At 36.3% G+C, this 72089-nt stretch overlaps 5 protein-coding genes, 2 long non-coding RNA genes and 1 other non-coding gene across 25 annotated transcripts in view; 4 read left to right on the plus strand and 4 right to left on the minus strand.

Annotated features, from left to right (window-relative positions):
• Positions 1-2102: 2102 nt before the first annotated feature.
• On the minus strand, positions 2103-3307 carry LOC104884611 (uncharacterized). The gene is made up of 4 exons (XM_057392907.1): positions 2794-3307; positions 2519-2617; positions 2251-2315; positions 2103-2198 (listed from the first exon to the last, which is right to left on the minus strand). Exons 1-4 carry the CDS (start codon positions 3305-3307, stop codon positions 2103-2105), a joined length of 774 nt encoding a protein of 257 aa, XP_057248890.1.
• A 945-nt stretch (positions 3308-4252) lies between these two features.
• LOC125495392 (small nucleolar RNA R71) lies at positions 4253-4359 on the plus strand. The gene has a single exon (XR_007272029.2). It is a non-coding gene; the product is annotated as a small nucleolar RNA R71 (small nucleolar RNA).
• A 7252-nt stretch (positions 4360-11611) lies between these two features.
• On the plus strand, positions 11612-17636 carry LOC104887063 (uncharacterized). Of its 15 annotated transcripts, none has more exons than XM_057392540.1 (11): positions 11614-12750; positions 13312-13354; positions 15020-15288; positions 15370-15768; positions 15858-16113; positions 16423-16564; positions 16648-16821; positions 16919-17026; positions 17112-17181; positions 17281-17379; positions 17455-17636. In XM_057392540.1, exons 6-11 carry the CDS (start codon positions 16482-16484, stop codon positions 17560-17562), a joined length of 642 nt encoding a protein of 213 aa, XP_057248523.1. In that variant the 5' UTR covers positions 11614-12750; positions 13312-13354; positions 15020-15288; positions 15370-15768; positions 15858-16113; positions 16423-16481; the 3' UTR covers positions 17563-17636. The 15 variants fall into 15 exon arrangements, 14 of the variants coding, with proteins under 14 accessions (XP_048494681.2, XP_019103486.2, XP_057248523.1 ...); XM_057392542.1 differs by having other exon boundaries at positions 11614-12207; positions 12652-12750; positions 13312-15288; XM_048638721.2 differs by lacking the exon at positions 13312-13354 and having other exon boundaries at positions 11614-12207; positions 12652-12750.
• Positions 17637-21872: 4236 nt separating this feature from the next.
• LOC104887078 (uncharacterized) lies at positions 21873-22439 on the minus strand. Its single transcript, XM_010671664.1, has one exon. The coding sequence runs from the start codon at positions 22437-22439 to the stop codon at positions 21873-21875; it is 567 nt and encodes a 188-aa protein (XP_010669966.1).
• Positions 22440-34014: 11575 nt separating this feature from the next.
• Positions 34015-35666, minus strand: LOC130590582 (uncharacterized). The gene is made up of 2 exons (XR_008968431.1): positions 35634-35666; positions 34015-34186 (listed from the first exon to the last, which is right to left on the minus strand). It is a non-coding gene; the product is annotated as an uncharacterized LOC130590582 (long non-coding RNA).
• Positions 35667-42349: 6683 nt separating this feature from the next.
• Positions 42350-59583, plus strand: LOC104887062 (exosome complex component RRP45A). 4 transcript variants are annotated; one of them, XM_048638728.2, is made up of 11 exons: positions 42350-42469; positions 42969-43113; positions 46315-46524; positions 48564-48659; positions 48742-48859; positions 52203-52283; positions 52370-52558; positions 53550-53827; positions 54343-54401; positions 56918-56973; positions 59172-59309. In XM_048638728.2, the coding sequence occupies exons 2-10, from the start codon at positions 42974-42976 to the stop codon at positions 56938-56940; spliced, it is 1194 nt and encodes a 397-aa protein (XP_048494685.1). In that variant the 5' UTR covers positions 42350-42469; positions 42969-42973; the 3' UTR covers positions 56941-56973; positions 59172-59309. The 4 variants fall into 4 exon arrangements, with proteins under 4 accessions (XP_048494685.1, XP_010669945.1, XP_048494684.1 ...); XM_010671643.3 differs by lacking the exon at positions 56918-56973 and having other exon boundaries at positions 42351-42469; positions 59172-59583; XM_048638727.2 differs by lacking the exons at positions 42350-42469; positions 56918-56973 and having other exon boundaries at positions 42479-43113; positions 59172-59583.
• Positions 55820-59173, minus strand: LOC125494870 (uncharacterized). Its single transcript, XR_007271060.1, has 2 exons — positions 58269-59173; positions 55820-56291 (listed from the first exon to the last, which is right to left on the minus strand). It is a non-coding gene; the product is annotated as an uncharacterized LOC125494870 (long non-coding RNA).
• Positions 59584-71804: 12221 nt separating the features above from the next.
• Positions 71805-72089, plus strand: part of LOC130590466 (uncharacterized) — a 1011-nt gene continuing 726 nt past the window's right edge. The window contains exon 1 of the mRNA XM_057392908.1: positions 71805-72089. This exon is cut by the window's right edge and continues 726 nt beyond it. Coding sequence (XP_057248891.1) covers positions 71805-72089 — 285 coding nt within the window.

The raw sequence follows: 72089 nt of genomic DNA on the forward strand, positions 1-72089 counted from the left end.
AATTTTATTTTGCTGCCTTCCTTTTTTAGTCTTAGCTTTGTCTTCTGTTTTATTCAATTCATGTTAGCGCAACACCCTTTTCCTTTTCTTTTTGCAATTGTTACCTACAAACAATTTAATAGAGTAATGAGCTTTAAAATGAAATATTTGCATAATAAACATATACTACTATCATATGTAGTAGATAAAATAAATTAGCATGTATGAGTAGTATATTTTACGCATTTTTCATATTTTAAATCAACTTTATAACTCAAGTAACTTAACTGTTATAATATTAAAATATGAGAAGAAAACATATTATAAGTCTCAAAACTTACACTAAAAAGTAATATAACAGGCAGAAATCATATATAAAATAGAGTCTTATCAACTCCCCCACACTTAAGGTTTGCTAGTCCTCGAGCAAACTAGGACTATAATACTAGCATCTATTTGTCATTATAAATTTTAACTTTCCAACTGACTGACTTTTCAGGCAAATCCTATTATAAGTAGCCATAACTCAACTGAAAGTTTTCACAAACACCAAAAATATGATTTATCGAAATAATTTTAGTTCGAAAATATTATTTAGACGTCACAAGCAATGAGCCAAAGACCAACCAATTCTTCAAAAAGCATAGTACTTCATGTATTAGTGTTTCCATTCAGTCTTACCACAACCATATTCAAGAATTGAGTAATTGAGTAATTAACTTGGTGAACCCTCACTTTAGTCGTGCAAATAAATATAAAATATTATGATCACTCATGTGTTTAGGGTATAATAATTATCACTCAAAACCTACAAGGTCGACTCGAAATGAAATATATTATCTTTAAATTTGCATATCGTTCAATTCTCCACCACTAAGAAGACATAGAGCATACAAAAATCAAAAGGACTTTAATAAGGTTGTAATGTAAAGCTCGGGTAAAGGGTAGGAAGTATTTAGTATTTGGTGCTCAAAATCTTTAAGACTAGTGGAGTACACAATCTCTAAGAAGGCCAATTGTAATGGTCACAGTCAAAACTCCAACTACTCAAATGTTAGTCATATATATCTAATAATAAACTTCTCCGAACTCATTTTCATTCTCAATATCAACCTTTTCTTTCTTTTTCTTCTTTTTTCATATTTTGTCATTTCTTTGTTCCTTCATATTTTTCATTTCATTTGATATTTTCTTTTTGAGAAAAATTATGATTGGAAACTAATATATTCACCTACACATAGATAGAAGTATGACGTACAACTTCATTTAATCATGTCATATATTCCACTAGCTCAAAGATTAGGTAAAAGTCATGTGTTTAGGGAATGAGCTTGTAATGTGGTTTAAACAAAAGACATAGACTTAAGGCTCAGAGGGGCTTTAGAAAGAGATATGATAATGTAGGTGGCTTAGGCTAAATGTGGTTCAACAAAAACAAATGCCTTTATCATTTTAATATATGCTCATGTTTCAATGTAGTCTCGAAGAAACCAATGCAAATCCAAGAGTTTATATTTCACCAGGAACTAACACACTTTTTCAAAAAATAGAGACTAATACAGATGTTTTAGTCTACTAAAAGGCTCAAAAAGATCTCACAATGGTTATAGATGTCCACCAAGTAAATCACAATTCAAATCTTAAATAACCATTCTTACCACTTGCCAAACACTTGAACAATTATGCTATGCCATTCTCCAAATCAGTCAAAATTAAAAACCCATTAGCTTGCAACAAAACTCATAAATTTTTTTTTTTTCAATTTTAAAAACTGAATTTTTTTTATTTTCAGTCAAATTAAGCTAATGGAATTTGCCTTGAAATCAATATCGGACAGCACCTCCCCTAAAATATGGCATATCCAATTAGATTTTTTTTCATTTTCTAAACCTGTTAAACCTATTTCTTCACACAAGTTAATTCCAGCATCACAACAATACATCATTCCAGCAATTCAAGGCTTAAGCCTCTCCCCCACACTTATTACAAACATTGTCCTCAATGTTTCGATAAACTCAGATTATATGAAGCAACGTGGCACTATAAGAGACTTAGAAAGAAACAACCTGGGGTGCAAGACGATGTCTCAAGTGCAATGCAGTAAGAGAGTGGCAGCGAGCTAGCTACTCTTGTGATAATGGTGATACAGTAGCTTGTAGCAGCAGCACACAGCAGCACACAGCAGCACACAACAGCATGTAGCAACAACACACAGTAGCCTGCAGCACATAGTAGAAGGAAGTAGCAGGACATAGAGCAATAGCAGGTTACAGCAGGAGGGCTGCAGTAGCAGGTAACATGCATAAGAGACTTATCTTCATTATAGTCTCTGGTATCTGCAAAAGAGAAACAAAAAGGAACAAGCATAAAGAGAACTAAATTAGAAAAATTAAATAAACAATTAAAAGTGCTTGGGTTGCCTCCCAAGTAGCGCTTGTTTAGAGTCTATAGCTTGACTTCCATCAAGTTCCGTTTAACCAGGATCAATCGAGGAGTTAGTCGCTTTTAGTGGTCGTCTTAGTTATCAAGGGAGACTTACCTTTTGTTTTGAATTCACCCTTTTTCCTCCATGAAAAACATTCCTTGATTGGAGGAAAAACTTTTCTTACCTTTGCTTTCTTAAGCTTAGGAGGAGTACCTGTTTTACTCAAACACACTTCAAGTAGATCATTAGTAGCATTAGTTACATGTTTTTCTCAGTCATGTCTTCAATTATATCAACTTTACAAACAAGATCACGTTGTGAATTGTTTTTAGGAGAATTGAATATATTGAAGTGAACTTTCTCTTCACCAATTTCAAACGTTAAAATACCATTCTTAACATCTATAATAGCTCCAGCAGTAGCCAAAAAAGGTCTACCTAAAATAATAGGTACCTCCACATCCTCATCCATATCAAGAATAATAAAATCAACAGGAATAATAAATTTATCAACTTTAATTAGCACATTTTCTAGTATTCCTATTTGATATTTGATAGATCTATCAGCAAGTTGCAAAGAGACAGTGGTGGATTTTATATTATGTAGTCCTAACTTCTTGCAAATAGATAAAGGCATAAGAGAGACACTTGCACCTAAATCACACAAGGCTTTAGAAAACTTAATATCACCTATAGTGCAAGGGATAGAAAAACTTCCTGGGTCTTTCAGTTTAGGGGGAAGCTTTTTCTGAATCACAGCACTACATTCCTCACTCAAAGCAATGGTTTCATATTTTTCCAACTTCTTCTTTTTAGACATAATTTCCTTAAGAAACTTAGAATAAGAAGGAGTTTGCATTAAAGCATCAATAAAAGGAATGTTAATATGTAATTGCTTAAACATTTTCAAGAATTTCTCAAATTCACTATCTAATTTAGTTTGTTTAAGTCTTTGTGGAAAAGGAATAGGGGGAACATAGGGTCTCACTGGGGGAGGAGGTGTTAATTCAGGTTCTTTTTCAGCTTCATAATTCTCCTTCTCTTTTTCACTTTCATTGGCGACCTCATTTTCTTTAATCGTACTTTTATGGTACTTAACTCCTTACCATTTCTAAGAGTGACAGCGTTGCAGTGTTGTTTAGGATTAACTTCAGTTTTACTAGGCAAAGCTCCTTGATTTCTAGAATTGATGGCATTAGCTAATTGTCCAAGTTGAAGTTCTACATTTCTATTAGAAATAGCAATCTGATCAACTTTAGTTTCCAACTTTTCAATTCTTTCAGAAGTAGCATTAGCCAATTTTTCAATAGCCAACTCCCATGATGGTCTAATTTCTTGTTGGGGTTGTTTTTGATGGAAGCCAGGTGGATGTTTTTAACATTAAAATTTTGTTGGCCTGGATTCCTCCAAGAGAAATTAGGATGGTTTCTCCAGCCTGGATTATAAGTATTAGAATATGGATCATTTTGTGGGTGCTTATTGAAATTAGAAACATATTGAGCTTCCCACATTAGCACATTCAGTAGTTAAATGAGCACCTCCACACAAATTACATGGCATAGTAGTAGACATAGAATTGACATTACTCATTTTAGTAAACAAATTGACTAAGTTGTCAACTTTTGCATTTAACATGTTAATTCCTTCTACTTCATACATACCAGCGGTATTCTTTGGTTTACCCCTATTATTAGACCAATGATAATTATTGGAAGCCATCTCTTCAAGTAATCTATTAGCTACTTCAGTAGTTTTACCCATTATTGCACCTCCGGCGGCAGCATCTATAGTGATTCTAACAGATTCATTCAGACCATTATAAAAAGTTTGCACTAGTAACCAATCAGGAACACCATGATGAGGACATTTACGTTGTAAATCTTTAAACCTTTCCCATGCTTCATATAAAGACTCCCCATCGTATTGAGCAAAACTAGTTATATTGTTTCCAAACTTAGCAGTTTTTCCGGGAGGAAAATATTTACTAAGAAAAGCTTGAGATAATGTAGCCCATGTTGTAAACGAATTAGGTGGATTAGATTTTAACCACATTTTAGCTTTATCTTTAAGTGAAAACGGAAACAAACCAAGTCGAATAACATCGTCAGTCACTCCATTTAACTTAACAGTATCGCATTTTTCAAGAAAATGGTTATTATCATTAGGGTCTTCATTATCTAGGCCACTAAATTGGTCTTGTTGAATTATTTGAATTAAAGCAGGGCGAAGCTCAAAATTATTAGCAGAAATAGTAGGTCTTACAATACTTGAAGGGCTCCACTAGCATTCGGCATTGCGTAGTCACGTAGTGGCTTTTCGTTGTTGTTATCCCCCATCTCTAATGGTTTATTGTCAGATTCTTCAGAGAAGATGTACTCCAAATCAAAATCTGGCAGCTTTTGTATTTGCTCCAACCTCTGTTTTCCTTAGTGCACAGCTTTCTTCAATCTCTGGATCAAAGAAACCAAAGAACATTAGTACGGGGCATAAACTATAAAGGTAACAATTCAAATAACTAGACTACTAATTGTTAAAACCACTACTAAAAATAAACTACTATAATAAACTATAAAATTAAATTAGAAGACAAGACCTCAGACTTACTCACACGAAAACAATAATAATAATACTAAAACTACAGCAAACAAAACAAAAATTAAGAAACTACAATTGAATAGTAAATCCTATAATCAAATTGAAGTATATGGCAGACCACTAAATACATCAATCAAAATTACCTAAACTAGTACTACTACCAGAAACTAGTAAACCACTAAAAAACCGCACTAACACAGGAAACTACTATAATAATGTCTAAACTAATATTAAAATTCCCTCTAGTATGATATTGAACTATTGCCTCCCCAGCAACAACGCCAAAAACTTGGTCGGTCCTAAATGTACCTTAAAATACCGCAAGTGTACGGGTCAATTAAAATAAATATAGGGTAAGCAAGATATCTATCGTTTCCCACAAGGAGGATAATCAACTACCAAATTAAGAATACTAATATTATCTAGACGATTCGAAAATAGTGATTGTGGTGATAAACTAACTACTAAAGTAATATGAACTACTATTAATTCTAACACTAATCGGTAAGAATCAAATATGAGAAACAGTTCCAGGACATAGATTTCGCCAATTACTTTCTACAATGAAATTAAACTAATTGCTGGGTTAAAGACTGTTGTATTGCAATGATCGAATTTCCTAATTTATATTATCTCCTCTTCCAAAGTAGAAAACGCATATTTATAATAACTTTACGCCTACTTCCGTGGTCGTAAACATTACCATAAACTCATTACGAACAAGAAATTCATGTAAACGATCACCCCTAGTGTATAACTATTCCTAAAATTATACTACTTGACGTTTGATAATTCCCCGAACTAATATTGAAAGTTCACTCCCGCTACTAATCCAATACCTTAAACATATAATCAACTGGCCAAATCAATTATACGAAATCAAACCAAAATTATCAAATTGCAAATGAAATAAATAAACCCAAACAACTAATTCAATTCATTGACAGAATTTAAATGACTACACCTAGCCCTAGAACAAAGAAATTTAGCTAGACATAAAAAATTAAATCAAACAAACCAATTGAGAGTAATAATCTGAAATTAAACATAATAATTAACAAAATTAGATAACATAAACTAAAAGAAGAGAGGAAGAACTCCAGATTCAGATGAACGTCATCAGATGAACGACGCTTGCTCTCGCATTGGCGTCCCGTGTCCACTGTCCTTCTGTAGTCTCCTGTTCTTCGTCCCCCTTTTCTTCGCTGCGTGCCTTCTCTATTTATCATCAAAACTGTTCCGCAAATCTCGTTCATCATCTCCAAAGATAAGAATCTAAAAGATAAGATTCTATCTTATTAGATTTGATTAATTCAGTCTTCTTGATTTTGTGCCGCCTGATTTCTTAGTTGGTTTCGTCTGTGTTATTGCTGCTGCGTGCTCAGTCTTTTATTCTCAATGGTCTACGTCCTCCTTAGTCTGAGGTTACCTTTTAATTGCTGCTTGTTGTTTTTGTTTGGCCCAACATCAAATTTTATTTTGCTGCCTTCCTTTTAGTCTTAGCTTCGCCTTCTGTTTTATTCAATTCATGTTAGCCCAGCACCCTTTTCCTTTTCTTTTTGCAATTGTTACCTACAAACAATTTAATAGAGTAATGAGCTTTAAAATGAAATATTTGCATAATAAACATATACTACTATCATATGTAGTAGATAAAATAAATTAGCATGTATGAGTAGTATATTTTACGCATTTTTCATATTTTAAATCAACTTTATAACTCAAGTAACTTAACTGTTATAATATTAAAATATGAGAAGAAAACATATTATAAGTCTCAAAACTTACACTAAAAAGTAATATAACAGGCAGAAATCATATATAAAATAGAGTCTTATCAAAAATCCCTAGTGGTCGAGGTTGTTTCTTCTTGTTAGGCCCAAGAAGTTTTTCCTCGTAAAAATCCCTTGTGTTCCTCTAGCTTGTTTATTTGTTTAAGTTTAAATTTCCGCAAAAAGTTACGTTTATTTCTACACATACAATTCACCCCCCCTCTTGTAGTAGTCCTAGGGAAATAACATTACCTTTATTAGGGGTGATTTGAGGTAATTATTGATGATTGGCGTAAATTATGGAATAAAAAAGACAAGGTCGTTTTTATAATCTCCAATTATGTTTAAATTTGGCCGAAAATTTTGGAGATTCACTCCACATGGAAACAAACAATTTTAATCATGTATTTTCAAGTTATTTGGCCGAAACTGGATGTATAGTAATCGAATTTCGGCAACATTTCTACAAGGGGTTAATGAATTTATCAGAGTTGCGTTAGAACATCAATCGGAGAATGGGTCAAAGTTAGTCTTGTGTCCTTGTTGTGATTGCAATAACTCAAGGGGGTATCGTGATATGGATCAAATTAAAGATCATTTGATTCGTCGTGGGTTTAAGAGTAACTATACTAGGTGGACATGGCATGGAGAGTTTTATGATGTGGGTATGAGCTCCACTAGCTTGTGTGATGATTTGCATGTTGATGAGGTTGAGGTTGAGATTGAAGGAGATGGTGATAATGAGAATGATAGGGTAGATGATGAAAATGATATGGTAGATGATGAAATGATAGAGTAGATGAGATGTTGCACAATTTGGAGGATGAAAGAACCGATCGTCCGCATATGTATGATAGTATTTTAAGTGCAGCGGAAAAACCTATGTATCCGGGGTGTACGAATTTCACTAAACTTTCTGGAATCCTCACATTGTTCAATATGAAATCGAAGCATAGTTGGACAGATAAAAGTCTAAGTGAGTTGTTCACTTTTTTACAAGAATTGCTACCTGAAGGGAATGAAATGCCCAACTCTACCTACGAGGCAAAGAAATTGTTGTGTCCATTAGGTATGGAATATGAGAAGATACATGCATGTCAAAATGATTGTGTGTTGTATCGAAACGAGTACCAGGATTTGCGTGAGTGTCCTAGGTGTGGAAAGTCTCGATACAAGGTAAAAGAGAATAATGATGAGGGGATGAGAAAGAAAGAAACTCCGGCGAAGGTTCTTTGGTATCTACCAATCATTCCGAGATTTAGGCGTTTATTTTCGGATGAAAATAATGCTAGATTACTAAGATGGCATGCGGACGAGAGGAAGAAAGATGGGATGCTTAGACATCCGGCCGATTCTCCGCAATGGAGAAATATCGACCGAAAGTTTCCCGTTTTGGTAAAGAACCTCGAAATCTTAGGCTTGGACTTTGTACAGATGGGATGAACCCATTTGGCACACTAGGTACCCAACATAGCACTTGGCCGGTTCTACTGACAATTTATAATCTCCCTCCCTGGTTATGTATGAAGCGTAAATTTATTATGCTATCGCTTCTTATTTCGGGTCCTAAGCAACCCGGAAACGACATAGATGTGTATCTTGACCCGCTCCTTCAAGATCTGAAATTGTTGTGGGATGAAGGTGTTTCCATGTTCGATGCGTATGCGAAAACTGACTTCACATTGCGTGCCATGATATTTTGCACGATTAATGATTTCCCGGCTTATGGGAATTTGTCAGGGTATACGGTTAAAGGAGCAAAGGCATGCCCTATTTGTGATGAGAATATGATTGAAAGCGGTTACATCATTGTGGGAAGAATGTGTACCTGCATTATCGTACATGGCTTCCTTTAGATCATCCATTCCGTAGAAGAAAAAGTTGTTCAACGGAAAAGTGGAGATGAGAGAAACCCCTGTACCTTTACGTGGAAAAGAGGTTTCTAATAGGGTAAAGGATATTGAAACAATTTTTGGCAAGCCCTTAAAAGTGTCTCAAAGAACTTATACAAGAAAAGATCTAAGTTTTGGGACCTTCCGTATTGGGAATGTTTGGAAGTCAGACATTGTCTTGATTTAATGCACATTGAGAAAAATGTTTGTGATGCCATTGTCGGAACATTGTTGAATATGCCCGGGAAGACAAAGGATGGAGTTAAAGCTAGGAAAGACATGGCTGAAATGGGCAGACCAGAACTAGCACCTCAGGAGCGGGGACAACGCTATTATCTTCCACCAGCTTGCTACACTTTGTCTAAGAAGGAGAAAACTAGTTTTTGTGAGTCCCTGCATAGGTTAAAGGTTCCTGCTGGATACTCGTCAAATTTCCGAAACCTTGTTTCACTGAAGGACTTGAAACTTGTTGGTTTGAAATCTCATGATTGTCATATCTTGATGCAGCATATATTACCTGTTGCAATACGAGGAATTTTGCCTTCCCAAGTAAGATATACAATCACAAAATTGTTTTCTTCTTCAGAACTATCTCTACAAGGTGATTGATCCTAACATTCTAGATAACTTGCAAGCCGATGTAATAGAGACGATGTGCCGATTTGAAATGTACTTTCCACCATCATTCTTTGACATCATGCCTCATTTGATAATCCATCTTGTCAGAGAAATTAAACTTTGTGGGCCCGTTTGTATGAGGTATATGTGGCCTTTTGAAAGACATATGGGTACTCTGAAGGGTAAAGTGATGAATCCAGCTAGACCAGAAGCAAGTATTGTCCAAAGAACAGTTGCTGAGGAAGTATCTGAATATGCAAGTCAGTATTTAGCACGTGCACAAGCAATTGGTTTGCCAAAATCTAGACATGAAGGAAGGCTTGAAGGTTGTGGTACCATTGGGAGAAAAAGATTGTGTCTTGATGGAGAGTTGAAAAGAAAAGCAGAATTGATTGTGTTACAAAATCTGAAACAAGTTCATCCTTACTTAGATGAGCACATGATTGTGCTTAGTGTTCAGTATCCATTGTTTAATGAACGTGACTTGATGATTGAGCATAATCGGACGTTCGTTGATTGGTTTAAAGAACGAGTTATGAACCAATTATCTGATACTCCTAACGATGTATCGGATACATTGAAATGGTTGGCATATGGGTCAAAGACGCAAGTTCTTTCCTATGAGGGGTATGACATCAATGGTTATACATTTTATACTAAACGGCAAGATGACAAATCCACGATGCAAAACAGTGGTGTTACGATGGGGGCTTTGTCATCAGAGTATAAAAGTAAAAGAGATAGAACTATTGAGACAATGAAGTCTTACTACGGGTTCATTGAAGAGATATTAGAACTTTGATTATGTTGACTTCAAGATTTCGCTGTTCCAATGCAAGTGGGTTGATATTCGTCGTGGTGTGAAGAAAGATGAACATGACTTTTTTACATTAGTCAATTTCAGCCGGTTAGGACATCATGAAGATAACTTAATATTGGCATCACAAGCAAAACAAGTATTCTACATGGTTGACCCTGCCGATTCAAAATGGTTTGTTGTCATGGAAGGAAAAAGGAGAATACTTGGAATTGATGATGTACACGATGAAGAAGATTACGATGCACAATTCAATGAAGTCATTGCTTCGTCAGTAGTCATTCCAAGTACATTAGGGGAAGATCTAGACACAAATTACATTCGTCGAGACCACAATGAGGGATTTTACGTTGGCAAAGAAATAGCTGATTAATAGGTAAATTATGTAATATTAACACAACTACTAATGTTTATAATCTTTAATTATTTATTTTGTGTTTTGCATGTTCAAATAATTGTGTATTAATTTATTGATTAATCTAACATGTACATGGTTTCAGGTGTAGTGATGGAAGATGAGATAATGCTGATGCATCTGATGAGCCCCAGATTACTGATGAGCTGTTACGAAGAAGAAAGTGAGTAGGCCAAGAGGTCCTACAAAAGGGATACGTTCCAAACCCGGCATTCAGAGAGTTCTTGCTTGGGATGAGTGGATACGTCCGATTGGGCGCTATGCTGGTGAGTACAAGATATTTGTGGGAGATCAGTAGAAGCAAAGTGTCTATCTTGTACGACATTGGGATGATGTTCCAGAAGTACAAAAAACACTTTGTGGGAAGATGCTAAAGTAAGTAACCTTATTCTTTTAATAAACTAATTGAGATTATGTTTATTATTCTAATCGTTTATTATTAATTGGTTTCACTAGTAGAATAAATGCTAATTGATGCGGTCATAAAGTGGCCTATTGCAGCGGTTTTGACCGCGCAGCAATTAAGGGGGCAGCATAGGTAAATAATATAATGCTGCGGTTTTTAACCGCAACAATATTTCCACATATTGCTGCGGTTTCTAGCATAAACCGCAGCAATATAGTTATTTTAAATATAAAAAAATCAGTATATTGCTGCGGTTTTTAGCCAAAACCGCAGCAATATGTCCTAGTACAGGTAAAAAAATTTTTTTTTTTTTTTGCATTTGCCAATTAAATTTGAAATATTGAAACCAAACAACTAACCCATTCACCATCCATTCAATTCGCAAACAAACTAAAGATAAAATGACATGAATCTCATTAATATATAAAGATTAAAAATCTAATTACATCAATATTACAAAAGAATAATATGTAAAATGAAAAAAAACTGAAAAAACAATCTAAAAATATAACAGCCCGTATTTTTAAGCATGTTTTAAATTAAGTAATGTGTTTATTAGTTTAACTAAGCTTTATATCAATAAATATTACTAAGAATTATTATTTTAAATACAATTATAATGGTGTGGATTTTATCAAAATGAGGTATTTAGTATATGCTTTTAAGCTCAAATAGGAAAAATATCCCCATTCTCATATTTATTACTCCTCGTGTCATCTCCTCAAAGACACACCACATCACTCTCATCTTCTTCGTGTCTTCAATTGAATCAGCCACAAAATATTTCAAGTTCAATCTGTTTCAAAGTCTTCAATTTATAATTTGAGATGAGTTATTTTCTTGGTGGAGGAAAAATTGATTCATTAAAACTTAGAGGTAAACCCCAAAATCTCTTCATTCTTCTCACCTCTGTTCTGTCCGTCGAATTCAAGCAACATGCACTCATTTTTTAGTATTTGTTCCTTCATCAAAGTTGTAGATCTCTTCGAGATATTGAATTTAGGCTCAAAAATTTCTTCAATCGGAGTTCGGAGCTAAGAGTTATGCTCTCTGGAAGTTGTAGTTGTTGCTGCCACTGTTGCAGCGTTTTTCTCTCTCCTCTGCCTTCGCGGTGCTGCTGCCACTGTCGTGCTGCCGCCGCTGTTGGTGGTGTTGCAGCTGTTGTTTTGGTTGTTGTTGCTGCTGGTTTGTGTTGGTGTTAAAGACTTGATTCCTTACTCCATTTACTGCACTCTTGGCTAACGGAAACCCCAAATCAGTTTTTGCCACTCTTATCAAGGGTAATATATGTAAGCTCTGTATTATCTTTCTTTTAATTTCAAAATTTGTATCAGTACACTGGTTTGAATCTTCAAATCAAATTTTGCATCTTGGGCACAATGTCATAATAGGACTTAAATAGTTGTTTTGATATTGGAAGTAAAGATTGAAACTTTCTTTTGTTAAAGTGATTGGAAATGGTTTTGGAGCTTATAATCTTTAGTAAGCTTGACGAATTAAATTTTACAAATTTTGTTTCGTATATTTCAAATCCAAATCGTAATTTCATGTCTGCAAATCAGTGTAATAATTTCCAAAATAAGGTTAATTAGAGTAGTATGTGAGTTGGTTAGAGGAATAGTTTAAATATAAGATGTGTTTAGTTCATGAAAAAGTTAATGAATATAGGAAAGTCAATTCATTTTTCTAAATTGTAGTAAGATTGGTGATTAATTATCGGTATTGCTTTTGAGGCATCTTATGTATATCAATTTGTGGAGCTTGGAGAATTAAAGGAGCTTAAGGGGGCTGAGTTATTGGATTGCATTTTAAGAAATTGGTTTGCAATTGAGGTAACCTTTATGTTCAGCAAAATTTATTTAAATGCCCGTGTATGCGTTATATTGAATTTTAGAAATCATATATCGTTTATAGTCATGGCCATGGTTATAGATGCATATTCATGTGTGGATTTGTAAAATATACATGACTTTGTTATGGTATTGGAATTGTTCGGATATGATTATATTTAAGAAATATGATTTGAGTATGATAATGTAGAAAATAATTTCAAAATTGTTTTAGCTGGCTTAGTTTATGAACTGAGATGAATAGTGGCAAGGTACAGGTGGAGGAAAATGATTCGTATATGAGTTAAAACCAGATAAGGTCGAATATTATGTTATGTTATGTTATAAGCCTGTACTTGCCAGCGATTTCTGTTATGTGATTAAACTATGACAGCGATATATTTAAAAGATAAATTATTTCCGAACAATTACCAAGTTTGTTTCTTATACGAAAAAAAACGTTTACGAACCAAAATCGTTTTGACGGGCTGAAGTAAAGTTACTGAGTTTTTTGCTCATTTTAGTTTTTGTTTTTGTCTTGTATTTTTCCTCTATAATTTGCAGGTGTATGTTCGGGTTTCGGAATGAATCAGAGAAAGAGCTTTTAGTTAAGAGATGGAAATTAAATTAGTGATTTGAAGTTATATTTAGAATATAAGTTGTTGATTATTAAGTTCTTATATGATGTTTAAGTATTATATTGTCTTGGGAATCAAGTAAGGTATTATGTAATCTGTTAATTGGTATTGAAGGTGATTTGTTGTTGTGGGCCCTGATCCACAGGTCCAGGATCGCTTCATAATAGGTTTGGTCTGCTGCAAGATAATGAATGTAATTTGAAGTTATTAAGTGTTAATTGAGTTTTATGAATGGTAAGTATGATTAGCTAGCAGCTCGGAAGTGCGGGCTGTTACAAAAAAACAGTAAACAGATTTAATAACAGGAAAAAAAAAACGATCTTAAACGGAAAAAAAAAAAAACTAACAAACAAATCTTACAAAAACAAAAAAAGAAAAAGCAAAAAAAAAAAAAATCTACAAGGAGGCCGAAAATGGAGGCCGATCTACAAGGAGGCTGGAAAAAAATGAAAAAAAAACGAAAAAAAAAAGGAAAAAAGAAACAGAAATCGCCACAGAGACGACGACGATCTAAGATGAATTTCGCTTGCTTCGCCATGATTGCTTATATATTTCGGTTGCGTTGCTTCGCCATCTTGAAACGACGACGAGACGAGCCAGACAACGAGATGAGCGAGTCGACAAGACGAGCCAGACGACGAGATGAGCGAGTCGACGAGACGAGCCAGACGAGAAAATCGCCACTGAGACGACGTTGCGTTACTGCGATATCGCCACTGAGACGACGTTGCGATGCTTTGTTGTTCGGTGGTGGAATCTCTAGATGAGCCACCGAGACGCGATGCCGACGAGGTGAGAGGTGAGAGCTGAGAGGTGAGAGGGTGAGAGGTGAGAGCTGAGAGGTGAAAGGGTGAGAGTTGAGAGAGAACGGCTGAGAGAGGCGTGAGATTTGAGAGAGCATTTGAGGAGAGAGAGGATGAGAGAAAGAATGAGAGAGGCGCGGATGAGATTTGGAGGCGTGAGATGTGAAAAAAAACCCCTACTTAACACGTCATGTCTTATATATTTTTTTTAAATATGTTTTAATGATATTGGTGCGGTTTTCATCAAAAACCGCAGCAATATATTGAAATATTATTTTTTTAAAATCATTTTACTATATTGCTGCGGTTTTTGTCAAAAACCGCAGCAATATGTATGGTCAAATAGTCAACTTTTTTCAAAAAGTTTCCTATTCAGACCATATTGATGCGGTTTTAGGTCGAAACCGCAGCAATATCTTTATTTCATATTTTACCTTTTCTTTTTACGTGATATATTGCTGCGTATGGGTAAAACCGCAGCAATACTACCGCAGCAATAAACAATTATTCTAGTAGTGTTTATTTTTGTATATTGAAGAGAGAGTTTGGAATAGAAGAGGATGTTTTGAAGAAACGAGATGTCTTGACTACATGTGATAAACGGTGGAGAGATTTCAAGTCAAGATTGGTGACTAGATGGATCACGAAAACGAGGAAGGGGCCTAACAATGATAGGCGACCATACGTGATGTATCCTTTCATCACGCGAAAGATCTGGGACAAGTTTGTAGAAAAATGTAGCTCTAAGGAGTTCCAGTATGTAATATATAATATGAAATTATATTATCATTACGTTCTTTAATATTGACTAGTTACTAAATCCTATATTAGGCTAAAAGTGAAAAAGCAAGAATCTCTCAGGCTGCTAACAAGCATCCTCATTTTTTGGGTCAAAAATCATATGCGGAGATGATTCCCATTTGGCAAAGCAAAGGGTATATCCCTTCCGCTACAGCATCATCTGTTGACTCATCTACATCATCATTGATTTCCTCCTTGCCGGATCGGATATTGCCTTGGCTTCTCGCGAGATCGAAAAAAGATAAGGATGGAAATTTCTTCTTTCCTAATGAACAACACAAAAGATAAAAGAGTCCATTGTAAGCATTGTTCAAATTTTATAACGTTTTCTTGTCTACTTACTCGTCTTCTACTAATCATATGATTTAACTTGAACGCAGGATGATTGGAAAAAGAAAGAAACTGAAGGAGAGTTTGTTCCAAGTCGGATCGATGATGCTCTTTCACGTTCTCTGCAGAGGAAAGACCGACCTGGGTGTGTGTTAACAGCTGGGAGTACCATTGGGATTACATCTGTTTGGGGAGATCCTGATCGGAGCAGTACTGCTCGCAAGGGTAGGGGCATGGATGATGAGGAGATTCAGGCATTAGAGGCTAGAGTGAGTCAAAGAGTTAGAGAACAGACAATGGAAGAGATGAACTCGAAGATAGATGCATTAGTTCAAGAAAGGTTAATGGCTTTTGCGACGCAGTTAGGTATTCAAGTACCAACTCCTTCCACTCCAGTCGTTCCTAGTAGTTGTCAATCGAGGGGCAATGATCCATTTGTGGACTTGCAGGTATATTGTCATTTTATATATATTCTAATTATTATATTATGCTTCTAAAACACTTAATTGATGTCATTCTTCTCTTATTGGATGTTAAGAATCAAGTTCCATGTCGCTTGGCAATAGCGGATGTCTCGTGACCGATCATTGTAGCTGAGGGTACCGTTCATTCACGTCAAGAGTCATCGTCACACTCTAACGACTACCGTGAGAGTATTTGTTGATGATTTTTATGCGGATTACGTAGATGTTCCAGTTCCACTCTCTACTCCATTCATCACGAAACTCAGTCAAGCTGAGGGTTCTGTCATAGAATGGCCAAAAGAGTTGGTATTTTTAGTCTCAGATAATCAGGTAACTTATGTTTAGTATTATGATTTAGTATATAATAAGAAATCTAAATGTGTATACTTAGAAATCTTGATTTATATAAACCAAATAATCTTTATTTTATATATAATATGAATTAAAAAGAAGTCGATTTGAATTAGGAACATATACCTAAAGAAGGTGCAAAGAAGAAGAAAAAGAAAATAGTTGCTAATGATCCTTGCACCGATGAGTCTGCACATAGACACATAGATCCATTGATTACCTTGTCACTTGAGGATATGTTTGATGCGGTCAAGGAGATGCATTAATTGTTTTGCCAAAAACCCGCAGATGAGCCTTTTAGTATCGAAGTTAGTAGGAGTTCCTACTTCAGCTATACTACTGATCATATGATCATTCTCTCTGGACAAGATGTTTTCCAACTTCTGACGGGAGAATGGCTTAATGTATCCATTTTGCAAGTATTTATGATGTGAGATTTCTCAAACTCTAAACTAATCAAAATTGATATTTATTAATATTACTGGCATCTAACTATAAATATTTGGAGTGTAGGTACTTGTCAGATGATAATGAGGTGAATGGAGATTCAAATATTGGTTTCATGTGTCCTAGTATGATTTCGGAGACCATGCTACGCCATGAACCAGATGTCGCGATCAACTACATGCAAAGGACAATGAAAGTCAATCGAGAGATGACATACATCATGCTTCCGTACATTGAAAAGTATGTTGGTTACACTAATTTTTACTTTGTTTTATCTTTATATATGAACTTATAGTTAAAGTATATGTTGAACATCACATTTTGTTGCATGCTTTAGGCAACATTGGATTCTTCTCGTCCTTTCTCTATCCAAAAAAACCGTATATGTATTTGATTCGCTTAAGAGATCAGATAGATCCTTAGCTATCAAGGAACCGATGCATACGTAAGTTAATAATTCTTATAATTCTTACATGTATTTTATGATATTTTAAATACTTTATAAATAGTAATTCTTTTATTGTACTTAGTGCATATACATCATTCATGCGCCTTGAAGGTATCAAAAAAGCAACAAAATTGTCTTGGATATCTATGAAGGTAAAGCTCTTATGGTTTTGTATTTGATACGCATTTTATAGTTCTATTTAATATTTCTTAATTTTTCGATTCTAATATGTGTATTTAAATGTGGTGTAGTGTGCTCAACAAACGGAAGGAGATGAATGCGGCTATTTCGTTATGAAATACATGTATCTAATCGTCCGCTTTCTCTATGAGTCAAATGAGTTGAAGAAGGTATATATATGTTGTAAATTCGTTACTTTACTTATATAATTTTAAAGTTTATTAACTAAGTTAACATATTTATAGGATTTTCCTCCAAGCGTTGAGCCATACACTATAGAAGATATCAACGAACTCAAAGACCATTTTGCGCAATACTTTAAACATCTCGTGGGGGAAGAAAGGGCCAAGTAACTTGTTAGTGTAATAAGTGTAGTAGTTGTACATTATTGGTTGATTATTGCAACATTGGTTGAGTATTGCAACATTGGTTGCTTGCTTGGTATATATATATATATATATATATATATATATATATATATATATATATATATATATATTTCCCAACGATTTCTTGGGTTATCCATATTACAAAGGAGACTATGCCGAATTTTCCCCTCACAATTGTTAATATGAATGCTTGTTTAGTTTTTTTTTTTTGGCAATTCAAAATTGTTATTGAAAACCAAAAAACACTTTTTGGAGAGTTACAACTTAGGCTAACAAACCACAGCCAACAGGAGGCTGAGCAACAAGCATACAAGCAGGCAACTCCCTAAGAATAGCCTACTAGCTAATGTCTCTTACAATCAATAACTGCCTTTGTTTCTCATTACAGTTACAAGTTGTATTAAAAAAAAATTCTTTAATTAACACATGAGCAGGGGTAGAGTGTTGATCAAAAAGCTTCCTATTTCTGCACTTCCAAATAGAGTAGACAACTTCAGTAAATAGCATCACCATTACTCTATTTTCATTCTTATTGCTTCTAGCTTTCTCCTGAATCACCCTAGTGAGATCAGAAAAACCTTCCACTCTAGCTGTTTGTCTCATCTGATGCATCAGATGCTCCCAAATACCAGCTGAGAAGCTGCACTGGAAAAGAGATGCTTGTTTAGTTTTGAATCATCAAATTTTAGCAATATGTAAACAAACCAACAAAAAAGCTGAAAAAAAACGAAAAAAAAAATTAATCAAACATTTGCGTCGCACATGGCACAAAGTGCGACGCAGATGCGCACAATGTGCGTCGCACCTTGTGCAATGTGCGATGCACATTGCCCTCCCCAGGCTAGCCTGGGATGGCAGGGCAATGTGCGTCGCACATTGCTTGGGTGCGACGCACATTGCCTGGGTGCAAGAAGACCAATTTGCGTCGCACCGTATACAAGGTGCGACGCAAATAGCTCAACCATCTGCGTCGTTTCCGCATACGACGCAGATCAGTTCTGGGTCATTTGCGTCGAGACCTTTGCCGTCGGACCAAAGTCCGACGCAAACAGAGGTCCAGGGTCCGACGCAAATCGACCTTTTTCTACTAGTGAAGTTTGAGTAACATATCTTTCGTCACATTCTAAAGCATTCTAAGAAATAGTCTAGACTTGTGTTTTCTTCCCAACTCTTTTGTGTGCATGTGATGGTAAAGTATTCATGGTAATATATTTGAAGTATTCACGGTAATGAGGATCGGATTTAACATTGATTGAATGGTTGAGTACAATAACACTACCCAACTATATCTTTTCCCTAAAATGAAACATTAGATTAAGGTGATACCATAAACTACTACATAATACATCCTCAATAAATAAAATCAGTTTACCGTAATCTTTTAAGTCTGTCTTTTTTCACCTTAAAAATAATAAGATTGAGTTCTAATAAGTTAAGATAAGTTAAATAAGTTCAGTTACTCATTCATAAAAGAGTTGAAACTCTTTATAAAAAAATTATAATGAGTATAAAGTTCAATTAAGTTCAAGATAATTTAAGTGAGTATAATGCACCTTACAATTCAAAGCATTGCCATTATTATGTGTCATATGGTATACTCCCTCCGGTCTTTATTAGCTTACCATTTCTTTTGCACAAACTTTTAAAACAAATAATTTAGTAGGACATAGAAAGAAAGAGAAACTATTATTTTATGTTAAAGTTGAATGTATGTGTGATGGAAAGTAAGTGGTCCCATTCCAAAATTGGAAACAAAAAAATGGGTAAACTAATACGGGATGTCCCAAAAAGAAATACGGGTAAACTAATAAAGGTCGGGGATAGTATATCATCAATCACGAAAATCATGAAAAATATCATGAAAGATGTCCATAGAATTTTCACTTCAAGAGTTGATATTTGGAGAGAGAAAACACTTTGTTAGTATATCTATCTAATATTATAAAACAAAATCACTTAGCTACGTGCAAATTTGTTAAGTATTTTCAAATATGCTCACTATATGACGAACTCAAGGTATTACAAATCTGATGTTTCGAATGATAAGTGAACGTTCAAATTTGTGAAGCATTTTCATTGTTTGTCTTTGACAACATGATTTCAAGGATATGCTGAGAGAAATTACAACTATATACGATAACATTTAGTTTAGTACAGTGTATCTCAAAAAGTCCGCGAACTATAGTCATTACCCACAAATTTCAGTCGGATTTCAGTAAACCTTAATTTTGTCAAGTATATTATAAAACTACAATTAGTATTGGGTGAATCTGATGTATAATAAATTAGTATTAGTAGAAAAATTTACTATAAGTCAAAATAGGTCACTTTTAAGTTAATATAGGTCATTTTTAGGTTAATATTGGTATTTTTAAGTCAATAAGTAATTTTCAGACAAGTATTGTATCTGTTGAATTAATGACTATTGAAACATATTGAACAAGCTATAAGATTATAGGTAAATGCTATAAAGCATTGTATGATTAAAATTATTTATTTCAAAAATATCTTTAAGTCTTTTGAAAACATGGGGTGAATATTAAATGTTGAACGAAACGTGAGGGTTAATTTAGTTTAACTGAAATTTATGGGTCTACATCGCACAATTGGTTATCAAAGTGAGAGAATTCAACTTGCCGAATAAAGATCATCATGCATGTATTTTGTTTGGTAGAAGTTACAACTAGGACAAACGAAGCACATGGAAAAAAAACATTCAATATATGGTTCATCATCTTATAGTTTATCAACTTTTGACGGAATCACGAAATATGAAAAGATGACCATGTTTCTTTTATGAGAAAGAGAATAGTAAAGAAGATGATAATCACCATTAATTCCAAACTATCCTGGTATGTTATAGGCTTTTAGCCATGTCAAACACAGTCTCGTTTATTTGTTATGTTTTAGGGTCAAGGAAAGTTAGTTAGTTTTGTGAATCAACAATGCATAATGAAAGAGTTTGGGAAGTTACATATTGTCATTGATTGTCACAGCTTATATAGTACATCAGTAGGAGTCGTATACAACAAAGGATATAGTTTCCCATAAAAAGAAACAAAGGATATAGTTTACAAAAGGATAAAAGTCAACTATGAGAAGATAAACTAAGAAGATATCTATGCTGAGATATCTAACTAATCTACTGAACAAGATCGGTACAACTATTATTAAGCTACAAATAACAATATGATAATGTTTGACAGTTGGCTAAAACGTTGGGCTTTACTCATGTGGTGTTGTAAGGATATGCACTTAATGTCTGCAACTCTATTTGTAAGGAGATGGATGGTGCTTCCCCTATTTTCCTAATTTTGTGATAGAATTAGATTTGTTATGTTAATGATGTATCTCTCTAGACCAGTTTTCGTTGAGGGTGAGTTCTATGTAGTCGTTTCTAGAGTAAAAAATAGATGGAGCCTCATCATTCTAGAACATATAATATCACAATTAGTGTTATAGTAAGGAAGTGTTCCAAAACTTATGATTTAGTTTTACTATCTGTAAAAATCGAAAATATATGGGTATTGGTGAATTAGTGTAATCTTTTATGTAAAAACTTATCGAAAATATAAAAATCAAAATTGTCAAATAAATTATAGAATTTTTTTTTTCCTATTTGCAATCTTCTTATGTATATGGGTGAGTTAGTGTATGTATTTTAAGATAAATATATTATTTACTAAATCTAGGCCTAAAAAAATTAATAGATTTTTAGAATTTAAAGTCATTTAAGCACATGTTCATTCTTTTTAAAAAAAATTGGAATTGTCAATTAAGTTATAGGAAGCTTTTCAAATTCGTAATCTTTCTATATAGGTGTGTTATTAAGGATATCTATTTCAAGAAAATTGTTCTAAAATATCTATTACTAATTACATCGTTATTCAATAACTTAATAAATCTTTATAAGGGAAAGTTATTTAAGTCTATATATTCAAAGGTTCTTTTAACAGTTAACTAATCATTTAGACAAACTCGTACTTGGTTTAAAGTAATTTGAAGTCATTGATAAATGATAATACCACAATGAACTTAGCTCACAACTAATCTAAATTCTTTTTAAGTAAGAGATCCAAGTCTGCTTTATACCTTCATTTTTTTTTTTTTTTTGCTAGATAAGTTGAGATTTATTGCATAAACCAAACCTTTTACAACCTAAACCACTTCCAAGAGAAGGCGAACCAACTAGGTTGGACCCCCTAAACTACAAGGAAGGGAAACAGCCAAGTAGACTACAAACAACCAAAGGAAACAATTGAATACAAAGCCACTTATCTACTTTTTAACAAATCAAACCAAGCTCTATCAGCAGTAGAAGTTTTCTTAGGCAAGACAGTATTAATCCTAAGAATTGTTAAGCTTTTCACTCTATGAACAATCTGATCAGGCCTCCAGCCAACAAGATTCCACACAGCCTCATTTCTAGCCCACCATATGAAGTACACAGCAACTTTCAATACAGCAGCCAACACTTTTTTCTTGAAACATGAAGTTCTGTTATTTCTCCAAAATCTTACTATTCTTTGAAAATCATACTGATGACTCACCATACCCAGCCAAGATCTCAATAAATCAACACACTTCCTGGAATAATCACATTGGAAGAACAAGTGTTCCTGTGTTTCTCTTCCTGTAGAGCAAAATTGACAAGCATCATCATGTATTAAGCCATACTTCAATAATCTGTCAGCTGTATTTAGCCTGTTTTTCATTATTAGCCAAGTAATAACTCTGTGCTTTGGAATAGAGATTCTATTCCAAACAAACTTGTCCCAGGTAACATGTTCTTCTTCCACACAAAGCTTTGCATATATGCCTTTGAGGCTGTATTTCTGCATTCCAGTGAGGTCTTGAATAGAAATTTTGGATTTCAAATACTCTTTCACCTCACACACTTATTTCAATACCAGCTACATCCTACTGGATGTCTGTAATCCCACCAGTGCTCCTCTTTGATATAAACAGCATGAACCCATTTGATCCATAAGTTGTCCTGCTTTGTAGCCAGAGCCCATACATATCTAGCCATAGCAGCTATATTCCACTTATGAATGTCTCTGATACCTAAACCCCCTTCACTCTTAGGCTTGCAGATATCTTCCCATTTAACCCTTCCAGGTTTACTGCTATAGTAAGTCCCATACCACAAAAAGGCTCTGCAGATACCTGTGATCTCATTAAGGACTTTCTTGGGTAGAACAAACACCTGAGCCCAATACATGTGTATACTCATGAGCACAGAGTTAATTAGTTGCACTCTCCCTGCATAGGACAAGTGCCTACTACTCCACACCCTTATTCTAGAAGTCATTTTCTCCACAAGCACCTGACATTCAGTAGCAGATAGCTTCTTAGAATATATAGGCACTCCCAGGTACTTGAATGGGAGAGTACCCTGAGAGAAACCTGAAACATCCTTAACTCTTTGCACATCACTAGGAGCCATACCAGCAGTATAGAATTCTGACTTATTCTCATTGATACATAATCTAGAGGACATAGAGAATAGTTTAAAAGCTTGCAACATGAGATAGATAGAGTAGAAATCCCCTTCACAGCATAGAATAACATCATCTGCAAATATAAGGTGATTCAATTGGAGCCCTTTACATCGAGGATGAAACTTGAACCTAGGGTGCTGGCCCACTTTCTTCAATATCCTAGTCAAATATTCCATACAAATGACAAAAAGGAGGGGTGAAATAGAGTCTCCTTGCCTCAACCCCCTTTTTGATTCAAAGTAACCATGCATGCTACCATTAATCATTACTGAAAATCTGGGAGTTCTAACACACACCATGACCAGCTGAATGAATTTAGGAGGGAAAAGCAAAGCTTTCATCATATCTTCTAAAAAATCCCATTCAATAGTATCATAAGCCTTCCTCATGTCTAATTTCATTAGACAACTAGGCTTAACATTCTTTCTTCCATAACTTCTAACCATATCTTGACAGACCATAATGTTATGTATTATAAATCTGCTATGCACAAAAGCACCCTGGTTCTCAGCAATGATATCAGGCAATATGAGTCTTAGTCTATTGCTAAGGACTTTAGTTATACACTTGTATAACACATTACAGCAGGCAATTGGCCTATATTCACTCACATTATGAGGGCAGCAGACTTTCGGAACTAGAGTGAGTATAGTGGCATTCAGTTCCTTTAACAAGCAACCTTGATCAAAGAAATTCAGTACAGCCTGTGTAATTTCACCACCTGTTATATCCCAGGTGTCTCTATAGAAATGAGAGCCCATGCCATCAGGGCCAGGGGCTTTATCACCTGCAATAGAGAAGAGAGCAGCTTTTACTTCACTTGCTATATAGGGACTATTCAACAAAACTATGTGATCTTCTTGAAGCTTAGGACCCATATCTATGACTGCAGCTTTGATCACAGTCCTGTCCTGGATGCTAGTTCCCAGCAAATCTCTGTAATATTCAAGGAAAGCTTGAGAAACATTCTCAACCCCTTCCTGCCATTCACCCCTACTGTTATTGATTGCATAAACAGTATTTTGAAGTCTTCGAGCTTTAATTGCATTATGAAATAAAGAAGAATTTTCATCCCCATCTTTACACCAAGCCAGCTTGGCCTTGTGAGCTAGAAAAGACATATACTGTTGATGCTTGCTTCTATACTCAGCACTGGCCTTCCTTTCAGCCTCACTAAGACTCATATCACTAGGATTTTCCTTAAGTTGCTCTTGGCACTCTTTCAAGTACCTAGCAGCCTTTAGTTCTTGACTTTGTATATCAGAAAAGCCCTCCTGATTTAACTTTTTCAGTCTCAACTTCACCTCTTTTATCTTCTTCACTACTTTATACATAGGAGTACCTTGAACATCTTGATTCCACCCTTCTTGAATAAGCTGTGAGAAACTGCTAGCTGAACTCCACATTGTAAAGTATTTGAAAGGCCTTCTAGTGTTTTCTTTAACAGGGTAAACATTAACAACAATAGGCGAGTGATCAAACAAACCCTCAGGCATAAAGTGTGCTGCTGATGTAGGAAACAACCTATACCAATCATCATTCACCATAGCCCTATCCAGCTTAGAGTACACCCTACTTTCACCTTCTTGTTTATTATTCCAGGTGAATAGATTTCCAGTGCTAGTGAGATCCTGCATCCCACACTGAGCCATACATCTCCTTAAGTCTTCCATATCCTGTTGTCTCACCCTAGCACCAATTCTCTCATCATTACTCATCACACAGTTAAAGTCCCCTAGAATAATCCAAGGACCCTTACACAGACCCACCAACTTCACTAAATCCTCCCACACTTCCTTCCTTCCATGTGCATCATTAAATGCATATAAGAATGTACAAAAGAATCTTCTACCAGCAGGTGCAGTTATGGAACAATGCATAAGCTGACTAGAAATGAACATAATATCAACCTGAAAACTCATAGGATTCCAGGCAATAACAATCCTTCCTCCCCTATGGAAAGAGGAGTTAGAAGAAAAACACCAACCTCTAAACACATTCTGGTAAAGGCTACCCATATTACATGCCTTCACCTTTGTTTCAAGGAGACTCACCAGCCCAACATCTTTCATGTCAAGAAACTTCTTAACATCCTTCTGCTTGGCTAGACTGTTAAGTCCCCTAACATTCCAGACAATAACTCTATCCATGAGCATCAGGGAGCTTTCCACCCCCTTCATCTTCTTGTTCAGCCCCATTTAAAACACAAACAACTACTTCAGCTTCTTCAGTATCCACTGGTTGTGAAACAAGTACCTCAAAACCATTATTCACTACTGGACTAGTAGCTACATTTAGGCTTCTTCTAGCTGGCTTTTTTACAGGCTGAAACTCCACATTCTCAGCAGGAGGTATAACCTTAGCATTAACCTCAACATCTTGAGGTGGACTCTCTTTCTTCCTCCATTCTGTCCTCACCACCGGTTTCTGGCACTTATCTTGGGTATGCCCCATAGTGTTACACATTTTACAGGTTACTGGCTTCCATTCATAGATAATATCAACTTGTTCTACAGCATCACACTCATTTATGAACTCAATAGTGTCTGGAAAGTCCTGATCTACCTTCACTTCCATCATAACTCTAGCATACTGCAGCTTATCCCTTCTAGCTGTTGCCTGATCTGTTTTGATAGGTTTACCCACCTGACTAGCAATCTTGAAGAGACAGTTCTCCCCCCAGTACTTAAAGTTCAATGACATTTGGACCCAGATAGGCAAAACTCGCACATCTTCCTTCACAATATCAACAGTAGGATCCCATGCTTTCACCACTACAGGTTTATTGTCAAAAAACACATGGTTTCCTAATAACACCTGATCTTTGCGTTCAACTGTGGTAAAGCGTACTATATATATCCCTTTTTTAACCATAGCAACCTTATCCACCCCTAAGTTCCTCCATATTCGCCTCATAAAACCTTCCACTACCTGCATAGGAGGGTTTGCACCTATAATGTAGCAGTAAATAGCAGAACTCCAGAAATCCAGTTCAGGTTGTATACTAATATTACCACCAAGATTGCTGATGAAATAAAAAAAATAGTGGAATGAGAAATCTAAAACATGCTAAATAGCAGCAACATGCAACACAAAATAGCAGCTAAAGAATTCACTGTTAACACAACCAAACACGACGGATGGGGGAGGAGCAGTGGGGGGAGCAAACCACCAGCAACCATAACCGTGAAACATTTCTTAACTTCTATTACTTTTTAAAAGTTTTTATTGCTATCATAAATTGTTCTTGATATTCTAAAAAGAAAATGATAAATTTTCATATTATTCCTATTCTCATATCAATTTTTTCATCTATTTACTTATAGTAAATATATTTGAAATGTAACACCCCCAAAATCCACACGCGTCTACCACTGCTACGCCGCGTCGACCTCAAGAGCGTTACCGCCGCGGTGGAACGCAAGGCATAATAAGAGTTAACGATAACTTAAAACATTATCTTGAAAACTAAAATGCAGCGGAATTAAAATATAAATACAACTCGGGAATCATCAATGACCCCTTTCATTCAAACCACAAACCATTTATATAAGTCTTAGAAAACCAATAATACTTATTTCAAAATGCTTTAATGTAAATACCCAAGCCTAGTCCCCGTATGCTCAAGATTATGCAGCAGCATCAGCACACCTAGTCTGCTCCCCATTGTAGCATCAATGGTTCATCACAGTTCATCAAACACATAATAACACACAATGCTCAAATCGTATCTCTTGTAACACTCTTGTTACACTATGGATACATAGAATCATTTACCTGTTCTTAATTACAATGCTCAAATCGTATCTCTTGTAACACTCTTGTTACACTATGGATACATAGAATCATTTACCTGTCCTCTTAGTTACAATGCTCGAATCATATCTCTTGTAACAACCTTGTTACACTATGGATAAGATTAAAAATGCTCATGTTTATACTACGATAGAATTATGCATTCCAATGCAACATATCGATTTCAATTACAAATGTCTAACCAGACAATCTCAATCAATCAAACGTTCCCTATCATGCTTCTAGGTTCCAATAACATAGATTGCAACCTAATCATGATACTAATACTTGGGATTAAACTGGTACGCGTACGTACCTTGTAATGGAGAATTTTAATAGAACGTTCCGCTTATGAAATTGGGACCTAAACCGTTAAATAAAAGCTTTAGTGCTACGTCGTTGGTAATATTAACAACTATTACGTAATTAAGACTATACGGTTTAATAATTCGAAGTAAACGATAACTAAACCCCTTGTTTAAGAATTTTCGTTACTTTTCTATTATAAAGTGTTTAACGTCTTTTAAGGATTAAGGCTAGTGAGCATACTAATATTAGTTAGTGTCATTAGTCCACTATCTTTACCAAACTAATTTAAATCATAAGTCCAACCATGTTTTATGTCCAAAAATCTTATGTCCAAAATTCTTAGGTCCAATCCAGTATTATGTCCAAAGTTATATTCACAATTTTGTCAAAATAATAAAATGAACTCATTAACTTGAATTATTATTTAACTAATTATAATTTAACATAATTATGAAAACATAAATTATAATTAAACTTAATATAATATATTCAATATATAAAATGTTTTATACCGTTAAGCTCGCCGGAAATCAAGTTCCGGCGACCGATTTCCGGCAACGGCACACAACACTTGCGCACTACTGCCTGGTTCGCACCACCACGCTCGAACGCACCGCAGCACTCGCGCAGCCCACGCAGCACCTCGTCGCTCGTCGCTCAGCACTCGAACCAGCCTTCGAGCCTCGCTCCAGCCTTCGTCGTCGCACAGCCCCACTTCGCACAACCCGCGTTGTCGCACAGCCCAGCACCTACTCGTCTCGCATACGAGCCTCGCACAGCAGCCCACTCGTCGCACACAACCCCACTTCGCACAGCTCGCTCGTTCGCACCCTCGACTGCACTCACTCGCACAACACTCGCACTACACCCTCGCGCACTGACTCGAGACCCACGCCCAACTCTCGCTCGCACACGCTGCAGCGCTACTCGTCGCACAACGCGACGAGGATCTGAGAAGGCGCAGCGAGGGAGACGAGGACAGGGAAGGACAGATAGAGAGGAGAGGATAGCAACGAGAGAGAAGAGGAGAGCAGCGAGAGAGAAGAGGAAAGCAACGAGAGAGGAGAGGAAAATGGGAGATGACGGCTTAGGGAGGAAAGTGAGAATTTAGGGTTTCTAAATTTTTCTCTCTTCTTTCCTTTTTATAACCTTCTAAAAGTGGTAACTCTAGATCGGGTAAACTCGGCTTAACTTTATAAATCCGAAATTAACACAACCGACTCTTATTAATATTATTATATTCTTATTATTCTGTAAATAATATTAAAATCCTTTTTATTAACTTTTTTATATTTTCTTAATTATACGAATTAATTCTCAAAAATACGGAGTATTACAGGCTTTCCCCCTTAAAAGAAGTTTCGTCCCGAAACTTGGAGGTAGCCAGTCTTAACGACGATCTTTTGCACTTCTAAGTCCCAAAATTTCATAAGCGTTTTTAACGTTCGCACAACAGATGAGCAATAATTACAAATAACTATCAATTAACATACTTTAGGGTGAAAGCGCGAAATTCTATCGCATTCTTCCCCCCTTAAAAGAAAAGTTACGTCCCCGTAACTCACGTACCTCTTGAAAAAGCTCAGGGTACTTCAGACGCATTGCATCTTCGGCTTCCCAGGTGGCTTCTTCAGTATTTTGATTTCTCCACAACACTTTGACAATTCTGATGTCCTTATTCCTCGTACTACGCACTTTGCGGTCTAGGATCTGGACAGGTTTCTCCTCATAGGATAAGGTTTCGTCTATTTCGACATTTTCCGGTTCAAGTACATGTGACTCATCGGTACGTATCTCCGGAGTTGGGATACGTGAAACACATTATGGACCCTTTCTAAGTTATTGGGCAAATCTAGGCGATAAGCGACTTTGCCTACTCTCGCCAGAATCTCATATGGTCCTATGAATTTAGGGCTTAGCTTCCCCTTTTTCCCGAATCGCATCACTCCTTTCATTGGAGACACCTTAAGCAATACTTTTTCCCCGACTTCGTAATTCTCATCCCTTCGCTTTTGATCCGCATAGGATTTCTGCCTGTCCTGTGCAGCCTTAATCTTTTCTTGAATGAATCGCACCTGATCCACTGTCTCCTGAATCATCTCAGGTCCTAACACCACAGTCTCACTAATGTCGTTCCAACACAAAGGGCTACGACACTTTCTCCCATATAGTGCTTCAAATGGTGCCATCTTAATACTAGCATGGTAGCTGTTGTTGTATGAGAATTCTATGAGGTCCAAATGGTCTTCCCATGATCCTTGGTATTCTAAGGCACATGCTGCAACATGTCCTCTAAGTCTGAATAGTTCTTTCGGTTTGACCTCTGTAGCTGGGTGAAAAGCTGTACTCATCAATAGCTCACTACCAAAAGCTTCCTGAACCTTTTTCCAGAAATTCGAAAGGAATCGCGAATCTCTATCTGATACTATACTCGTGGGTACTCCATGCAATCGAATGACATTTTTCACATAGGCCTTGGCTAAGGCTTCCATACTCCACGTATCTTTCATAGGTATGAACCTTGCTGTTTTGGTTAGTCTTCCACTATCACCCATATGGTATTATTGCCTCCCCACTCCTAGGTAAGGCTACAACGAAATCCATGGATATCGAGTCCCATTTCCATGTCGGAATGTCTAAAGGTTGAATCTTTCCTTGAGGTCTCTTGTGTTCACTTTTGACTTTCTGGCACGTTAGACATTTTGAAACAAATTCAGCTACTGCTCTTTTCATCCCAGGCCACCAGAACATCTTCTTGAGGTCCTTATATAACTTATCTCCCCTTGGGTGGACGGAATAAGTCGTGTTATGACCCTCACCCATTATCTTTTGTTTCAATTCTTCACATTTTTGTGGCACACACCACCTACCCTTATATCTTATGCTTCCATCCTCATGGATCGCAAACCCTTCTGCTTTTCCCTCCTTAAGCTTTGCTTTGACTCGCTCAAGCTTCACATCCCCAGGTTGACTCTCTCTTATTTCGTCTAGAAAGTTGGGCTCGATGGTTAAGGCACTCAGCAATCTTTCTACCTCCCCTTCATGAACAACTTCTATCTGGAGTCTAGAAACTCCTCACAAAGTTTGTCGGCAACGACTAATGTATTCAGGCTATGGCTAGACTTGCGACTTAACGCATCAGCAACGACGTTGGCTTTACCCTCATGGTACTGGATGTCTAAGTCATAGTCCTTGATGAGCTCTAACCATCTGCGCTGTCTCATATTAAGGTCTTTCTGGGTGAAGATGTATTTGAGACTTTTGTGATCATGAAGATTCGACAAGTCACCCCGTAAAGGTAGTGTCTCCAGATTTTTAGGGCAAACACTATTGCGGCCAATTCTAAGTCGTGTGTTGGGTAATTGACTTCATATGGCTTCAACTGCCAGACGCATAAGCTATGACCTTCCCATTTTGCATAAGAACACAACCCAACCCATTCTTGGACGCATCACTATACACATCATATCCCTCATTCCCATTAGGCAAGGTTAGGACAGGGGCTGATGTTAACCTTTCTTTGAGCGTTTGAAAGGCTTTCTCACTGTCCTCATTCCAGTTAAACCTACAATCCTTTTTCATCAAATGGTCATGGGCTTTGCTATTTTGGAGAAGTCTTTCACAAATCTCCTATAGTAACCGGCTAAACCCAAGAAACTTCTTATGTCTGTGACATTCTTTGGAGTAGGCCATTCACTCACGGCTTTGATCTTTGCAGGATCTCTGACACACCCTCCTTGGAGACAAATGACCCAAAAATGACACTCTTTCCAACCAAAATTCACACTTCGAAAACTTCGCATATAGTTGGTTGTCCCTAAGTGTCTGCAAAATGACTCTCAAATGACCCTCATGGTCCTCCTTGCTCCTAGAATAGATCAGTATATCGTCTATGAATACAACGACAAATTTATCGAGGTAGGGTCGAAAGATCCTATTCATAAGGTCCATGAAAACTGCAGGTGCATTAGATAACCCAAAAGGCATTACCGTAAACTCATAGTGGCCATATCTAGTCCTGAAAGCAGTCTTAGGTATATCATGATCAACAATCCTCAATTGATGGTAACCTGACCTCAAGTCTATTTTGGAGAACATCCCCGCACCCTGAAGTTGGTCGAACAAGTCATCAATCCTAGGCAATGGGTACTTGTTTTTCACAGTGACATTGTTCAATCTCGATAGTCTATACACAACCTCAAACTACCATCCTTCTTTTTCACAAATAAGACGGTGCTCCCCATGGTGACATGCTAGGTCTAATATACCCTTTGTCTAGTAGTTCCTCCAACTGGTTTTTCAACTCGTTCATTTCTGCTGGAGCCATTCGATATGGGGCTTTCGAAATTGGTCCAGTCCCAGGTACTAGGTCAACGGTGAACTCTACATCTCTCCTTGGTGGCATACCAGGTATATCTTCAGGAAAAACATCCTGAAACTCTCGGACTACTGGCACATCCTCAGGCCTCAACGGATCATCCTCAATTCTTCTCACCGAACACATAAAGAGAGGCCATCCCTTGTCTACGTAGTTCTTAAGTTGTAAGGCATTGATCACCTTAATCCCGGGTTCTCGAGGTATTCTCCTATATGACACTCTTTTTCCCGAAGGATCTCTCAGTTCCACTTTTTGCGCATCGCAGTCTATCTTAGCCATGTACTTTCCAAGCCAATCCATCCCCAAAATAACGTCTAGGTTTGATAAGTTAAACTCTATCAGTCAGAAGGAAAGAAACTCTCTCCTATTTTCAGTGGCACTTTTAGAAATCTTTTAGAGCATTAACAGTCTCCCAGACGGAATGACTATAGGCATAGAAATCGACTCAGACTCGATCAATGTTAAAGTCCTAACAGTTGAATGGGCAATAAATGACAATGATGCTCCAGAATCAAACAATACTTTAACAGGAGTGGAGTTGATAGAAAATGTACCCGAGACAACATCCCTTCGAGCCTCTTGTTCTCTAGTCGACATCATATACAGCTTCCCCTTGCCCTTATCTTGGGAATTGGTTGCATTGTTCCCATTAGATGTCTGATTATTGGTGTTGGTTACAGGCTTGGAGTAGTTAGAATTCCCATTGTAAGCACTTCCCCCATTTCCATTCCCGTTTCCATTTCCATTTCGAGGTTTGTCCCCATAATTCCCATTCTTTTGGCCATTGGGTCTGATCAGTTTGTTCTTCGAGTAGCACTCATATGCCCTATGTCCCAATTTCCCGCATTCTCGACATTCCACCTTGTTACCCTCACAGTCTCTACCAGGATGGTTGTTAGGGCACTTTCTACTACACTATACACACGCTCAGATCTGCGGTTATTGGTGTTATTGCGGTTATTGTTGTTGGGATTAGAGTTGTTATTATTATTGGGTCCCTTACCGCAATTCCTTTGAGGGTCTTGATGGTTTTGGTTCCCATTATGCTTCTTTTCAAACTTCTGGACCTCGGGGTTTGGATTATTTTTTCATTTCTCACCCTGCTTACCCCTTCCTCTCTCTTCCTGATGGCATAAAGATGAGCAGCTTTGCCAAACACATGATCTAAAGAGGTGAATGTATCTCCCCCCAGTCTTCCTTGCAGGTCAAGGGTAAGTCCTAGTTCGAAACGTGAGGCTTTAGATTCCTCAGTAGGTGCTATTTCCGGGGCAAATCTCATCAGCTCGATGAATTTCCGGTAGTACTCCTCAACAGACAGAGTCCCTTGTTCCAACATCATAAATTCTGGGCTTTCTGCTTCTTAAGGTATGGAGGGTAATATTTGTCCCTTAAGGCCTTTTTGAAAGTTTCCCACCCAAAACCAGGCTGACTCAGGAGGTTGCTCTTAGCTTGGGTCCACCAGAAATGAGCATCTCCCTGAAGGTAGTAGCTCGCTAAGGGCACAGTTTTCTCATCAGGGCAGGATAGGTGAAGAAAAGTTTATCGAATTCCCCAACCCAGTTCTCTAATTCTTCAGGTCCCCCTTTCCCATTCAGTATTGGTGGGTTCCTACGGGCAACCTTTTCAGATAAATCCCCTTCACGATTGTGACCTTGGGCTAGGTTGGCAGTGATTTGCACCAAGTCACGTATCGATTGCTCGATATTCAGAGAGGTTTCAGGCGTGCCTCCCGACCGAACCATTATACGCTGAAAATAACATAATAGCTATCTCAGTGACACACATCATCCTGTCCTTTCTTAACCAATACACATTGCACATATAGCAAGCAGTTTCACGAACAAATATTAAGTCTTTATTGACTTGCAACACAAACATCTCACATGAGACGTCACAACCATAACAAGGAATATCATAAAGTATCCTTAAAGGTTTTGAAACATATACATATAGTATATATGGTATTTAAGAGATAAAACGATCGTTTCAATCAAGTAAAGAGTTTTGTCGCAAAATAAGGTTTTAGTTCAACACCATTTTTGAAACATCCTTGTACATCCTCTTAACCTATTCATTTTCGAATATTGCAAGAATCGTTCGCAACTTCAATTTGAACAATCAAACAACACATTCGAGTTCAAGACACGAAACGAAATCACATTTGCAATCATTCCTATGACTTAATGCACATAACATAATATGTTTTTATGCTCCTATCCCATACTACCCATTTTGAAATCGTTTTTAAAAGTCTTTGAAATTCAGAGCCTTCGGCTCTGATACCAGTTTTGTAACACCCCCAAAATCCACACGCGCTACCACTGCTGCGTCGCGTCGACCTCGGGGCGTTACCGCCGCGATGGAACGCAAGGCATAATAAGAGTTAACGATAACTTAAAACATTAACTTGAAAACTAAAATGCAGCGGAATTAAAATATAAATACAACTCGGGAATCATCAATGACCCCTTTCATTCAAACCACAAACCATATATAAGTCTTAGAAAAACCAATAATACTTATTTCAAAATGCTTTAAATGTAAATACCCAAGCCTAGTCCCCGTATGCTCGAGATTATGCAGCAGCACCAGCACACCTAGTCTGCTCCCCATTGTAGCATCAATGGTTCATCGCAGTTCATCAAACACATAATAACACACAATCAGCTATGCTGAGTACGTAATGAACCATTGAATACATGTAAACATAAATGATGCACACATGAACAATCTTAAGCATGATGCTACACTATGTTACATCCTTTAACCTTTATATCTTTAATCTTTAATTGGCATCGAACGGGCACCGTCATCTTACTAGAATCATACGGGCTACTGAATCCTTAACAGACACTAGGTCTGTTAGATGAAATGCAAATACGGTTTTGTTCCGTCTCACACCCATCACCTTAGTATGCATACCCCCAAGATCGAACGGAACCTTCCGCCTACTTGAGTGTCAAAAATATAAGGACACTACTGTCGTCACAGTAGGCCTGCGTAGGAGCGTAGGACAAGTCCCACACTCCCCCCATTGTTCATCACTTGTAGGGAGTCCAGCTACAAGATATTGCCATAATTCATTTTAATATTAACCATTCATTTCATAACCACATATAATCATTTTCCTGTTCTCTTAGTTACAATGCTCAAATCGTATCTCTTGTAACACTCTTGTTACACTATGGATATATAGAATCAATTACCTGTTCTCTTATTAAAATGCTCAAATCGTATCTCTTGTAACACTCTTGTTACACTATGGATACATAGAATCATTTACCTGTCCTCTTAGTTACAATGCTCGAATCATATCTCTTGTAACAACCTTGTTACACTATGGATAGATTAAAAATGCTCTTGTTTATACTACGATAGAATTACGCATTCCAATGCAACATATCATTTCAATTACAAATGTCTAACCAGACAATCTCAATCAATCAAACGTTCCCTATCATGCTTCTAGGTTCCAATAACATAGATTGCAACCTAATCATGATACTAATACTTGGGATTAAACTGGTACGCGTACGTACCTTGTAACGGAGAATTTTCGCTGTCTTAATCGAACGTTCCGCTTATGAAATTGGGACCTAAACCGTTAAATAAAAGCTTTAGTGCTACGTCGTTGGTAATATTAACAACTACTACGTAACTAAGACTATACGGTTTAATAATTCGAAGTAAACGATAACTAAACCCCTTGTTTAAGAATTTTCGTTACTTTTCTATTATATAGTGTTTAACGTCTTTTAAGGATTAAAGCTAGTGAACATACTAATATTAGTTAGTGTCATTAGTCCACTATCTTTACCAAACCATTAAATTATAAGTCCAACCATGTTTTATGTCCAAAATCTTATGTCCAAAACTTTAGGTCCAATCCAGTATTATGTCCAAAGTTAATTCACAATTATAGTCAGAATAATAAAATGAACTCATTAACTTGAATTATTAATTAACTAATTATAATTTAACATAATTATGAAAACATAAATTATAATTAAACTTAATATAATATATTCAATATATAAAATGTTTTATACCGTTAAGCTCGCCGGAAATCAAGTTCCGGCGACTGATTTCTGGCAACGGCACACAACACTTGCGCACTACTGCCTGGTTCGCACCACCACGCTCGAACGCACCCGCAGCACTCGCGCAGCCCACGCAGCACCTCGTCGCTCGTCGCTCAGCACTCGAACCAGCCTTCGAGCCTCGCTCCAGCCTTCGTCGTCGCACAGCCCCACTTCGCACAACCCGCGTCGTCGCACAGCCCAGCACCTGCTCATCTCGCATACGAGCCTCGCACAGCAACCCTCTCGTCGCACACAACCCCACTTCGCACAGCTCGCTCGTTCACACCCTTGACCGCACTCACTCGCACAACACTCGCACTACACCCTCGCGCACTGACTCGAGACCCACGCCCAACTCTCGCTCGCACACGCTGCAGCGCTACTCGTCGCACAACGCGACGAGGATCCGAGAAGGCGCGGCGAGGGAGACGAGGACAGGGAAGGACATATAGAGAGGAGAGGATAGCAACGAGAGAGAAGAGGAGAGCAGCAAGAGAGAAGAGGAAAGCAGCGAGAGAGGAGAGAGAAAAATGGGAGATGACGGCTTAGGAAGGAAAGTGAGGATTTTAGGGTTTCTAAAATTTTTCTTCTCTTCTTTTCCTTTTTATAACCTTCTAAAAGTGGTAACTCTAGATCGGGTAAACTCGGCTTAACTTTTATAAATCCGAAATTAACACAACCGACTCGTATTAATATTATTATATTCTTATTATTCTTGTAAATAATACTAAATCCTTTTTATTAACTTTTTTATATTTTCTTAATTAATACGAATTAATTCTCAAAATACGGAGTATTACATGAAATGTGTCATGTTTGAAAATGCCATGTGTTCACGTAGATAATAATGTCATTATAAGTTGATTATATGAAAAGTAATGACCAGATACATGTTTGTTTCATATATAGATTTGTAAACATAGATGTAGTTAGTTTTACCTCCATATATTTACAAAGTTATAATACGACAAGAATCACAAAAGGTATTAGTGTTATAGTTCAATAACAACTAATTGCCACGAATATCTTCTATTTAGATAACACGCGTGATGTTCAATCAATGAAGTGTACACCAACATCATATGGAATAATTAAGTTGCTACATCACAAAGGAGATGGGTTGAGTGAGACTATAGAATTCGGGAGCGGAAATAGTTGCATAAAGGAGTGACAGTAATAGTGCAGAATATCATTTTATTTGAACATCTAAATAAAGCAATGTGTTAAGTGAATACTTTTTCATTGGATAGATTGAACTATAGTGTTAAAGCCTTTTCATAGTATGTTTCTTCGTATATCTTGCTTATGTACAAACTTTTTGGTTATGGTAAATATGTAAAAGAAATTAATTGATTTGTATAGATTTCGAAATATTTACTTTCTACATTGGTTTTTTTTTTTAATTTAACTTACCTAAACTATGTACTATGATTTACCTTACCAGGAGTAAAACTTTCTAGAATTTTTTGTTGTTCAATCTATTATATAATGTGTTGATGTAATTACACCCTAATATACTCCCAGCTTCTTTCAAGGATTTAGTTAAGCAAAAAGCATGAATAAAATTAAACTGAGAAATTGCCTTCATATAGTCAAAAACGACCTACAAGCAAAGGAGCTTTGAGCATTCTGAGAATCACATCAAGTGATATTAGTGAAAACATTTTAATTAGTAAGCTGCAATAAGTATTGATTTACTTATTGTTCTTAGGCTGGTGTTCATAGATTGATATTTTTTTGGGCCCAGATTCCAAACTTGATGTGTTGAATTTTCTTAGATATAATTAGATTTATAAAGTTATAATACAACAAGGATTGCAAAAGCTATAAGTGTTAGTTCAACAATAATTCATTGTCAAGAGTATCTTTTATTTTAGATAACTCGCGCGGTGTTCAGTCAAAAGTGTACACTAACATCAAATGAGTTAATTGATACTATATCATAAAAGAGAGAGGTTGAGCCATAATAAGGAATTCAGGAGAAAAAATGGTTGCATGAAAGAGTGCCAGTAGTAGTGAAAATTGTCATTTTATCTGAACCTCTGAATGAAGCAATGAGTTAAGCGAATATGTTTTCATTAGATATATAGGTTGAATTATAGTGTGAGAGAATCTAATAAATGGTTCTACAAAATTAAATAAAAGAACAACCAAAGTGGTACACTATACGATAGGGTACCATTCTGTATATTTTTTATTCCTTATTAAAAACAAAAAAGTTCAATAAATTCATTCAGATTCATATAAGTTCACATAAAATCTAATAAAAATTAATAAGCTCGGGTGAGTTCAGACAAAGCCAGTTCAGCAAAAATAAAAAGAAATTAAAGCTCGACATACTCATAAAATAAGGTCTAATAAATTCATATTTGTTCAAATAAATTCGGTTAAGGTTTAATAATGACTAATAAGTTCAAAGAGTTAGGTTTGTTTCCAAATGTAAAATGTAAGAAAACATATTGATTATATTATTGAGACATCTACGCAATCCTATTAATCATACTATATAAGTTAAAACATTCATAAATTCAAACTTGATGTGTTGAATTTCCTTAAATATAATATTCAGATTTACAAAGTTATAAAACAACAAGGATTGCAAAAGCTATAACTGTTAGATCAACAACAATTAATTGTAAATAATATTTTTTATGTTAGATAACACACGCGGTGTTCAGTCAATGAAGTGTATACCAACATCAGATGGGTTCATTGATACTATACCACAAAATAGAGGGGTTGAGCAAGACAACGAAATTCGGGAGCGATAATGGTTGCATGAAAGACTGATAGTAATGGTACAAATTGTCATTTTATAAGAACCTCTTAATGAAGTAATGGGTTAAGCGAATACTTTTTCTTTAGATAGGTTGAACTATAGTGTTAGAGAATCTAATAAATAGATCTACAGACTTAAATAAAAGAACAACCAAAGTGGTGTACTATACGATACAAGACCATTTTGTTTTTTCAGTCCTTATTATAAACAAAAAAGTTCATTAAATTCAGTCAAATTCATATAACTTCACATAAAATTTAATAAGAATTAATATGCCCGGATAAGTTCAAACAAAGCCAGTTCAGCAAAAATAAGAAAAAATAAAGTTTAACGTACTCATAAAATACAGTATTATAAATTTTTATTTGTTCAAATAAATTTGGTTAAGATTTTATAATGACTAATAAGTTCAAAAGAGTGGGGTTATTTTAAATTGTAAGAAAATCGATTGATTATATTATTGAGACGTTTACGCACGCAATAAAATCCTATTAATTATACTATATAAATTTAAATAGTCATAAGGGCAAACGTGACATGCTGAATTTCCTTAAACATAATATTTAGATAGCAAAAATAGTAATACTCCCTCCATTTCTTTTTGTTCTACACACTTTCCTTTTAGATATGTTTCTTTTTAATCTAACATTTTCTATTCTTGATAACATGTTCCACCTACTTTCTCCTCTTTTTCCACCCATGTCATCTACTTTTAAATATTTTAACCCATATTTAGTTTCTCTCTTTCTCTCTCACTTTTCAGGATCTCTCGACACCTTTTCAATTTGAGTCTTTCAGTTTCTCACTTCATTTGTTTATATGCATATATTAAAATTCAAATTTCTATATAAATAGGTATATTATGACAACTTTGCTCAGCAAAAGGTAAAGTCGATACACAAGCACGATATGGTTTACCTCTATCAATCATTGACAATGTCAAATGCACTTCGTAGAATGATTCACTTATGAATGTTAAATATATGTTACTATCTAGACAAGTATATTACTACTTGGCAAAATCCTGACGCTCAATACATCTATATACCTTTTTATAGTTTTTGTTATACACACAATACTATACAATATTCAAAAGATAGGTTGATGTTGATAATTTTAGATGATATGATGCATTGCAATAATAAAATAAATTTTTGCTCTTATTTTAAGGTGGGATGGGGTGGGGACTGCAAGGGTAAGGTAGGGTAGGGTAGGGTTGGGTTGGAGTTATGGTGGGACTGTAGTGGGGGTCGTAAGTGTGGGGTGAGGTGTTGGTGGGTAGTGATAGTGGTGGCTAGGTGGTAGGGGTTATGGAGGAATTAAGATAGAAGAACTACAAGAGGGAGAAAAATACAATATAAATACGGGCAACAAATAGCATTTAAGTTTATATTATAAGGAATTGGTTAATCGTAAAAAAAAAAAAAAGACATTTGATTGAAACAAATAGATACAATAATGAACAACTAACAAGCAAATAGTAAGAAAAATAAAAAAGAATTTAGTAAAACGAAGTATAATGAAATTTTTAATAAAGGGATACTAACTTGGGTGACACTGAATATAGGGCAATATGAATCAAATCCTCTAAATCCTTGGTGAGGTAAATGAATAATTGACGAGCAAGAAATATTTTCAAACTTGGTCTCAATAGTTTTCTTTCTTCTCTTGAATCACCTTCAGTCCATCGCCAGCTTGAATACCAAATAAACTAAAGAAAAGCGATGTAAGTTGGGGGATTGCATTTCGAAATTCACTAACATCTAATAATATAGTGAAGGTTGTTTGGTTTGCCTAAATTGTCGAAAATTGATATTTTTCTATTAAATTCAAGGAAGAAAGATTGGGATCAAGAATGTTGTTGGATGTTTTTTTTTAATGGATGAGGAAGTGGGGAGGAATAGATGATGGGTATGAGCCGTGAAGTTAGCGTTTAGAGATAAGGGGGTTAAATCTTACCTATATTTGTGTTGGAATTGGGTATGATTTAAGAAAATAACATGTGCGATAACGAAAAAATTATTTATCAACAAATTGCTAGATTATCTATAAAAAAAACCTAATCTAAATGTTAAAAAATATTAAAAAATCATTTAATGGTTTATCTTGCTATGACTATAAATAGAAGTCAAGGACAATCTATGTCTCATGTAGGCATTTATCTTCTGAGACCGATTTTTAGCTATGAGTTGCCGTTTTCAGAGTTACGAGCAAAAAAAAGTCTCAAGATCCTTTCATTTGATAAAGAACACGGTGTGAGTAAAAGTACAACGAAGGTTTACAAGGAAGTGTTTGCAAACATATAAATTGCTTTAGACATTTACATTTGTAATTTGTGCTCTTCAACATTCTTATATTATAATTTTATTATATTTTGTAATTTGTGTCATTATTATTCTATGACTTTCTTTAAATATGTAATAAAACAATAAATACTCCCGTACATTATGCACGGATCTTAAAACTAGTAAGTTATTATAAACTCGTCGATTCAAAAGTCTTACATTTTCGGTTGTTTTGCATAAAAGGAAAATCTTAAACTACATAGGTAACAGGCGTATAGTAACACTCCAAAAGAGGCAAATTCAGGCTATGTTTGATTCACCTGAAATTTTCTGATCTGAACTTATCTGATCTGATCTGATCTGATCTGAACTTATCTGATCTGATCTGATCTGATCTGAACTTATTTTTTCTGATCTGATCTGATCTGAACTTATTTTTTCTGATCTGATCTGATCTGATCTGATCTGATCTGATCTGATCTGAACTGATGTGATTTACAAGATCTTATCTTATATAAAATATATTATTACTATTATATTATTACTTTGTAAATCATTATTATGCAATACATTATAAGATCTTCTTTATAGTATTACTATTATTATCATTTTATTTCTATTACAACTTTTACCCAACTTTTATTAATAATAATAATTATTATTATTATCATTATTATAAGCACAGCAATAATAATTATAATCATAATTATTATTATTACAAATAAAATTATATAACTCAAGTCATTATTTTATAAGAGCACTTATACAATGTTATTTCACACTTTCCCTTAAAAAAAAGTTTCACACTTGAGAAGTCGGCAAACTCAACTATTTTTTTTCCATATAAAATAGAATAAGATATACAAACAACTATGACTTGAGCAAAAAATAAATAAATATCGTGCAACTTCAAATAGCTAGAGAGATTTGGAATTCGGTAGGAAGAGGTATACCGAATCTAAATTTATAATTTGTATCTCACACTTAGCTTATTTTGAAATGTAATCCGAACTTAGTAGTTTCGTTGTCATGAATTTGAGATATCATATTTTATATATTTCTTATTTTTGCATCAATCTTATGTTCTTAACACGTGGCTTTTAATTTTCTATTATTTAATAACAACAAAATAACTTAATATAATAATAACAATGACATTTATAATGGTAACAACAAGATTAATAATAATTACCAATATTAATAATTAATAAGTACAACAACAACAACAATAATAATTCTTTTGAACAAATGTACTAGTAAATAATAATACTCCCTTTGTATTTTTTTATCTTTCTCACTTAGAATCTTGACACTATTCACAATTAGAGATAATCTTTTAGATTTTTCTCAATATATAAGAAAAAAATATAGTCATGTGGGGTTTTGTTTGATTCGTCTCAATGAGTACTTTATTAATATTCAATTATTATAATTTTTATTAATATGTAGTGAAAGATATTTAATAATAATGAGTTTTTAAATATAAGCATGATATGATCTGAACTGTTCTGATCTGATCTGGTCTGATCTGATCTGATCTGATCTGATCTGATCTGAACTTATTTTTTCTGATCTGATCTGATCTGATCTGATCTAATTTGATCTGATCTGATTAGATCTGAAATAAGCAAAAATAAGGTCAACTGAACATAGCCTCAATACCTTTAAACCTCTAGAACCTCTCAATTCTCATACGCAAATTCGTCACTCATACGCTAATTCCAAAGCTCGAATTGCAGGTTGTTGTTTTGTTCCTTAGATGATCTACTTGTTTTGTTGCGGATTTTGGTGTGGAATTGCGATTTTTAAGCTCTACTTGATGTGATTATTCATGCGATTGGTCATTGGTTTTATGCGGTTGTTATTGTTTGTTTCTTGAATTCAACTTATTTGTTTCTTTATCTCACATATGTTATTTCATGTTTTTAGGGATAATTTACATGTTTTAGACTTATGATTCGAATTTCTGGCATAACTTGTTAATTCATCTTTGTTTCTTGGAACTAAATGATCAGAAAATTTATGTTACAATTTGTAGATACGCATATTTATTTGTGTTCACTTGTTCTTGTTTAATTTCATCAGATCAATTTTTCAAGTGTTGTGGCTGGAAATGAGGGATGATTGAATGACCTGTCATCCCCGGGCCCAGGGCGGCCGCCCTTCCTGCCCTGGCTCAGGGACGGGCCTGATTACTGTAACTTATGCACATTAACATTTTATGATGGGTTAATACAGCTTGAATGATGGAGCAGAGGCTAGCTAATACTTGGCACATATCTGTAAATGAGAAGAAGTTCATAGAGACTGCATTGCTTTCAGATCTTAGAGCTGATGGACGGCGCCCATTTGACTTCCGTGAATTAACAATTAAATTTGGTAGGTGAGTGTTTTCTACTAGTTTCCATTTGACCTTTTTCAATTGTTTCTGGAGCTGGTAACTTGCAACTTTTTTCTTTTGGAGTTCTCTACTGAGGTTTTGCCATCTAATTTCTGGCTTTCATGCGTTGAAGAATCTTCATTTATTTTCTTTGAAACTACCTGGACTACATGAGTTGATCCCACAAAGATGTGGGTAACTGCTACATGCTAAACTGAAACCAATTACTATTTACTGTCGTTTAGTGATAATATAAAACTATGGTAAGCCATGGTGAAATATTCGAGCAACTGATAAAGAAGAGCGATGATTATTAACATAACAAGTATAGTCTAACTTGAGTACGAGATTATAGATCTACCAGTTTATAAATTTTTAATATTTCTTTTTGCCACATCTAGATTTTTTTTTTTTTTATTATGGAGGCTTATTTTGCTATATAGGTTTATCTAGCAATTCTTTGGGTTTTATGGTTAGACAAGATGACACAATTTTTAGTACAACTACTAGTTTGAGAGGGATGAAGTAGCTTATCTTCGCTTCACTTTGTTGTTACTCTGTTTCATGAAGGGGGTTGAAGTTTTTTTTTAATTTTTTGAGATAGAAGTCATCTAGACCCATTCAAAGTCACAAGAAGTCACAGTTGGGTACTCCGTGGAGAATTATCAAGAGTTGCGACCATAAATGACAATGGCCTATAGTTGAGACCCCACCGTGTCAATATTTCCTTGAAAATAAATCAAGTGATCAGATATAAATGAACTTAGACACAAATTCACTTATCATCCAAACTAACTGGTACATCTTTTTTCGATTCTTTCCTTAGTGTCTAAGCATCTTGGGTGCTGCATTTACATGTAAAGTTAGTTGTCTCTTTTTGGCTAGGAATCTAAGTGCTACGCAGTGCTGGAGGAAGCATGTTTTCAATTTCAGGCTTTCTGCCACACAAATTTCCCCCTCCTTCCCTTTCAATGCCCATGAATGAAACCTGTAGAAGCACCAAATAGTACAGGTGAATAATAGGACTACCCACAGTCCTAAAGAGAACAAAACGTCTTCTCCAAATGTTATAAGCTACCTTATAGTGTAGGAAGATATGAAAGCTAGACTCACTATCTGTACGACGCAACATGCATATATCCTACAACTAGTCATCCATAGTTTTTGCCCTTAGAGCATACTCATATCATGAGTGTTAAGCTGTTAACGCTACCTAAAACTAAAGTCCGCACAAAAATCTCTCATGTTAAGATGAACTTGCTAAAAATCAACGTATAATCAAGAACTATTAGAGAAGTAGACTATGAATGAAGAAGAAAATTTGGCGAGAAGAAGATGATATGTTTGTATTAGCAGAATCAATGTGATTCGAACTGATACAACATAGCCTGTTTCCGAGAGGTAGGTGCTCTCCCAAAAGGGATCTCTACGTAACAATTCTCAATGTCTTGCTTCTATTTCTTACCTGTCTTCCCAATGTTTCCTCCTCACGCCATGTAACAGCTGCTATTCTATCTACAATTGCCCAATGCTTCTAGATTTCATAATGAACTTCCATTGCAATTTTCCAGGCTTGTACTTGGTTCATGAAAATGTACCCTAGCTTTTAATAGATTTTCTAATACTTCCTAGTCGTATGAGTATAATTCTTTCAGGAACGGAATGTTTCAATATATGGAGTTGAAAAAGTCAAAAGGGCTAATAAGTTCTTTTAGTACTTTAATCTACTTTTTAGACAATCCAATCAGTTTGTCAACCCATGCTACTTTTGATTACCCAAACCAAAAGTAGTTTGAGTCTGAGAAAGAGAGAAAAAACAATTACAATAGATCTATAGAGATACTGCAATATTCACGTGTGTTAGAGGACCAACTCAACCAAAAGTTTAACCTAATTGTTGAACCCCAAGATCGGTTTTATATTTTATCATGCCCCCCCTTACATGAGACCCATTGGGCTTGACGCGTGGATGCAGCATGGCACCCTTATACCCAGCGCTGATATGCCACTTTGAAAGGAGGGGTGGATGAGATTCGAACCTGACCTTCTAGTCACGCTGGCTCCTACCATGTTAATGGACCAACTCAATCAAAAGCTTAAGCTAATGGTTGGAGCTGTAAGATTGGTTTTATATTCTATCAACGTGAGTGCTGATTTTCTTCCAACCCCATATAATTTAAATAAAAAAAGAGTAAAGATATCAAGTAACCAACTTTTTCTCTCTTCTATCCAGTGGCTGGAAGAGTGGTTGATGACTTATACACCGACGCCGAAATACTTACCTTTGTACTAAACTAACCTTCCGAGCAAAACCCCCAACGTCTCTAGAAAGAAATTACATATTTCACCTTCAATTCAGGGATCTAGGGTTTATTGCCTTGGAAAAAATCCAAAAATACTGTCTTAGAACAGGAAATGTGTGCGGTAATTCTTTGAACCAGTCAAAGTCGGTTTGCCAAAGTTGAAAATCGTTACAATTCAGGTGAAACAAATTGATACGACTGTTTTTTTGCTCCATGGTTCCAATAGGTTCAAAAAAGTTCGAGCAAAAAATAAGGTAAAGAGAGCACTCCTTTAATAATCGAGGACACTAAATCTCATAAATTAGGGTGAAGTTATCTTTCTTCTTGATATGGGGATGCCACTTAAAGTGAAGATCCCGAACATCGTCAACGTGAAAGTGAAAAGAGGAGCATTTGTTTCAGTTGGAGAAGTACATAATTCAGCATGATTGGATATCACAGTTGCTACCCTTTCGAAACATCCTCTTAGAATCGAATGTGGTGACCATTCTTAATTATTAACTTGGCAAACGAGGAGAAGATAAGCTTTTCCCCAAAATTATATTTCCACAGGCAAGTCTATATCACTGCTGCCACCCATTTGGAAATAACTCTTATAATCTGTGGATAATGCCATGCCATAGTTACTTAGATTTACGAGGAGTGAGGACAATGCCAATCACTTTCCCATGAAGCTATATTTGTTCTGAACAATCCAAGCCCCAAAAGCCACTTAACCCCACTGCAAAAGATGGTCTCTTGTCTCACCAGAAGCCCCAAACCCAAAGTTCCTCAAATTTTCTCATTCTTCTTTGCAAAGTCATTGAAATTGTGTATTTTGGTTAAGATCGGGTTCATTGTGGTTAACGTTTGCCAATGTGGTATGAAAAATTAAATTTTCACTCATTATGATAACTTGCAGAGAAGACGGATCATCTGAGGTACAGCTTGGCCAGACGCATGTCATGAGCTTTGTCACTGCTCAGCTAGTTCAACCTTATAGAGACAGGCCCAACGAAGGATCACTTGCTATTTTCATAGAGCTGTCACCCATGGCTGATCCATCATTTGAGGCCGGTCGACCGGGGGAGGTAGCTGTTGAATTGGGACGCATGATAGACCGTGGTCTGAGGTTTTTCCTTACTGATATTTGTCTTTTGATTATCTCTTTTTTTTTTTGTGCACTTGTGTCTCCAGCTGAGCTGTTTTAAGTGTAATCATATCTGTAATCAAAATGAAAAGTCTATCAGTCTTGAAATAGTTTTTCTTTAATAAAAATGAAGCATACTCTTTTCAGAATTCAGCATGTGAATAGCTTTCTGAATTGTTTTTTTTCCATTGTTGTTAAGAATTGTAGTTGTTTGAATGATGTATGAACTATTAAGATTGGGTTTCTTTTAATTATTTTTGTGTCCTTTCAAGAAATTGTTATGGCCCATCCATGCAATATTAAAATTTCAATGCTGAAATATATGCCGTAGTTTTTCTTATAAGATGCATGGCTATCCATGAAGCTTTGGACACTTATGAGGACTATGCCAAATGTTGTAGAACTGTTTTTAGAAAGAGATTTTAGGAATATTACAAATTAATTAACAATGCAATAGGAATAGGTTTTCCTTTTTTGTGATATGTTACAATATTTGTCTTATGTTGGTGCATAGCCCTATGTCTATTTTGACAATTCTTAAGTATGCCTTCCCCATTATGCCTTAAGACAAGAAATTGTGACCTCAATTTGTGGGGCACATAATCCATGAAGGAAAATATTAGAGATTTAGGCTAGAATGAGTTCTATGAGCCTCAACCTCTGTTCTTCTTTAGACTCCACAAAAGTTCAGCTTTTAGTTCGGTAGGAGGATAATAAAGATAAAATGTTTTTTGCTTTTATTATAATTATTATATATAATAATTATTGTAAATAAGTGGTCATAGATTTAGAATATGACAATTAAACCCAAAAGGAGAGATAAACCCTCCTAATTTAAAAGTTTGGGGAAGTAAGAATCGAATCCACAACCTCAAGGTTGGGAGGCCGGACTAGAATCCGAACTGTTGTTGGATTACGAATTAATTTTGATATCTCAAGTTTTATGTAAAAGAGTAAAAGACAAAGATAAATAGGAAAAGTAATCTGTTGAGCTTGCTAAAATGAGTAATCAAGGATGGGTCAAACTAGGACCATATTACCTGTCCACTGACCTTGTTTGCTCTGCTTAGGGGGGGGGGGGGTTTACCTCTACCAGATTCGGAAAAAATTACATTGTTAGCCAGGCTAGACAAAAAGGAGTGCTAATTGATTATGTATTGTCCCGAATGACCCCAAGAATTTGATTCTTTAATTTGTCAATTTGGCCTTCAAATTTCATACAGGACTCTTTGTGTTGCACACCTACCACGACATTAAATCTTGGCCACATCCTCGTATTGGAAAGGATTTTGAGCTTACTTATCGTGGCCATGATATGATACTATGGCAACCGCAAACCATCAGTTCCCTGTGAAACTGGTCCCACAACTGCATGTGAGCCGTCAGAAAACTTTTTGCGCTGTTATTCTTGGGTCATGTATGTGAAGAACGCCATTTCGAGGGTCAAATCTTTGATCCTTCAAGGACTGGACCTGCATTCTGGGGTTGGTATCTTATGTCAGACACTCTGACTGTCCACGCCTGATTTGTCCCATTTTTTGTCCTATTCCATGTAACATAGTATTTTCTGCTCTAAAATTGTCTGTTCATTTCTGCTGCGTATGTGTGACATCCTACATTTTCTGTTGGTACCATAATTCTGCTGACGCTGCAAATGTTGTTGCTCTTTCGACCATTGTGACATGAAACTACTTGCAAGTGTTGGTCTCAGTAACTGTCTATTCAAAGTTCCACCCACTTAAGAGTTTGGCTTCCTTTTAATGATCTGAGTCTTGTTTGATGTTTTAGTGATGATATATTTTACACTTTAATATCCTTGTTTTTTTTTACCATCTTGCTTGCTTTGTAACTCTTATGATGCTGCAGCTTGAGACTCAAGGTTTTGAACAATTACATCTTTTGGATTCTTACATGACTTAAGTTTATATTTACCCCTCCCCCCCCTCTCTCTCTCTTGAGTGTGTGTGCATGTTTCGGAATATGGAGATCATATTTGCTAAAATGTGAAAGTGGTGCTGCAGGGAGAGCAGGGCAGTTGATACAGAATCACTTTGTGTCCTGACTGGCAAGTTAGTTTGGTCTGTCCGTGTTGATCTTCACATTATTGATAATGGAGGGTGAGCTGTAATATTCTTGATCTAAAGAGTTTCTCTAAGCTCTCTTTGCTGACCCCTTAATTATTATACCTGCTGGAACTAGAAATCTTCTTGATGCTGCAAATATTGCTGCTCTGGCAGCTCTTATGACATTTCGACGGCCTGAATGTACACTTGGAGGAGGAGAAGACAGGCAGAAAGTAGTGGTACATCCGCCGGAGGTGCGTTCATATTCTTTACATTGGATGTACTTTTGATCAAATCCATGTCTGCTGGCTCATAAGTTAACATGATATTCGTGAATCAATTAGGATACTATTCTACTTGTAAATTATTGTGTCCATGTTGTAATTCAGGCAATCGTACCCCCATCCTTTACGGTATGTATATATGGTTGAATTTCTGTCTGTTAATTGTGTACTTTACTACCACACATGTAGGCCACTTCAAACTTATTCTAAATTCAATTCATTACAAAACGCCTAAATAACACAACATATAGTGGGTTTTATTTGTGTTATTCTTTCTTTTCTTTTTTTTTTGGGGGGGGGTATCTATTGTGTGACTACTAGGAGAATTAGAAATCATTTAGCTTCTACTATAAGTCAAATAATAGTTTCCTAGTCATACTAATCTAGTATGCCATGATTTACTAACATAATAAAACACTTCTAAATTCTACACACACACGCGTGCACAGACTGATAACACTCTCTCTCTCTCACTCTCACACACACACACACTCGTAATACTATGTTAAGAGATCTCCTCCTTCCTTAAGTTGCAATATGCATCATTAAAAGGTGGATCATGATTTTGGAGAGGGAAGCATCGATAGTCTCGTAGCATTGAGGGGAATAAAGCAAAAGCATAGTATGACTAGCGCAATGTAAGCTTTCCAACGAACCAAAAAATTCCGAAAATGGCTAAGCCACTCGCCCACACACGCCATAATGATCTCGCTGAGATACCAAGTTAGGGTGCGTTCTATTCAACTTAGTGGCCCTGAACTTATTGGACCTTATCTGAACTGAACTTATTGAAGCTGAACTGAACTTATTGGAACTTATTAAACCTGATTGGACCTGATTCAACTTATTGGACCTGATTGAACCTGATTGGAACTTATTGGAACTTATTGACCTTATTGAAACTTATTAGACCTTATTGACCCTGATTGAAACTTATTAGACCTTATTGGACCTGATTGAAACTTATTAGACCTTATTGAAACTTAGGGCCTGTTCTCCCCAGCTTATTTTCAGTTCAATTCAGTTCAATTCAGTTCAGATCAGTTCAGTTCAGACCAGTTCAGTTCAGTTCAGCTCTTGACAATACTTTTACTCTCACATATCACTATTCATTTCATTTCAGTTCAATTCAGTTCAGATCAGTTCAATTCAGATCAGTTCAATTCAGTTCAATTCAGTTCAGTTCAATTCAGCTATTTTATGCCGAAGAGAACAGGCTCTTATTTGACCTTATTAGACAAAACCATTGACCATGAATAGCATAAATATTACCACTAACGTAAATACTACCCCTCAAAATTTTTTATGGAGTAATAATTATTATAATCCGTCCTTTAAAAAATAATAATTATTAATTATCTCTTATGATAATTAATTTAACAAAAAAATTTACTATTTATATATTTGCCTATACATAAATTTCACAACTAATATATCTAATAGTCTTGTTTGGATTTTATAAAACACTAGTAGAAAATCAAAAATTAATTAACATTTATGATTATTATTATTGTTAACCTTAATTATTTGACCATGATTATAATATTATTTAATAACAATATGAATAATCAAATAATAGACAATAATACAAGTATAATACTATACATTGTGGTACTTTAATAAAAAATGTTAATAATAACATAATCAGCTAATAGTAATATGAATAATAAAATAATAGACATAATACAAATAAATAAGAAAATAATAGACATAATATAAATAAATAATAAAATAATAGACACTAATACAAGTATAATACTATATAATCATTGTGGTACTTTAATTAAAATTATAATAATAACATAATCCGCTAATAGTGATATGAAATTATGAATAACAAAATAATGGACAATAATACAAACGCTTATTAAACATTGACTATTTGGACCTTATTGGACCTTATTAGACCTGATTGGAACTTATTGGACCTTATTAAACCTGATTGGAACTTATTGCACTTGATTGGAACTTATTGCACCCTGATTGGAACTTATTGGAACTTATTGCACTTATTAGACCTTATTGCAACTTATCTGAACTTATCTGAACTTATCTGAACTCATCTGAACTTATTGGACCTTAAACTTAATTTTTTAAGTTGAACAGAACGCACCCTTAATGCGTAATTAAGCACCAAAAGTGAATTTGTTTGTCGTTTTAGTGCTTAAGTCCGAAAAGTAACAGTTAACAATAATAGATTTTTCAAAAAAGTCACAATTTAGAGTGATTAACAAGTCGTGGCTGTTTGCTCGGTTTATTTTCTCAAACCTAAGATGCATTTGCTCATTCGAAATTACTCAAAGTTATAAACTCAATCTCAAATCTGATACTTATTAATGAAGTTTGAAACATATAAATAGCAATTGCAATCCTAAAGTAAGTAGAAAACTAATTTTTTATTTGACTCCTAAAACAGATGCGTAGTTAACCTTTATAAATAGGAAAACACAACTTTCCTAATCCAAGTGAAATTACAACAAATCAGAATTCAAAAGATAAAAGACTCTTAAAGTGCTCAAAACAAGTAAAACCTATCATAAGTAGGATAGTAAAACTTTGTAAGCCAAATCCTAATAGTCTTCTAATAAGATTGGTACACGTAGTTTCAATAGGAGGACACTTAGAACTCTACTCCAAATTGGACTCTACTCAAAAGACCCCAAAACCAATAAAGATTATTAAGAAGGCTAAGCTAACTAATTTGACCAGTTCTCTTAGTATAATCAACCAACAAGCGTATCTACACACATAATGATCATCAAAACAATCGCTAAAGTAGAAGATCCATGTTCTATTGGAATTTCTAGTCTAAAAATCAAACTAGGTTGATTCTTAGCTTCATTTTTAAATCTTTCACTAAGAAAATCTAATATTGGTTTAAATGATGATCGATCACTTAAACTAAGCAATTATAACAAATTTGATTAGCCCAACTTTCCCAAAAACGATATCTCCAAGCTTGAACTAAAGATCCGTGGTTATTTCATGATCTTGTCAAGTAACTAACCGCTCACTAATCATGGAAACTCAATACCTTTGTTTGAGATAGTCTATGGTAACACAATACCTTAAAAAATGTGCTATGATCCATTTCCAGCTGTAAATTTTGTATTACATCTCCGGGGTATTTTGGAGAAACAACATATTTGCTCTAATTGTTATGTAATATGGGCACTCTGTGCTTTGAGACAGATGCGATGGATGCTGGCTATCTGGCTTCAGGAGAATTAATGTAAATATGAACTTAGTAAGCAAATGTCAGAAAAATTCTTTTATCTGTTTAATGTGTTTAATACATTCTGGCCATTGGCAGGTGCACGAACCACTTGCATTGATAGTTCACCATCTTCCTATAGCAGTGACATTTGCGTTTATTACTGAAGACAACATATTGGTAAGAGGTGAACATCCAAAACAATATCTAAATCCTTTTAGGCGTTGTCATTTGGGTGGACTCAGCATGTAATTTGATTGACACAGGTAATAGATCCAACCTATTATGAAGAGGCCATAATGAAGGGAAGAATGACTGTTACAGTTAATGCAAATGAAGATGTCTGTGCTATTCAAAAGGCTGGAGATGTTGGTATCCCTCCGGGTGTAGTTATGCAGTGTTTGCGAATTGCTTCCGTGAAGGCTGCTGATATAACAAACAAGATTGAAAACGCTGTAAGATTTATTTATTTCTTTGATCTAAGTCAATGTATTCTAGAATCTCCCCTTACAATCTCTCTCTGGAAAAACAAGCCAGATTCAGTCGAGTCTTGCATGGTCGGCTTGGCAAAATTATATATTCGGTCCTTTTTTCTTTCTGAATTACTTGGCAACTGGTTGCGTGTATCACATCATCGTGTCCGAATAGTCAGCTCACACTTCTCTTGAAAAGAAAATTTCCACTTTCTTTTTGGTGTTTCTGATGCATTGCCCAACCATTTATCGACGTTTTCCACATTTTGTGTTTTCAAAAGCTGTGGAAAGTTGTAGCCTTTATTTCAGTATTACAATTATTTGCCTTTCCTTATCATTCCTAAAGTTTCCATCTGGCTTTCGTATCTTGATGTTCGAAGTTGATTTACATGCTCGATATAGTAGTTACTATATTGTCACATTGTTACTTCTATTTAGTTTAATTACACTGCATTACCCTCTTTTGTCACTCTAGTTCCTTTCCTTTTTTAACAAGGTCTGTTTTGTTCCTGATATCTCTAAGAAAGATCAAGCAAAGCTACATTTTTGCCTGCATATATCTTGTGAAAAAATTTGTATATCACTATCTTTCACCTTTTGGTAAGTACATTGAGCTTTTATTTAGTAATCAAATGACGCATCACTGAATTGTTTACAACCAGAGGTGACTTCTAGCATTTTTTTGCCTTCCCTTTTTCGGGCGACTTTCTGAACATTTTTTTGTTAAATTTACTGTTTGAGTAAAACATCCACTAATTATGTGTCTTACTTATAACCTCCTATGAGGTGGCTATATCAACCCCCTCACTGCTCTCAAGTCCCGATTGTGTCTGGATCTACTTTTGGTGTTGCCATCTATTGGTTTTGTTTATTTGGGGAGGGGTGGGGTGGGGGTAGAGATGGCTACTATTATTCTGCTATTATTCAACACTGTATTGTGATTTCCTAATTTGATTATATATGGATATACTAGGTCAAATTGTGCAACACTGATAGAGAACGTCACAGTGTCAAGCGCATATCTTCTGTTGCGGGATTGAGTATAAATCCACCAAATTCAAGTGCGGGGGATAAAAAAAGTCATTCTAATTGTGAAAGAACAGCAGCATGGCAGCAGACGAGGAAGTCACCATCTCAAGAACGTCGTTTTAGTGAAAGCAATGATATGAAAACTGAAGAACCTTCATATAATGGGAAGGCGAATTCAAGTCATAATGAAGCTCGAAAGTTCATGAAGGGTCCTTCATGTTGGTATGCGGACTGTGCTAAAAGTTCAAATTGAGTACTTGGTTGCGTATGTTTTTACTATTTGGTACTTGATATTTTGAGAAAATGATCTTAAAAACAGACTTGCTTCAGGAAAATTTAAATATATCCTGTTCTGATCTCATGCATGTTGGCCCACTTTAAATAATTTTCTGAGGCACTCTCGATGGTGCTCTAACATAGGCTTTCTTATAATTGATTTTATTTTTCATGAATTTGAAATGATACAGAAGTCATTTCACGACAGAAGTAAATTAGTTATTTTGGTTGTAGAGAATGCTGCATTAAGTTATAAGTAGCAAAAGAAAGGATGTGTTCTGTTTTAGATAAGATAAAGGATATGCAAGGAGTGGCAAAATATCTGATGAGGATATGTTATTTTAAGATGGAAGTATGGAACATGACCACATGATTATTTTCTGTAGGTTTGTTCTTGTATTATTTTGCTTGATCAAAGTCGTATGAAATCTGCTGTTTTTTTTTTTGTTGCATTATGACAGGGATCCATTCTCCAAAGGCGTGGATGCAAAACATCTGAAAGCTTCTCTTGTCTCTTGTGGTAATATTCTTGTTTAACCCTATCTTTTATTTCATTTCTTCTGGAACAATCACAAACACTTTTTTGATTATGGATCTACTAAGTACTAGCAGAATTTCAATGTGTATAAAGAAAAGAATGTTTATCTTTCTCAACATGGGTATCCCAAATTATTGTTCGCTTACTATGATTTTTAGGATTCAATTAGTTAGACTTCCAAATATGGTGTTTGTTATGGAGGTTTTTTAAAATCAAAGAGGAATTATTAACGTTTTTTTCACCATATACTCAAATTTTTTTATTCACCATATACCACTCCACTTTTCAAATTCACTGTATACCCTTGAATTTGCATAAAATTCATAGAATACCCTTAGTGACTAACGGTCATTGGCTTTGAGTGTGTTGACGGAGGCAGGACTATTAAGTTCAAAAATGGAAACCAAACTATAGTACCATTGGCTCTGAATTATGATTGGTTATACTTGTTAATTCAACACATCTAAATAAACCAGCTTCCCCAATGCTGTCATTACATCATTGACATGGTTTTGTCTTGTATTTACTCTAATTTATTCTTTTTTAAAGATAAATTGAATTCTTGTTCAAAGTTGACCTGGTAAATTAGGTTTTGGGGAGGGGACAGAGCAAGCGTAGTTCAGGGGAGTTCCTTTTTGGAGAGTTTAAGGTAAATTTTCGAGTTAGTGATGGTGGTGGAGAAGGTGAAGAGGAGAGAGAAAATGAGGAAGGAAGCAGATGAAGGTATGTAAAAGTGACCTTGGTGTTGGTGTTAATGGTGGAGAAGACAAGGGGAAAGCGGGTTAGGGGAGGAGAAAAGTAAAGGAAAGAGGTTAGAGCAGGGGTAATCAAGTGTTAATTAGGTCAATTAGGGGTTTGTGAATAACAGAATTAATGGCCGTTAGTCATTAAGGGAATTCTTTGGAATTTTCAAAAAATTGGGGGTGTATATGGTGAATTTTGAAAAGTCTGAGGGGTATATGGTGAATATTTTTTTTTTGTTGGGAGTATATGGTGAAAAAACCGAATTATTAATTATTACTCCAGTTTCTTTTTTCACAAGTTGTCATGTTTGTTTCCAAGTGCTATTGTACTAATACTTCCTCTGTTTCTTTTTACTCGCTACACTTCTCATTTCACGGACTTCTAGGCAATTTTTGGAGAAGAGAGAGGTAGAGAGTAAAAAGAAAAGGGACCCATGTGGGAGGAGAGAGATAGAGAGAGTTTATTGCCCAAAAAAGAAGTGTAGCAAGTAATGTGAAACTTCCCATAATGGAAAGTGTAGCGAGTAAAAAGAAACGGAGGAAGTAATAATATTGCAATCAAAAAATTAACTTGGTGAGCTGTCAAATAATTTACACTTAAGAGATACAAAGAGACGAACCTTGCAGAAGAACAAAAGAGATGGAAAAACAAAGACATCATTGGAACACAAATTTACAATCACAACAAATTTATTTTTTTTTGATGAAGTTTTATTGACTTTATGCTTGTTCCTCTGTCCCATGAATAAAATTTTACTGCTGAAACAAAACCTTGGTAAAACTGGAAATATAACTATAAGAAAAACTGTACAATCAATAATCTGGTGATGCCTGAAAAAGGAAGGGGGCTACTCAGACTAGGATATGAAGGAACCAGAATAACGACGAGAAAAAGGGCTGGGTGAAATGAACTGCCACTTAGGCAAAGACCTAGTAATCTTCTTATTTCCAGAATCATCTAAACAATGAAGACTCCGAAAAATAACAAAAGCGACATGTTTGGAGTGCTGGGTTCCCTCATAACAAACAGAAGAACATAACTCAACAAAAGGAGAGCAAACTGTAACAATCTAGATGCCCAGGGAGTGAGATCTAGTGTTCTTGTCATCATCTTCCTTCATGTTTGTACCTGTTGAAGCATCCATTGACAATAGGTTCACATAACAAAACAATATTATCATCAACTAAGGTCACTCAAGGCACATCAATTGTCTTATGAAGCAAAACACCATCCTCTACTATCATTCCCTTTTCTTTCCGGCTATTGTAGTGTACTGAAGATGCAGAAGATAGAAGGAGGTTAAAGAAGAAAGGAAAATAAAAGAACCGTGTAGTGTTGTATATTGATAGTCCTCAAAATGTATAAATATTCAGCTTTTGAGAGGGTTGATCTCTTCAGTTACAAAAGTACATGCTATTTCTTGATGATATTTTCTTCTCCACCATCTTCTATCTATTACATTTACCAGAAACTTTTCTGAAGATGTTCTTCTCTCTTTGATGTACTTTATGTATCTATAATCAAATTCTTGCTGTATCATACTCCTCAATTTCTTGTTAACTGAATTCCCTTCTTGTGCTGACTTAATTGCCATTACTGCCACGCTTACTATAAGTGAATCGTCAAGGAGGTGGATGACATTGATGCAACTATCTTGTCTTTCAACTCTCTAATACCATGTTGCAGGGAGGTTACTGTTTGCAAGTTTTTATTTTCAGTATCTCTTTCTCTTACAAGTTATCTATTTCATGTAGGAGATTTGTATTATGTGACCTAAATCTTCACCACATGATGTTTTGAAGCTGTCTGAGTAAGTTTTATGAGTATATTATTAGGAATATGGACAGGGATATATTGAGGTTTTCTGAGTAAATTTTATGAGTACATCATTGGGAATATGGAGAGAGATATATTGAGATTTTAGGTATAACGGAACCTAAATAGAAACTTTCTCTAATAATACAACACTAACACTTTGTTTCAATAACAATGATGGTGAGAATGGAAGGGGAGAAAGGAGAGGGAAAAAGGAACGGAAGGGAAGAGTGAACTTACATTTTCCTTCCAAAACTTTGCAATATTGGAAGGATTTTGTCTATGGAAAGGAGAGGGAAGGTGAATCACTCTAAGGCCCTGTTCTTTTGGGCACAATTTTAATTGAGCTCAGCTCATTTTAGTTCAATTCAGCTAGTTTAGTTCAGTTCAGTTCAGCCCAGAAGAACATGGCCTAATTCCGTTCCCTTCCTTTCCCCACATTGTATCCAAACAAGGGAAATTGTTCCCTCCAAATTCCCTATCCAAGCAAACTACAAGTAGATAATAAAGAAGAAAGGTGTAAAAACAAAGTTAGTTGAAAGAATGGGAAATGATTCACAAAGGTAAGTTTCTAATGAGTACTTGTCACTCAATCTCAATTTACCAAGAAAAGCTTAAAAGTCGAGCAATGTTTGCACGATATTAGAAAGTACTTCCTTTGTTCCATATTAGTTGCAACATGGAGGGGAGGCCCTAATTTTAAGAAGTGGAGGGAGATAGAGAAAAACAAAAAAGACCATGTGATGAGGAGAGAGATTTTGTTATCAAATAAAGCAATATTACAAAATTTGAAACTTCCTTATAAGGGGAAGTGTTGCAACTAATAGGGAACGGTGAAAGTGTTGATGAAGTATAAATATAAAGAAATAATTCTGGAGTCGGTAGAGCTCATTGCCACAATTTTTAATAGATACTACAGGTGCTATACAGGAGGAAGGCACATTATTTAAGGTGCCCATGTGATGAGGAGATGGATAAGAGGGACCCAAATTAGAAGAGAGATAAGAAAGAACTCATCAATTAAATGAGGATATAGTTTCCTTTTCTTTTTGAGATCTAATATAGGAAGTGATGCACTTCTTCTAGAATGAAGGGAAAAAGAGAAGGAAAAAGGCGCCATTTTGTACTATACTGAGACACTATCACAAATAAAAGGGGAACTTGCTCTAAACTGTGAACACGTTCTAACATCACAATTTCACATGTGCAGGAAAAATCATATTAACATTAACATTATCCTGTAACTCACATCTAATCTCTTTAATAAGTAGAACTATCATTGTATCTCACCCTTAGATAGTGCATGCCCAGCCTTCCTAGAGTTGCATTAGTCCGATTCCATGTCCATAAGAAAGAGCTCGTTCCTATTCTCTTGACCTTTTGCACCTGGTTCTTTGAGGATCTGTAGAATAAGATCATTTACTTCGAAAAGAAAGGTCAAGGGTTTTGTCGCCTCACCACGTGCATCTAAGGAAAATAGACACATTTCCTAATGCTGAGTTCCATCCCTCGCTACTTTCCCTTGCTATAATATATGTCAAGCTAAAGCTTTTTTAACAATATCACAACATTAACCAAAGAAGCTAAATTAGATTTACAGCATAATAATTGTAAATATACCAAGTAGTATTTATGATAGGCAGGGATCAGGACAATTAAACCAGTTGCATTGTCCTTGTTAAACATTCCTGTCTGCATCAGTGATTCTTAAGGACAGAAATTTTATGTAGTTTTGAAAATAGTACTGATAAGTCACAAGGAAAAGAAGACAGTCGGGCTGAACTTCTGATGAAGCCCATTGATAAAAAGAAATTCAAGTAGACGTTACAAACTATTGGAAAGAGGTAATGGGCATTGAGAAGGAAGGACACTTTCAGAGGCGAAAGGCCATGGGGAGATACCGTCTGTGATCCATGGATCTCCGATCGGGAAACTGTATCCAAGCGAGAAAATAATACAGTATAACCTATTGCCATCTCTTTTTGAAAAGGGTTGCTTCAATAGGAGTTCAATTCCTTTTGAATCCCTCAGAGGCTCAGCTAATCAAAAATCTCGTCTCTTCTTCATTCTCTGATTCCCTCTGATAGTTCCTTCAATAGATTCTGACATGCTCTAGATGAATCCTCTCCCCCCCTGCATATATGATATAGCTTATGGACTTGCTCACACATTTGGTTTTTTTTTAATATAAAGGTGAATCAGTGGCAAGGAAGGAGAAAAAACAAATTGTTGAAGGCCATCTATTGGACTTGGAGGTGAATTCTGCAGAGAGAGCCGAAAAAAGGAACCTTTTAGCACCATCTGATCATGATGTGGAATTACATTCTCGTGAGATTAAGACCCTTAAGGATGCTGTGAAACCCAAGAACAAGAGGAAAATTCATCTTTCTGTTTCAGACACAAGTTGATGAACATCTTAGCAGGACAAATCTTCCGCGCGTGATGCCTTTTTTTTCCTTTCTTCTGCCGTCTATATTGATTATGAATTCTATGTCGAGTCGGCAGGTATACAGGATATGGTGCATTTTAGCTTGTCCTTTTCTGATGCTGATGGCGAATGTAAAAACATTACTTCATTTTCTAAACAATCTTACAAAGTTAAACATTTTAGGGGAAAAGATTAAGTCAAAAGGAACGGATAGTAGCTAATCTAGCTACCAGACCAGAAGCAGGTTTTGTTGGAGCAGTGAACTAAGTATAGCTTGATGGCAGGTAGGTCCATCAAAAAGAGCATGACTAAAAGGGGCTTAATGGCTGATCACTTTGTAAACGTTGGGGGTTGAGATTAAGCCCATTTATTCATTCCCAATCCAATTTTAAAAAGCCTATTTTTTTTTAACAAATTGATCACGTTTTCACTCGAAATTTGACATACTTACCTATGGATTTTTCGTATAACTTCCAACTATGAATATCACTCCAAATACAGTTCAAATGCTTCAAAATACATGTTCAAACACTTCCAATCTCTATTCAATTTCCATTCAAACTTCGAGATTGCTCATCCTACAGTTGCGACAAAGGTATAGTTCTCAAAGGTCCATAATATTTCAGCTCTATTTAATTATTTGAGGTTGCTAACAAGCTTTTCATGATGTAGATCACTAAAAAATTCATGTTTATTTGTATATTCTAATCTCTAATCTATCTTTTTATAGATCTATATGTTTTATTGTATTATTTATATGCGTGCTTTTATGTTTTGTCATTTTCATCACCGCATATGTTTATTTTGCTAATTAAGACCTAAATAAATGTTCTCATGCCTAGTAAGATAATTTGGACTCAATTAATGGGTAAACGAATTGTATCAAAAATAACAACTTACTTTTTTATATGCCCAGCTAGGGGTGATAATGAGCTTGACAAGCTTGTGAACAGTTCGGGCTCGTCTCGGTCAAAGCTCGGCTTGTTGTGACTCGACTCGAGTTCATGTTCAGCTCAATACTTAAACGAGCCAAGCTGAGCAAAGCAAAGCTTAGCTCGAAAAGCTCGTGAACAGTTCAATTATTATTTTATACTAAAACAAATTATATTAAAAAATATTTTATATTGGAATCATCAATGATGATAGAAACATTGAACTCGCTTTATACAAATTTTAGCAAAATAAATTTCCCAAACGAGTTCGAGCCCATAATCGAACCCGAGTTCGAGTCGAGCCGAGCTCAAGTAGCAAAAACTAATCACGAGCTCGAGTCGAGCTCGGCTCCCCCCAAGCTCGTGGAGCTCACGAACCGACCGAGCCCATGAAAAGTTAAATGAGCTCGAGATGAGCCAGTGCTATTCGGGTTCGACTCGTTCGATAAGCACCTCTATGCCCAGCTCAGCATCTTATGGACTGATCAATGGAAGTTCAGTTTAGTTCGGTTCACTTAAAAGAAAACTCAATTTCACATGAGTACCAAAAGTAACAACTTTTTTCACCTTTTCTTATTTCTCCTATCTGAACCCAGATGACATATCCTTTTTCGATGAAATTGAAGTTCCAACTTATTCTTTAAATTGATATTGTAACGCAGTTAAAAAAAAAAGGGTTTTGGCAAATGCCGCCCTATTTTTTCCTACTAACGCCCTGTATATATATTTCTTATATATTTATACATATACATTTTCTCACTCTCATACATCTTCACTCTCCCACTCTCATACTTCCTCACACTATCCCATCATCCAAGGACTTCTCGGACCACTTCTCTGACCACTTTTTCGATCAATTTTTCGATCACTCTCTCTCATCACATATTGGAGGAGGTTGAATGACATTATCACGCCGCGACTCCTCCAGTAACTTCTCCGGCAACCTTTGAGTATACAATAAGTGCAACTTTTTTGAAAATTGAAAATGCCAAAAAAGTGGTCAGGCGCCTATACCTGTGGTTGGGAGCCTATTTTACGCGTCTGACCACAATAGGCGCCCTATAATACTCCGTATTTTTGGAGTTATTTGTTATAAATAAGAAAATATAAAGAATGGAATCGAAAAGTATTTTAGTATTATGTAAAAAATAATAACATAATAATAATAATACAGTTTTGGTACGCTTACAACTATAACGTAATTATATTATAGTTCGGTTTATTTTAATTTCGGAATAAATAAAATAAACCAAGTCCTATTAGACTTAGGAAGGCCACACTATAAATAGGAGAGAAATAAAAAGAAAAGAATAAAATAATCAGAAACCCTAATCTCTCTCATTCTCTCTCCCTCAGCCGTTTCTTTTTTCTTTCTCAGATTCTCTCTCCTCCCTTCTCCTCCTTCGACCCTCTTCCCCTCTCTTCTTCCCTGAACCGTCGGCGAGTCTAGTGCGAAGTCAGAGTGAGTCCGACTGTGCACGCTGTGCGAGATGATTGTGCAAGGCGTGCGAGAGAGTTGTGCGAGCGAGCGAGCAAATTGTGCAAAGCGCCTGCGAAACCGAGGGGGTGAGAGCGAGCGAATTGTGCGAGAAGGTTGTGCGAGCAGTGGTGAGTGCTTGAGTGTGTGCGTGGGTGTTCGAGGCTAACTGGCAGATCGAGCGTCGAGGGTTAGCGAGCGAAGTGGTGCGAAAGATCGTGGGTGCGTCGCTGCCGTGGTAGCGCAAAGCGAGGAGTGCGAGACCTCGTGGGTGGTGTGCGAGTCGCGCGAGCACGTTAAGGCTCGTGGTGCGTGCGGGAGTGGTGTGCTGTGCGTGCGAGCCGTGCGTGAGTGTGGTGGTGCGTGGCTAGTCGCCGCCGGAGTTTGGTTGTTGGTGTTTGACGCCGGCGAGACTAAGGGGTATTTTTAAAAAAATGTGTATAATATGATTCGATTTTAGTTTAATATTGTATAATCTGTTCTCTATTATATTAAGTTGTAAGTTAATTAAATTGTAATTAGAGTAAATTATTAATTGATTAAGTTTGTAACATTGATTTAAGTTGTTAATTTGATTTAAGTTGTAAATCTGATTTAGGGTTTTGTAAGTAAGTAAGGTGAATAGTTAAGAAATCAGATTATTGGTTATAGTTAGAATGTTATAATGGCCTTGTTATTCAAATTTGATTTTAGTAGTATTGGACATAAGGATTTAAATGGAGTTGGTAAAGGTATTATATTATTAGACTTACTAAAATCAGCTTTGATCACTGATATTGGCTCTTAAAAGACGTTAAGTTCAATAGAGTTAGGAAATAAAAGAAAGTTAATAAAGAACGAGATTAGTTATTGTTTATACTTCGAAATACTAAGTTAATATAGTTAGTCACGTGTTATATGATAATAATATTAAGGACGTAGCATTGAAGTACTTCATTACTCGTTTAGGTCCCAATTTCATAAGCGAAACGTTTGATTAGACTGCGAAAATTCTTCGTTACAAGGTACGTACTAGAATCATGATAGGGAACGATTGTGATTGCAAAGATTGTTTGGTAACATGATTGTGATTGGAAATCGATATGTAGCATTGTAATGCGTAATTCTATATATCGTATCATAAGCATGATTATTGGATTTGTATTCTTTGATCTATGGTGTAACAAAGATGTTACAAGAAGTACAGATTTGAATATTGTATCTAAGAAGGAACGTTACATGATTATATGGTTAATGTAGTATGAGTGGACAATACTAAGAATGGATTTTTGGCAATAAACTTGTAGTTGGATTCCCTACAAGTGATGAACAATGGGGAGAGTGTGTGACTTGTTCTACACTCCTACGGAGGCCTACTGAGACGACAGTAGTGTCCTTATAAATTTTGATAACTCAAGTAGGCGGAAGGTTCCGTACGATCTTGGGGGTATGCATACTAAGGTGATGGATGTGTGACGGAACGAAACTGTATTTGCATTTCATCTAATAGACCAAGTTGTCTATTAAGGATTAAGTAGCCTGATGATTCTAGTAAGATGACGGTGCCCGTTCGCTGCCAACTAAATAAAAAGTAAATAATGTAATGCTATTGTAGTATCATGACTAGGATTGATCCTTATTGCTTTGTTTATGCTTGTATGCACTCAATGCTTTACTATATACTCAGCATAGCTGATTGTGTGTTGTTGTGTTGTTTGTTGACTTGTGACGAACCATTGATGCTACAATGGGGAGCAGACTAGGTGTGCTGGTGTTGCTGCATGATGTTGAGCACACAGGGGATAGTTCTTAGTCTTGAAACTTTAAAGCGTTTTAATTAAGCATTATAAGACTATTATGATTTACTTAATTAGTTTGTGGTTTGAATAAAAGGGGCCATTGATGATTCCTGAGTTGTAGTTACATCTTTATTTCCGTTGCATTTCAGTTTTCGTGACAATGATTTGAGTTAACATTTATTTTCAATAAGCCTTGCATTTCATCGCGGTGGTAACACTTCCAAAGTCAATGCGACGTAGTCGTAGACATGTATGGATTTTGGGGGTGTTACACGCCCGACTACAGGTACAACCGCCTAAAATAGGCGCCCAACCACAAGTACATGCGCCTATTTTAGGCGCCAAACCACGGGAACAGGCGCATAAAATAGGCGCCCGAACCTGTGGTCATGCGCCTATTTTAGGCGCCTGTACCTGTGGTTGGGTGCCTATGTTAGGCCCCTGGCCACAGGTTCGGAGCCTATTTCAGGCGCCTGTTCCTGTGGTTGGGCGCCTAAAATAGGCGCTTATGTACTTTTTCGGCATTTTCAAGTCAATTTCAGATAATTTTTACTCTACTCTGAGATGTTAATAAAGCTAAATAAAATCAGCCAAAATAGAGACTGAAACAAAAAAATGATTACACTAAACCCCGTGTATCGTAAGTTTCGGGGGCAACCAAACCAGGGCACTTCGCCCCTAGACTCCGACTCGCTGACCGGCTGGCCGGTCAGCGAGACCCTTATGCTAAGTTTTTCGAACCACCGTATCTAAGATATTCTATCAATTTTATTCGAAATTTTTTAATTACATTAGCATTTTCCCGTATTATAACGAGATGGTAAAAAAAACTTGAAGTCGTTGGAAGATGTGAACTTGTCGAAAATTTTTAAATCTCGTAGTCCTTCAATGAAGGAAATGGAAGTACTGAGAGAGAGAGAGAGAGTGAAAGATGAGAGGGAATGGAAGAGGTGAGGAGGAATGAAGGGGGGATAGAAAGGGAATGAGGAATGGGGAATGGAGGGAAAAGAGAAGGAAAGGCCTTGTATTTCTATACAAAAATACAGGGAGAAAAACAGGTCGGCGTTTAGCAAAATGAGGAAAAAACCAACCAAGACACCACCGCATCTGCAAGCCTCTCCCTCAAGTCTCCCCTTCCCTTCTAAACTTCGTTGACACCAAGCGCACCCTTTTCTCTTTCGAGCTTCACCACCACCAACAGACAACAATACAGGAGTGGATATGAATTAAATTGAATAACAGTATAGGACATAAATCACCTTGCCTCTTCATCAAAGTCATCGAGCCACGTGTAAAGCCTTTCTCTTAGAATTTTTCAATTTGCAATGAAAATTTTGTGTCCTTCACTTTTGCTGCTTTCCTTTTTCAAAGTTACCATACTTGTAGTTGATGCTTTGATGTATCCCCTTACCCTTTACCAAATGGCCTCTGAGGAACGGGAGTTAATGGCTTCACAAAATCTTACATTGTTTTCCGCGAAAGTATCTGAGAGAAAATATTATTGTTGTTGTCGTTATTGGTTAAAATTGCCAAACGATTGTTGGCTCATCATCTTACCATGGAACAACACTATTTTTAATGTTTGCATTCCTAAAGTATTTGCTTCAACACCCCTTCGTGAACTTATTTGCACTATTATACCTAAATCTAGATTGTTTGTAACCTTTATTCCCGATGCACCACTTACTAGACATGGAGAGATTGCAAGCTCTTTTGAACAATTATATCGTGTACAACCCTCTATATATGCCAAAGGGGTTGGTATATCGTGTGTGAAATCCTGCTAACGGATAATTTGTGGAAATTCTTGTCTGTAGTGAAGTTTACACTCGTTGCCATGTCTCGTTGGCTTTTGATTCATGTAGGTCACCTCACTTCAAACTAGTTTGCTTTTTTTGCAATACTCCGTTTTATCAAGTTCTACATATATTCATCAGAGACAGTCAGATGGAATGTCCACATCATTCGATTTGACAACTATGATGTTGAGCATCAATGCATTGCACGGACTGTGTATGTGAACGATATTCTTTACTATTTATTTGAACCACTTCTTCTCAGTGTTGATGCTGATCATTTGAAACTATGTTCCATCATTCTCCCCTCCAACATCAAAGATAATGTTATAGGATTTATCGGGGCTTAAATAAATCATCTTTGTTATTCCAATTGTGACTTCTATTATATATTTGTTTGGAGGCTCAAACGATATTCTGATGCTCCAAAGTGGGATCTAGTGCATCAAATTCGCACTTGAAATGTTGACCTCAATTCCAATAACACAAATCCTCCCTTAATTTAATCAAAATAACAACTTTACATACAAAACATGATTATATGAATATTATGTAATTAGGTAAAACTTATACCAGAATAGGAACTTATAGATGCATATATATATCAGAATTGCAGGAAACTATATCCCAACATCTATCACAGGATCGCATACATAATGAAACACATGAATCAATCAATATGCATTAGATATATAACTTTTGAAGCGTGAATTCCCTAATCAGGACAAGAGCGAAGTACCAATAATGTCTACTAGAACTGAAGAGAAAATCTATTGCTTTTGGTGATTATCTCTAGAGGGAGATGTATGAGCGAATGGACCATAGAGAGGAAGGACGAGAGGCTAGGATGTATGGAGGTTGGTCCGAGTCATTTAGTGGAACTAAGAGTCGTTCTAGCTCGAGAACCCCAACTGTACCAAGTTCAAGTACTACCTATGGATCTAAGGAAGGATGTAAGTCTTGTGGCCTTGATTACGTTCCTACGACCCCACCTATCAGTAATGACGATAGTGGTTACTACTATGACCCATGCATGTTGGATTAAATGGTGAACAAAGCCTAGCATGTGTTTTTCTTTATGTTAATGTTAAGTTTATGTATAATAAGGCCTAGCATGTTTGTATGAAGTATGTAAAATAAATAATGAGAGTAGTTGCTGTGTTATTATGGAACTTATGCATGAAGGATTATTACATTGGTATGACTTTGAAACAAGAATGTGTGTGAAATGAATATGTGGAGTCGAAATAAATGCATCAAATGAAATTATAAAGTAAAGCATGTGTGAAATTCCAACTGAATTGTTGTAATTGAAAATGTCGGAAGATGACAAGCCTTGGAGCTATATCCCAAATGATGGATGTTGAAAGTAGCAAAGATAAGCAGGTACAGGAAATGAACGCTCGACTGTTAGCAATACTCGAAAACAAGATCAAAATAAGAATGACGACGAGGGGAAGTTTTATAAGCACTTGGCACCTTTGACGGGGAGGATTACATACATGAGTTAATTGCTTGATGTGGTCAGTTGCCCCGAGACCATGAAAGTCAAAATGGTTGCCTTCTATTTGGAAGGACCCACTGAAATATGGTGGAATACCACAAAAGGAGTAACTCAGCAACTAGATTTTACTTGGGTGGAATTCATTGAAAAGCTAAAAGATAAGTTTTTCCCTCCTGCATTGCAGAGGATGAAGGAGAATGAGTTCTTGTTCTTGAAGCAGGCGAAGATGTCAATGCTCGAGTACGCAGCGAAATCTCTAGAATTGTCTCGATTCGCGCCTGATTTTGTAGGCAATGAAAGAGTGAATATGATGTGGTTCTTTGAAGGCCTGAATCTTAAGTACCAGAAGCGAATTGGGTCATATAAAACTTTTGAAGATCTAATGATCACGCTACATAACAAGAGAAAATAAAAAAGAAGGATGAGGAGTTCAGGAAGAAAAAGAATGGAGCAAAGTTTAAGAAGGGAGGATAAAATAAACTAAGAACAGAGGTGTCAGCACCATTTCAGTTTAACGGCAAGTTGGGAACAGTAAGGGTGAAAGGACATAATGGAAGTGCAACCGTTGTGGAAGGAATCATTATGCTAAGACTTACTCAAGGTAAATGGTGTGCTTTAAGTGTAAGAATGTCGGAAACCGAATTGGTGAATGTCCCGTATGGAATGAAACGGGAAGGTCAAGAGGAAATAACAAACCAGAAAATATGTTGTTATTCAAAGCTAGAGAAGGAAGCTTAAGCCAAGGTAGAACCCAAAAGGGAGTTCAGCATGTCGGTCAAGGGAGAGCTACAAGGGAGTTATTTGTTGTTAAGACATAAGCAAAGGACGTGCCAGAGCTAAAAGCAATACCATGTAATATAATTTTAGGGAGATTTCCTGTATGTAAAACAATGGCTAATGTGTTACTTGACTCTAGAGCTTCGCATTCATTTATTCCGAATACTTTTTTTGGGAACTTGAATTGCCATATAAACCTTGTATTCGACCTTTAAATATATTTGTATGCCTAATGGGGAATCGACTTGTTGTAGATGGATATTTAGGAATTGTGAAAATAAGATAGCAAGGTCAGAACTGCAAGTAGATTTGATACCCTTTGGCATAGAATATTATGATGTAATTTTGGGAATGAATTGGTTGAGTAGGGATAGTGCGGTTATAAAATGTTATGTTAGGGCTATTAGGTTGAGGTCCCCAGGTGGAGATAATATTTTATATCAAGAGGAAATTGTGTGCCTGGGAAAGGAAGGTAATGGGCGATAATTGAGACTGATACAGAAGTAGTACCTAATTAAGGGTGTTGGCTATATGAACCAAGTGACAGGGGTTCAGAAGGAAGAAAGCAAGGTTGAGGGGATTCCGGTGGTGAGAGAATTTTCAGATGTGTTTCCAGAAGCTTACCGGGATCGCCACCACATCGGGTGGTCGATTTCCATATAGATCTGGTGCAAGGGGATACGCCAATATCCAGTGCTCCTTATAGAATGGCTCCGACGGAAATGGCTGAGCTGAAAAATTGATTAGAGGAGTTGTTGAAGAAAGATTATATTCGACCTAGTTTTTCTCTATGAGGTGCACCAGTGTTGTTTGTAAAGAAAAAGGATGGTACGAAGAGATTGTGTATAGATTACCGGAAAATCAATAAAATCACGATCAGGATTAGGTATCCATTACCCCAGTAGATGATCTGTTCCATAAGTTAAAGGGGGCAGGGGTATTTACAAAGATAGATTTAAGATCTCGGTATCATCAGATGCGACAGCCGAAGAAGGCATTTTGAAGACGGCATTCATAATAAGATATGGTCATTTTGAGTTTGTGGTGATGTCATTTAGACTCACTAATGTACCAGCGACATTTATGGATTTGATGCAGAAATGCTTTAAGCCTTTGCTAGATCTGTTTGTGGTGATCTTTATAGATGACATATTAGTGTATTCCAAATATCGCAAGGAGCATGAAGAACATTTAAGAGAGGTGTTAGGAATATTACGAAGAGATGAACTCTACGAAAAGTTGAGTAAGTGTGAATTTTGGTTGGAAAAAGTAATGTTCCTTGGACATGTTGTAACCGTACCAAGGAAGGAATAGCAGTGGGCGGAGAAATGGGAGAACGCCTTTCAGGAACTGAAGAGAAGATTGACTAGGACTCCAGTCTTAGCTTTACCAAAACAGAAGGGTTTGAGGTATATAGCGATGACTCCTAGGAAGGGTTAGGGTATGTCTTGATGCAGAACCAACGAGTTATAGCCTACACTTCTAGGCAACTTAAAGATCATGAGAAAAACTACCCTGTGCATGACTTAGAGTTTGCAGTAGTCATCTTTCCACTGAAATTGTGGACAATTATTTGTACGGTATCGTTTGCAAGGTTTACATTGATCACAAGAGTTTAAAATACGTCTTCACACAGAAAGAAATAAGCATGAGGAAATGTAGATAGTTAGAAATGCTCAAGGATTATGATATAGATATCCAATATCATCCAGGAAAAGCACATAAAGTCGTTGATGCTCTAAGCAGAAGACCAAGTCAAGAGATAAATTCAGTGATCTCGATACTAGAGGAGTTGTATAAGGAGCTGGTGCAATTAGATTTACGGGTGGTTAAGAGGGGTAGATTACAAGGAGAATTAAATGCCTTTGTGATTCAACCATCCCTCTTTGAGGAAATTCGTGAAAAGAAGGAAAAGGATAACTTTATGTAGGAGTTAAGGTCGAAGATATAAGAGACTTAGGACTTTGAAGTATATGTGATAGGTTGTCGTACACATATCAAAAATAATTCTTGCATAATGTAGTAGGGTAAGTAGGGTAAGTAGGGTCGAATCCATAGAGAGATGGTTGTTTTAATATAGCTTCTAAGATATGCGAAAACTAAACACGATCAGAGATATGAAAATTAATTTTAAGCTAATAAATTACAAAAATCAAACTAAAAAGGTATAGGGTAATGGTTCACCACGTTCATATATATAATCTATAACAGTATCATCAATACATCAATCAATTAGATATCTAGAGCACAAGTTAATCCTATGGTCGGGTCTTAACACTCTCAAATTAACATATGCAGTACAGTTGCTAACATAATCAAATTTGCTAATTATCGGTGTATGGGGGCTGACTAAGTTCCATATCGGTTTTCATAATATCGGTTTAATAGCTTTTGGGCTTACGATCCTGGACTTAAATCCAGCCTATATTTCCAGTGCCTACGGGCCTAAAAGATATACTTTCAGTAAAACATAAGAATATATCCTAAAGGAATATTCTTGGGGATATTTCCCGCAAATACCGGGCCCAACCCAGATATGGGCTTATTCGGGTCCCTATAAATACTCCGTTGATCTGAGTCATGAGGTACGTTCACGAATCCCAATACATTATACTTGAGAGCTACCGGCTTTTAACCTGATACTGACTTAGGCATCGGAGGGGCGTTCCTCGGATCAACCCCCGAGGCTAGTTTACTTATTCTCTTTTGCAGGGATCCAAACCGGCTTCAATACAAGGACTTAACGGTTCAAGACCCTGTAATTTGTCCCATACCGGAACAATTGGCGCTAGAAGGAGGGGCAACAATACCTTGTAGTCTAAGCCATATCTTGCAAACAAAAATCCTTATGGATCCTAAGCAGCAATTAGGGATGCCGGAAACTAATGAAAACAATGTTTCCGTTGATAAAGCACCCCCGGGGTTCTTAACTCCACTGCCGGCTGCTAGGAAAAGTCGGCCACCTGTCGACGCAGCTAGAAAAACCCCTGAGACTCCCCAGGAAGACATCTTCCACACCCTGCAGAATATGTTCACCCTAGAACAACTTAGGAGTGCGGCAGAGGTATTCCAGGCAATGGCAAGCGGTACCCCACCGACCGGTCCCCGGGCCAAGCGACCTCTGAGCAGAGCCCACAGCCGAGTGAGAAAGCTCCGCTCACTGTGGACGGGCCTCCAGGGAGAGCGAGACCGGCATGATCAGGATCAGGTGGAAAACTCGAAGACCCCCACAGAGCAGGTGGGGGGTGAAGAAGAAGAAGAGGAGGAGGCGCAGGACACGGAAGTCCAGCAGCATTCCTCCCAGCCGAGAAAGGGAAGTGAATATCGGCGCGGGGCGCCGGTATCACTGCGGAATTCGCCGTTTTCCACTGCGATTTTGCAGGAGCCCATGGTGAAGCTGAAAATGCCGACATGCAAGTATGACGGCAAATCTGACCCAAAGGATCACATATCGGCTTATGAGGGTCATATGCTGTTATACACCGACACCGACTCGGTGTGGTGTAAGGTATTCCCATCTACCTTGATTGGACTAGGGCAAACCTGATTTAAAAGTATTCCGCCGGCAACCGTCTTTGACTTCCGCTAACTCACGTACATGTTCGTAACGCACTTTGTCAGTAATAAGCGGCGTGAGAAAACAACCGGCAAGCTAATGTCTATTAAACAAGGGGAGACAGAAAGCTTGAGGGATTATGTCGGGCGTTTCATCGCTGAAGCCGTCACCATCCCAACACTACAGCAAGAAGTAGCGATCCTGGCCCTTATGACGGGGCTGAGAGGGGACCCCATTTCGCAGTTATCTCGGCAGAAAAAAGATGACATGCCTAACAGAGGTCTTGGGAAAGGCGAATGACTTTATCAGGGGAGAAGAGTTTGACAAAGCAGCTAACGTTAAAAGGCCGGCAGCCATAGAAAAAGTCAAGGAGAAAGATAAGGATAAGGATCGCCGGGACGATAAGTACCGGAAGGATAAAAAGTCCGACACCCTGGCAGGAGAGAGGAGAACAACTCGTGTAAAAAAGGATTTGAAGGAGACCGGACAAATATCATAATTATACACCATTGACGATATCCCGGGCCCGAATTTTCGAACTGCATAACAAAGACGAAAAATGGCAAAGGCCAAGAAAGATGTACTATAAGGGTAGAGATAAGTCCAAGTGGTGTGAGTTTCATGATGATTACGGTCACAAGATAGATGATTGCAAAGACCTTAAGGACGGGATTGAAGACCTCATCAGGCGAGGTTATTTCACCCAGTACCAAGCAAGGACTGATCGCAAAACTCCTCCTAGGGAGGATGAAAATAGTAACAGAAGGCCGGTAAAGGATAGGATCACTGAGATCCATGTCATAAGCGGAGGACCGACAAGAGGCGACAGCATTCACGGGGCGAAACCTAGCCTAAAAGAAGTT

This window comes from Beta vulgaris, chromosome 2, assembly GCF_026745355.1.
Source record: "Beta vulgaris subsp. vulgaris cultivar EL10 chromosome 2, EL10.2, whole genome shotgun sequence".
In the NCBI taxonomy this organism is placed as follows: Eukaryota; Viridiplantae; Streptophyta; class Magnoliopsida; order Caryophyllales; family Amaranthaceae; genus Beta; species Beta vulgaris.

Coding starts and splice junctions, on each gene's coding strand:
- LOC104884611 (XM_057392907.1), bottom strand. CDS start 3,307: ATGTTTAAGCAATTACATATTAACATTCCTTTTATTGATGCTTTAATG. Junction 2,618..2,793: donor TATTATAGATGTTAAGAATG/GTATTTTAACGT, acceptor TGAGTAAAACAG/GTACTCCTCCTAAGCTTAAG. Junction 2,199..2,250: donor GCTACTGCAGCCCTCCTGCT/GTAACCTGCTAT, acceptor TATGTGCTGCAG/GCTACTGTGTGTTGTTGCTA.
- LOC104887063 (XM_019247941.3), top strand. CDS start 16,482: ATGATCATTCTCTCTGGACAAGATGTTTTCCAACTTCTGACGGGAGAA. Junction 16,565..16,647: donor ATTTTGCAAGTATTTATGAT/GTGAGATTTCTC, acceptor TTTGGAGTGTAG/GTACTTGTCAGATGATAATG. Junction 16,822..16,918: donor ATGCTTCCGTACATTGAAAA/GTATGTTGGTTA, acceptor TGCATGCTTTAG/GCAACATTGGATTCTTCTCG.
- LOC104887078 (XM_010671664.1), bottom strand. CDS start 22,439: ATGCAGAAATACAGCCTCAAAGGCATATATGCAAAGCTTTGTGTGGAA.
- LOC104887062 (XM_010671643.3), top strand. CDS start 42,974: ATGATGGAGCAGAGGCTAGCTAATACTTGGCACATATCTGTAAATGAG. Junction 43,114..46,314: donor TTAACAATTAAATTTGGTAG/GTGAGTGTTTTC, acceptor GATAACTTGCAG/AGAAGACGGATCATCTGAGG. Junction 54,402..59,171: donor AGCTTCTCTTGTCTCTTGTG/GTAATATTCTTG, acceptor TTTAATATAAAG/GTGAATCAGTGGCAAGGAAG.